The sequence below is a fragment of the Salvelinus sp. IW2-2015 genome, linkage group LG6.2, assembly GCF_002910315.2.
Source record: "Salvelinus sp. IW2-2015 linkage group LG6.2, ASM291031v2, whole genome shotgun sequence".
NCBI lineage: Eukaryota > Metazoa > Chordata > Actinopteri > Salmoniformes > Salmonidae > Salvelinus > Salvelinus sp. IW2-2015.
This window is the reverse complement of record NC_036846.1, coordinates 13,613,081-13,667,311: the sequence shown is the minus strand read 5'-3', so window position 1 is coordinate 13,667,311 and position 54,231 is coordinate 13,613,081. Positions and strand designations below refer to the sequence as shown.

General features: G+C 42.6%; 1 protein-coding gene and 1 pseudogene across 1 annotated transcript; both read left to right on the top strand.

Moving 5' to 3' along the window:
• Positions 1–9,213: 9,213 nt before the first annotated feature.
• LOC139027928 (protein NLRC3-like) lies at positions 9,214–12,942 on the top strand (annotated as a pseudogene).
• A 3,734-nt stretch (positions 12,943–16,676) lies between these two features.
• On the top strand, positions 16,677–44,816 carry LOC111965563 (annexin A5-like). The gene is made up of 13 exons (XM_023989721.2): positions 16,677–16,759; positions 17,012–17,056; positions 24,987–25,074; positions 26,677–26,771; positions 28,018–28,131; positions 33,377–33,467; positions 40,982–41,061; positions 41,387–41,437; positions 42,463–42,556; positions 42,668–42,763; positions 42,992–43,050; positions 43,190–43,312; positions 44,407–44,816. The coding sequence occupies exons 2-13, from the start codon at positions 17,054–17,056 to the stop codon at positions 44,464–44,466; spliced, it is 954 nt and encodes a 317-aa protein (XP_023845489.1). The 5' UTR covers positions 16,677–16,759; positions 17,012–17,053; the 3' UTR covers positions 44,467–44,816.
• The last annotated feature ends 9,415 nt before the right edge of the window (positions 44,817–54,231 follow it).

Below are 54,231 nucleotides of genomic sequence, written 5' to 3'. Positions count from 1 at the left end.
TGCAGCCAATGATGAACATATACCCAAGAACTCTGATGGGGGACCGGAGGAGGAGCTTCAAGGCGGCCTGGTACCATATCCACCCCTGGCTTGAATATTCAAAAGACTCAGACTGTGTTTTGTTACGCCTGCAGGCATTTTAGCCCTCCCAAAGTCTCAGAGACTGTATTTGATTCACAATTGGGTTTTAATAACTGGAAGAAGGCAACTTACAAAGAGGGGGGATTTGCAATTCATGCAAGGTCTGAGCGGCACAAACAAGCAATGATTACATGGAGAGACTATCAGAAAGCTGTAAAAATGCCCTAAACAAGGAACACAACAAACAGGTTCCAGAAAATTGGGGCTATATTAAAACAATAGAAGTACTACTACTTACAGCCACACAAAACATTGCACAAAGAGGACACGATGAGTCTGCAGAGTCAGATAATAAAGGGAACTTCATGGCAATGCTAGAAACAATAGCTAAGCATGACACAACTGTGAAAAAAAGGTTGACTTCCATTCATAATGCAAAATATACAAGCAAAGGGATTCAGAATGAGGTTCTGAGTTGTTTGGCAGACATGGTTTGAACAAAAATTATAGAAGAAGTGAAAGACCTAGAGGTCTTTAGCATAATGGCAGATGAAACAAAAGATGTAAAAAAAAAAAGGAGCAGATATCTCTAGTACTCAGGTACTATTTCAGAGGAGCTGTCCATGAGAGCTTTCTCCACTTTGAATCGGCTGATCGACTAGATGCAGCAGGGCTTACTGACAAAATCATACACATATTAGAAAGTCATGGTCTTGAATACAATAACAACCTAGTAGGCCAAGCATATGACGGTGCTTCCGTTATGAGTGGCAAGCATTCAGGCGTCCAGGCACGCATTAAAGAACGAGCAAAGCATGCCTTTTACATCCACTGCAGTGCACACTGTCTAAACTTAGTTTTAGTGGATACAGTCAAAGCTGTCCCTGAGGTAGGACAGGTCTTCTCCTTACTAGAAAGACTTTACTTCTTCACATCTGGGTCATATGTGCATCAAAAATGGCTTAGCATACAAAAAGAGATGTACCCAGGTGCACCTAGAGAGCTTCAGAGACTAAGTGACAGTAGTCACTTAAAGAAGTCTTTATGTTAAAGAAGTCTTTATGTTCTATATCTTTGGACGTGACCCAGTCGTTCGTTCTAAATGTTCCATTGCCAGGCTGGCTGCCAACGCTCTTATCACTTGCTGGCTAGCTAGCTCGCCAACTACGGCTAACACAGTCACGTCAAACCGTGCAGCTAGAATAACAGCAAAGTAACTGCATTTCATTTCGTTTGACCTGTTTTTCTATTGAAATTTGTATATCCATAAAAATGATGCTGATTCATGATTTCGACTGGCTGAGAATAGATGTCCTTCTCGTCCTGACGAATTAATTCTCAATAGGACATTGGAGATCTAATTTCAATATTGAAACAATGTTGCAAATGTCAAGACAGTCAGCAACATTTATAAAAAAAMCCGTTGTTGCAAACCAAATGTTATGCTAGAAGCAAGCGGAAATAATGTCTAGATGTCTTTTACAGTTGAGATCAAGTTAATGAATTGGCTGGTAGAAGAGTGGATGAGCAGGGATGTCTCAGATGGAACAGAAAATAAGATTCCCATTTTTGTGTCAGAGGCTTACCCGTACGAAACAGGTATTTTAGTATGATTTAGAACCTATCTCAACCAATCACAATGCTTGTTTTGACCATGGGTTCTGAGTGTTGACGGTTTCCATGTTGAACTATTAGTTTCACGTTAGTTCTTGGGATAGCTACTCCACTGGCACGGGAGAGATCGCATTTGTAAAATGATACATTCTTGCACAGGTCTTAGAGACAGACAGGTAGGTTTATACAACCCCCAACTGCTGCAAACCAAATAGTAGCATGGAAAAATAATGTGTTTCCTGAGGGAGATAATGTTTATGAATTTCCTGCCTGGGCTGCGGGACAGTGGAATTATGAGATTAATACATCATGTTATTTTGCATCCAGGATCCAAGCAACCTGTTTTATAATGAAACATGTATTTATACCAGTGGAGGCTGCTGAGTGGAGGATGGCTCATAATAATGTCTGGAATGGAGCCAATGGAATGGCATCAAACACATAGAAACCATGTGTTTGATACCATTCCACATATCCCGCTCCAGCCATTACCATGAGCGCGTCCTCCCAATTAAAGTGCCACCAACCACCTGTGATTTATGCATATTTGTCTGGGTGGGAAAGCCTCAGGTCCATTTTGGAACGGGCCCAACTTTTTAGACCTCTACTTGAGACCCAACGTAACAATCCCTGCCAGGAGCATTGTGAATGAAACTGTACTTGTACCACAAATAGGGTGCTTTTTAATTTAGAATATCTTGCCAAATAAACAAAAAATTTAACTGTTGGAATTTCATTTTTCCGCTGTACCGAAACATGACCCCAACACTAATATGTACCGAACCGCGGGTTTGGTTAACAGTTGCACCCCTATTGTTTGTGTATTTCACACTATGTTGAAGTAAAAATCTGAGGTTAATTCTTGTATGGATGTCAACCCCAACACGTTCATGTCATCACCAATCCACTGCAAACGACTTTGACTACCACCACTGATGTCTGTATGCTAGCTATGCTAACCATCTTATACGAACGGGAGTTAGCATTTAGCAGTCACTTCTTCTAACCCTGAAAAGGGACAACTTCTAAAGGTTGCACAGCTAAAACAGCCAAATATATTAAAATCGGACTCAACTAACCACATTGTGAGCCTGTTACAATACATAAATCATGACGAATATCCACTTTGTAAGATCAGATTAGTTGCTTGTGTGCCTATCTGGTTAATGAAACGGTTTGTGTTCTATTGAATCCTTTAACGCATCTATCCTTCCAATGACGCGTTGGCGTCAGTCTTTACTGTGGTATTTCAAGATGGCACTACCCATACCACTAATAAACGGTCATCACTAGTTATTACAGCCACAAAGTCATAATTATGGCTAAACTCTGCCTATTTCTACAATTTAAACCTAACCTCATGGTTAACCTTATGCCTAACCCAAAAAGCACATTTTTGTTTTCCAAACAATTTTGACTTTGTGGCTATGGTAACTAGTGACAACCCAAATAAACGTTGTTCAAGATCAAAATCCAAAAAATACAGTTGTTTCTATGTAAATTGCACATGTTTAGTATTAGTGGACTGAATACATCTCTTTTCTTATCTTTACTTCCTAAAGTGTTTCCATTCCCTTAAGGAAGTCACTTCAACCCAACCAAATCTCATGATCTGATTTGAGAAGTGCTCCCAGACAGTCCTCTCAATATCTCAAAGAGCTGTCAATATCCATGGAAATGTATACTGCTCCATTTCATCAGCCACCTCCTCAGAGTATAGCAGTATGGGACCAAATAAGCAGCGGGTGGAAACCGAGACAGACACCTCGATATATGAATTTTATTTATTGTCCCTCTATCAGCACTCGGAAAGTGAGCTGTCCAATGGGATGTATATCATTCTGAGGTTGAGATTGTAAATAATAATCCTTCCATATTGACTAGCTGTTGATTCTGAAAAACGGCTGCCATAGAGGGGTGAACTCTGAACTCCAACAGGTGGCAGAGTATACCCAGCGCTGCACTGGTAGGCCTACAGTACCCTATCATGTTTCCACTTGCAACAGGAGAACATAGGTAACAAATCATAACTAATAACCTAAAAAAGAATAAGCAATTATACATGCTTCATAATTGTATTATTTAATAATGCTTATGAATGCTTTACAAATAATTAAATATGTATTAATAGTATGTAGGAGACACTATCTGCAACTACTTTATACATGTTAAAGTTATTCAAGCTAAAGTCATTTAAGTCCTTATGAAGTGTTACCACAGTTAGTTTCTATCATACAGTCAGGCTGGCGGTTGAAGGTGGGGTGAAGTCTTTGGTGGTTTAAGATTCGCAATATGTTGTTGGAATGTGTTGGTATGTTTGCTTCTTTAGCTTTGACTCGACTTCAAAACCCCTTTGTTGAAACTAAGAGTTGTATACTGTATCTTGAAAGTGGTCACTTAATGAAGGTTTGCTGTGTGCAGGACAGGAATGTGATATGGGAGAGATAGGATACATGCTTTGTAAAAAAGAGGCAACATCATCTGGCTAAGTGCATAAAGTTCCCTCAGCGCTCACAACAAGCAACCTCGGACAAAAGTCCCTCTACTTCTATTTGAGGTGAAAATGATGAATCAGACACCTTATCGATAGCAGCAGCTCATGGTCCTCCTTGAATTAGAAGTTTTTTTTGACTCAATGGAGGAACGTAGTCAGAGAAATGCTGATGAATGTATTGCTCGAGCTGTGTATGCAACTGGTTCACCTCTGATGCTCACAGGCAATGTGTATTGGAAGAGATTTCTGAATGTTCTTCGCCCAGCATGCACCCCTCCAAGCAGACATGATTTATCTACTCATTTGCTGGATGCAGAGTTCAACAGAGTTTAAGTGAAGGTCAAGCAAATTATAGAGAAAGCAGACTGTATTGCAATCATCTCTGATGGGTGGTCGAATGTTCGTGGGCAAGGAATAATTAACTACATAATTTCCACCCCTCATCCAGTATTCTACAAGAGCACAGACACAAGGGACAACAGACCTACCGGTCTCTACATTGCAGATGAGCTGAAGGCAGTCATCAATGACCTTGGACCACAGAAGGTATTTGCACTGGTGACAGACAATGCTGCAAACATGAAGGCTGCTTGGTCTAAAGTGGAGGAGTCCTACCCTCACATCACACCCATTGGCTGTCCTGCTCATGCATTGAATCTGCTCCTCAAGGACATCATGGCACTGAAATGCTCATGCATTGAATCTGCTCCTCAAGGACATCATGGCACTGAAAACAATGGATACACTCTACAAGAGAGCCAAGGAAATGGTTAGGTATGTGAAGGGTCATCAAGTTATAGCAGCAATCTACCTCACCAAGCAAAGTGAGAAGAATAAGAGCACCACATTGAAGTTGCCCAGCAACACCCATTGGGGTGGAGTTGTCATCATGTTTGACAGTCTCCTGGAGGGGAAGGTGTCTCTCCAAGAAATGGCCATATCATAGTCTGCCGATATGGACAGCCCCATCAAGGGGATCCTCCTGGATGATGTATTTTGGGAGAGAGTGGTAAGCAAGCCTGAAACCTATAGCAGTAGCCATTGCACAGATTGAGGGTGACCATGCCATCCTGTCTGATGTTCAGACTGCTTGCAGATGTAATAGAATAAATCCGAACTGCCCTGCCCACTTCACTGTTGCTCCAAGCAGAGGAAACTGCAGTTATGAAATACATCAAAAAGCATGAAGACTTCTGCCTGAAGCCCACACACGCTGCAGCGTACATGTTGGACCCCAAGTATGCTGGCAAGAGCATCCTGTCTGGTGCAGAGATCAACAAGGCCTATGGTGTCATCGATACCGTGTCTCGCCACATTGGCCTGGATGAGGGCAAGGTTCTTGGCAGTCTTGCAAAGTACACTTCCAAGTAAGGGCTTTGGGATGGAGATGCAATATGGCAGTTGTGCCAACATATCTCATCAGCCACCTGGTGGAAGGGACCTAATGGATCTGAGGCTCTTTCCCCTGTTGCCTCCATCATCCTCCAAATCCCACCAACATCAGCGCTCTGAGGTGGCAACTGGTCCTTGTTTGGGAACACACCCACACACCAAAGCACGCAACAGGCTGACCAAATTTGGGGTTGGTGGCCATCCGGGGTTTTTGAGCCTGAAAACGAGCCATCCTCAACAAGGTTGGAAAGTGACAGTGAAGATGAGGCCTCAGAGTCTGATGTTCAAGAGGTGGACATTGATGAGGTCCATGGAGAAGACATGGAAGCCTGAGAGGAAGACAACCAAAGCTTTAGTTTCTAGACTGTCATTTTACAGATGCATGTTGAAAACGTTTTTGGGAGATGCGATGGATCATTGGGGATCATTCAATATTCCCTTTCTTTTGATGTTCAGTGAAATCATCCCATATGAAGAGTCAACTCATTTCATTAAAGTTCAATTCGTAACTAAATTGTTTTTTAAATTTCTATTGGAAGGATTTAATCATTTGCAATTATGTCTACTTATGAAGTAGAAAGGTTTATGTTTTTGTCTCCATATGATATGGTAAATATATCCAATGCAAAAAAACATTTACATTTAAATGGTATTAATATGCATATATTAACGTTAATTCCCATATATTCCAGTTCATTCCCATATATTCGCATTAATTCCCATGGAAAGTTTCCACCTCTGAATATTCCCCAAAATGTGCAACCCTAGCTCTGACACACACAAACGCAAGCTTTGCAGGTCAATCAACATATTTTAATACCTCTTACAAGCTACAGTAACCTGTGGATTGTGAGAGAACCTTCAGAAATCAGCAGAACGTTAATATCCTATTTGTTGACACTTGTCCTGTAATACTTGGCTTAATTAAAGTGAGACACCTTTGGTCATTCATAACACATCCATAAAGACTATATAATCGCATGACGCTGTACTTCATTTAAAGTCAGACCCCTTTGGCAATTTATATCCCATACATAAATGCATTGTATCATATGACACTGTACTTACTATAAAGTCAGACACCTTTGATCATTCATAACACGTACATAAATGCTTAATGATGTAAACACAAATGTATTAACACTTAGGGAATTATCACCAACAACTAACACAAATAGACATTAAAGACATGTTTAAACCACACATTTCTTTTATTTGTCCATTTTTAAAACAATACAAATACATTAAGTTAAAAAAAGTCCACTAATGCAATTACATTGAATATTACACAGGGTTGTGAATAGTGTAGCTTGTCCCTGAGCTGGTGGACAAATGATTCCTGCCTCTCTTCCTGCTGAAGTTACCTCATGTTGATTCCAACCTTAAAAGTAGCAACATTGAAAGTTAGCATGTCTGTTAGGAAATGCCTTTGTCACACCATCTGGATAAGGGCATTTCTGTGCTGCTACAGAAACTCTAAATGGGAAGATGGGAAACTCCATTCAATTCATATTATATTGCTCTTTCATTTACACATCTATTGATGTGACTATGATACATGGCTGTATCTAGGGGGATTTGTATTTAGCTGAGCCTACTAACTAACTAGCTACAGTAAAATTCAGCTAGCTGGCATTTTCTTTGAAGTCACTGAAATTATTTGAAATAACGATTGAGGTAGCTATAGTATGTAATCTAACTCAACACTTAACTACAAACTAATTTAAATTTCAATAAAGGTTAACTTACTTGTTTTCTGCTGTCAAGTGGCAGCACAGTGGGCATTTGATTTGCGAACACATTACATTATCAGCGTCTCGTCAGTAACACTAAAAAAGTACTTCCAAGTCACAAATAAAAGTCACCCACATAATAGTAGAGGTGTCAATAACCATTCATGATATGAAAAAAATGGTCCAAACATTAACAATGATTCATATTTGTTCATATTTAAGTGACATTTGCATTTCATTTGGGTTCTAAAACATGTTCCAAGGTCCAATAAATGCCCCCTGTAACGGCTTTCGTTGGTGTAAGGAGAGGAGGACCAAAATGCAGCGTGGTACGTATCCATAATATCATTTAATCGAGAATGAATACAAAATAAAAAAGAACAAGAGAATAAATGAAAACCGAAACAGTCCCTTATGGTACTAACACAGGAAACAATCACCCACAAAACACAATAGAAAACAGGCTACCTAAATATGGCTCCCAATCAGAGACAATGACTGACACCTGCCTCTGATTGAGAACCATACTAGGCCAAACACATAGAAATATAACGTATAGAACAAAACATAGAAAAACAACATAGAATGTCCACCCCAACTCACACCCTGACCAAACTAAAATAAAGACATAAAAAAGGAACTAAGGTCAGAACGTGACACCCCCAATGCAAATCACTGTATATGGAATGCATATTGGCTTAGAGCAAGAACTTTTCTGGGTGCAGCAGTAAAAGTATTGTAGGGAATACTCAGTAGGGTCTGTAGAATGTATATATTTTGTAATTTCAAAATAATTTTGTCTCTGAATAGTACGGATTGTTTGCTGGCCTTTTACTCCACCCATTCCATTGGCGGCCGAATCACATCACATGTGCGCTTACTGCTCTACAGAAAACCAGCTAACAAAACAACAGTGCAGGTTACGCACACTGAATTAAAGGGCAACTACACTCAAAAACCTAAGTATCTTAGATTTTTCCCATACCTAAAAAGTAATCCACTGGCGTGGTTTAAGCATTGTTATGAACACAGAAAAATCGAATAATAATCATTAATAATAATTAAACTGTGGAAAAAAACTGGGGTAAACCAGAAAACATTTAGGAAATCCAAAACCTGGATAAACTAAATCAAGAAAACTTACTGCACTTTATTGTGTTTGTCAAACTGCAGCATAGCATTTTGGGGGAAGTTGAGGTCATGTCCAGTATTGACTATGCACCCAAGAGGGACAGAGGTTGGGCCATCCTAGATATGTTTAAGTAAAATATAATAAATCTAACATTTAGCAGACACTTTTATCCAAAGCGAGTTACAGCGTGAATACATTTTATGTATGGTTGGTCGAACCCGAAATCCTGGCGATGCAATGCTCTCTAATGCTTTGTGAAGCCTCAATTAAATATGGTTTATAAGGCCTTTATAAAGCACAGGTTTGTCACGTTTGACATTGGTGGTTATATCACACAGTAATGCCATATTTATGAACCCTTTATAAAGCATGACATACGGCTATAGATGATTTGTAAAACATTTATGTAGTGTTTATGAAGGCTTTAGCTGGACGTCATTTAAGGCGGGACCCAAAGTTCCTTGTAGTCGTCGCATCCCACAGTCTGTTGACAGATACTACGATACCATCCTATGTTACACATGCATCTGTCCACGAAAAATTATACTTAGTGAATTCCTGAGGGGTGATAGTTCTCCATCACCAGTGATTAAATATGTTTCTATTATATGTTGTATTATAGCCATCAGGAGAGACCAGACTCACCTGTACCAGCTGTGTGTCCATGAAGAGTGACCAGTCTACCAGACAAACTCAATGCTTTTTATGCACGCTTTGACAACAACACCGACCCAGAGGATTGGGTGACCTCACTCTCTGAGGCTGACATGAAAAAGGTCTTTAATCAGGACAACACCCGCAAGGCCGTGGAGCCCGACCGTATTCCAATGTGCGTTCTCAGAGCATGCGCAGAACAGCTGGCAGGCATATTCACGGTCATTTTCATCAGTCTGTAATCCCCACATGTTTTAAGATAACCATCATCATTCCTGTCCCCAAGAACTCTAAGGCTTCATGCCACAATGGCTATGCTTTGCGAGGCTGGTTATGGCACACATCAACTCCATCATCCCAGACACCCTAGACCCATTCCAATTTGCATACCGCCCCAACAGATCCAAAGATGACGCAATCTCAATGGCTCGACACACTGCCCTCACACACCTAGATAAAAGGAATACCTATGTGAGAATGCTGTTCATTGACTACAGCTCAGGGTTCAACACCATTGTCCCCTCAAAGCTAGGGAGGGTAAGCAACATCACCTCTGCCACGCTGACCCTCAACACTGGGGCCCCACAGGGGTTGTGTGCTTAGTCCCCTCCTGTACTACCTGTTCACCCATGACTGCATAGCCACGCACGACTCCACCACCATCATCATCATCAAGTTTGCTGACGACACGACGGTGGTAGGCCTGATCACTGGCAACGATGAGTCAGCCTTCAGGGAGGAGGTCAGTGACCTAGCAGTGTGGTGCCAGAACAACCTCTCCCTCAATGTCAGTAAGACCAAGGAGCTGATCATGGACTACGGAGGGGGAAGTGAGCACGCCCCCATCCACATCGACAGGGCCACAGCGGAGCAGGTCGATAGCTTCAAGTTCCTCAGTGTCCAAATCACTAAAGACTTAAAATGGTTCAAAACAGGTGCGACAGCGCCTCTTCCCCCTCAAGAGGTTGCAAAAATTTGTCATGGGCCGTCAAATCCTCAAAAACGTATATAGCTGTACCATTGAGAGCATTTTGACTGGCTGCATCACTGCCTGGTATGGCAATAGCACCGCCCTCAATCACATAGCGCTACAGAGTGTGGTGCAGACAGTCCAGTACATCACAGAGGCTAAGCTCCCTGCCATCCAGGGCCTCTATATCAGGCGGTGTCAGAGGACCCGGAAAATCCATAGAGTATTCTCTCTCCTTCCGCACGGCAAGCGGTACCGTTGGAAGTCTGGCAACCAACAGTCTCTTCACACACACACACACACACACACACACACACACACACACACACACACACACACACACACACACACACACACACACACACACACACACACACACACACACACACACACACACACACACACACACACACACACACACACACACACACACACACACACACACACACACACACACACACACAACACACACCACACACACACACACACACACAACATGCACATACATTTATACTGACTCTACACACACCCATTGTGTTTGACCAGATACAATGCTATTTTACAGTTATTCTATAGGGAAGTACATTCAACAAACACAGTACTGACACAAATGACTGATGATTGGCTGAGAGAAATTGATAATAAAAAGATTGTGGCAGCTGTTTTGTTAGACTTCAGTGTAGCTTTTGACATTATCGATCATAGTCTACAACTGGAAAGACTTATGTGTTATGACTTTACACCCCATGCTATATTGTGGATATAGAGATGGCTGTATAACACAACACATAGGGTGTTCTTTAATGGAAGCCTCTCCAACATAATCCAGGTAGAATCAGGAATTCCCCAGGGCAGCTGTTTAGGCCTCTTACTTTTTAAAATCTTTACTAACGACATGACACTGGCTTCGAGTATAGCCAGTGTGTCTATGTATGCAGATGACTCAACACTAAACATTTTAAAAAGTAAGAGGCCTAGACAGCTGCCCTGGGAAATTCCTGATTCTACCTGGATTATGTTGGAGAGCCTTCCATTAAAGACACATTAGAGAAAAGTAAGAGGTCTAGGCTTGGTGAGTTGCGACAAGACAAGAAATGGGTCACTGTAAAATGAATAACTTATATTCTTCAATATATCATTAATTGAATTAACCATGCATTTTTAGGTAATTCATATGAACTCCAATCCACCTTGAGAAAGACGTTTAAGTGTGTATTTGAGGGAATAGCTGAACAAGGAAACCCAACACTTCTCAATAAGATCTACACCACAGAGGGTGGAAGTGGAGAGGTCAATCATGAACATGAGGTGAGACAGATTGAGGCACGATCCAGGAGACCAGCGACATGAGACGCCAATCAAATGCAACGACGTCTTTAAAATCTTACCTGGTCAAGACAAACCTATCAGAACTGTGCTGACAAAGGGAGATGCTGGCATTGGAAAAAAAAATTCTGTGAAGAAGTTCATCCTGGACTGGTCTGAAGGAAAAGTGAATCAGAATATACACTTCATGTTTCCGCTTCCCTTTCGAGAGCTGAATTTGATGGAGAGGGGGAAAAGTGCTTTACTGAACTTCTTGATCGTTTTGTCCCAGACACAAAACAATTTGGTCTCTCCAACAATGAAACATGCAAAGTTCTGTTAATTTTTTATGGTCTGGATCAGTGCAAACTTCCTCTAGACTTCAGGATTATTGAGAGCTGTTGTGATGTCACAGAGACAAATTTTGCGGATGTGCTGCTAACAAATCTCATCAAGGGGAATCTGCTTCCCTCTGCTTTCCTCTGGATAACTTCCAGACCTGCAGCAGCGAATCAGATCCCCCCTGAGTGTGTTGACTAGTTCATCGAGGTGTGAGGGTTCAATGACCCACAGAAGGAGGAATACCTCAGAAGAAGAATCAATGACGAGAACCTGGCCAGGAAAGTCATCTCACACATAAAGACATCAAGGAGCCTCCACATCATGCTCCACATACCAGTCTTCTGCTAGATTTCAGACACAGTTCTAAAGAGACTGTTGGGTGAAACAGAGAGTGGAGAGATGCCCAAGATCCTGATTCAGATGTACGAACCCTTCATGGCGTTTCAGATCAAACAGAAAAATCAGAAGTACCATGGAGATCATGACAGGGATCCAGGCTTGGATAAAGAGATTATAATGTCACTGGGAAAACTGGCCTTTAAACAGCTGGAAAAGGACCATCTGATCTTCTATGAGGAAGACCTGAGAGAGTGTGGCATTGACGTCACAGAAGCATCCGTGTACGCAGGAGTGTGCACACACATCTTTAGAGAGGAGTGTGGGCTGCTACAGAGGAAGGTGTACTGCTTTGTGCATCCAATAGTTTCTTGCTGCATTATATGTGTTTCTCACATTCCAGGACAGCACTGAAAATTACTTACAATCAACTTAAACAAGAGTGTTGTGGATAAATATGAGACTTTCTGTGCAAGAATGGGCATCTAGACCTGTTCATCGGCTTCCTTCTGGGCTTGTCATTGGAGTCCAATCAAACTCACTTACAAGGCCTACTAACAAAACAAGAAAGCAAATCAAAGACCAATGGGGAAACATTAAAAAGAAAATCAGGAAGAATCCCTCTCCAGAGAGGTGCATCAATCTGTTCTGTCTGAATGAGCTGAATGACCATTCTCTTGTAGAGAAGATCCAAAGCTACCTGGGATCAGGAAGTCTCTCAGAAACCAAGCTCTCATCTAAACAATGGCCTGCTCTAGTCTTTGTGTGGCTGACTTCAGAAGAGGAGCAGAATGTGTTTGACCGGAGGAAATACTCCAGATCAGAGAAGGGTCTTCTGAAGCTGCTTCCCGTGGTCAAAGCCTCTAAGACAGCCCTATTAATACTCTGATAAAAACCATTCCCAAACAACAGCTATTTATTTACTGTCTGTGACTCACATAGTTTTGTTAAAAATGACAGAATATATGATCTTACACAGCAAATTTCCCAGTGTTACCTGATTTGTCAGTCTAGCATTTCTGTGTTGATTCAGGAGTTAAATTATTAACACTCAGTGGTGTAAAATAACCCTAGTTATGGTGTTAATAACCAGAGTTGAGTGTGAGAGTGGGATTGTGTCAGTTTTACTCTGTAGAGAGCAAAACATTTCCATCAAAATAACGCCCATCACTATCACATTTCCCAGCATGCTCTACTGCAGGTAGATGTTTTAGTATTGTTTTTAATATCTGTGTTTTTGCATATACATTGATTAATCGTATGCTACACAAAGATAATTAACACCTTTTTCTAAACTAATCCAATCAGATAGTGAGCTAGTTTTATTGCACCTGTTACTGAAAGGGTTGTTCCAGTTTAAATGGTTTAGGTAGTCTCCTTTAACAAGCACAGGTTGTGGGTGAATAAGAATTCCATCTGTTGAATATCCTACCTCTAGCTTGATTCCAATAGGAATTACATATCATTTTGCAAGCCAGCATAATGTGACTTGTAGGCCTGATGTGAACTGTAAAACGAGGCCCCCAAAGTAAGGCCTTATGATATACAGCACCAATCAAAAGTCTGGACACACCTATTAATTCCAGGGTTTTTCTCTATTTGTACTATTTTCTACATTGTAGAATAATAGTGAAGACATCAAATCTACGAAATAAAACATATGGAATCATGTAGTAACCAAAAAAGTGTTAAACAAATATTTTAAAGTGTCAAAATATATTTTATATTTGAGATTCTTCAAAGTAGCCACTCTTTGCCTTGATGACAGCTTTGCATACTCTTAGCATTCACTCAACCAGCTTCATGTAGTAGTCACCTGGAATGCATTTCAGTTAACAGGTGTGCCTTGTCAAAAGTTAATTTGTGGAATTTCTTTCCTTCTTAATGCGTTTGAGCCAATCAGTTGGGTTGTGACAAGGTAGGGATGGTATACAGAAGATAACCCTATTTGGTAAAAACCAAGTCCATATTATGTCAAGAACAGCTCAAATAAGCAAAGAGAAACAACAGTCCATCATTACTTTAAGACATGAAGGTCAGTCAATACGGAAAATGCCAGGAACTTTTAAAGTTTCTTCAAGTGCAGTTGCAAAAACAATCAAGCGCAATGATGAAACTGGCTCTCATGAGGACCGCCACAGCAAAGGAAGACCCAGAGTTACCTCTGCTACAGAGGATAAGTTCATTAGAGTTACCAGCCTCAGAAATTGAAGCCAAAATAAATGCTTCAGAGTTCAACAGACACATCTCGACATCAACTCTTCAGAGGAGACTGCGTGAATCAGGCATTCATGGTCGAATTGCTGCAAAGAAACCACTACTAAAGGACACCAATAATAAGAAGAGACTTGCTTGGGCCAAGAAACACGAGCAATGGACATTAGACCGGTGGAAATCTGTCCCTTGGTCTGATGAGTCCAAATTTGAGATTTTTGGTTCCAACCGCTGTGTCTTTGTGAGACGCAGAGTAGGTGAACGGATGATCTCCGCATGTGTGGTTCCCACCGTGAAGCATGGAGTAGGAGGTGTGGGGGTGCTTTGCTGGTGACACTGTCAGTGATTTATTTCGAATTCAAGGCACAATTAACCAGCATGGCAACCCAAGCATTCTGCAGCGATATGCCATTCCAATATGGTTTGTAGGACGATCATTTGTTTTTCAACTGGACAATGACCCAACACACCTCCAGGCTGTGTAAGGGCTATTTGACCAAGAAGCAGAGTGATTGAGTGCTGCATCAGATGACCTGGCCTCCACAATCTTTTGGTTACTACATGATTCCATGTGTTATTTCATAGTTTTGATGTCTTCACTATTATTCAACAATGTAGAAAATAGTCAAATAAAGAAGGACATAAAGCTGGTGTAATAGAAGCAATGATTGTCTTCGAAAAATGTGTTTATTTACACGAAGATTGCCATTTTCCCATTCACTATAATGGGGGATCCTGTTTTCTGAAAATAATGCCTGCAGTACTGAGGTCAGCCTTGAACTGCATGGCTTCAATGAGATGGTGCAGTCGTTCTCCCCTGGTCAGCACTAAGCACAGTATTAATTTAGTACTGAAAAGTGTAGACCTGGATAGACACTGGAACAGTGTTAAATTGATTCAAGTGTTTACGTTTAGTAAAAACATATTTCATCTTTTATGTACTGTTTTGATGATCTTTTATCCATCTAAAGTTAATTGACTAATTGTTATTGGATACCAGTTTTTGTTTTATAAACAATTGTCATGAAATATTTTGTATTTTTTTAATGAAAATGTTGGTAGATCCATGTTGAGTCTACAACACCCTTGCTGTGACCATATTGTTGATACACCATGGCATATTTTGCATAAATGTACATGTAAACAATGTTATTTCTGAGATTTTATATTTGACTTGGTTTCAGTTGTTTGTAAATACCACAGTATATTAAAGATATTCTGATTGTTGAATGATTGTCAGATATCAATTCTCTGAATGATTGTTACATTGCCACATATCAATTCTCCTGCTTTCATCAGTTACAAAGAATTCTGTTTGTAAAGGAATAAAATTAGCTGATGAAGGCATACCAGAACATGTTAGTTTTATTAACGAAGACTTTATTTTAAAATGTTTTTACCCCCCATTTTGTGATTACGATCTTGTCTCATGGCTGCAACTCCCCAAAGGGCTCGAGAGAGGCTGTAGTGACGCCGCAACACTGCGATGCACTGCCTTAGACTGCTGTGCCACTTGGGAGGCAGAATACTTCCTTTTTTAAACAAACTTCTGTTTTCCTAAACCATGAATTTGGCCTGACTGCCATTATCTCAATAAACGCAGTGAATAATAACACATCCAATGCAAGTACCCGGATATTTCTACAGTATCTCAAACACAAGCAGAGCAAACACAGGGGAAAGCTGGGGGAAATGATTTTCCATTAACATTCACTTATTTAACATTCCTCCATCTCTGAAATATAAACATACTGTAGAGGACCCATGTTTGCTCAGACCTAGGTCAAGTACATACCGACATGTCACTTCAAAATCCTAGAAAATATTTAGAGGTGTGCAGCTCTTGATTTAGCTTAGAGTTTTCACTTTTGGGACTATTCTATATGTGCATTTTTGTATTGCTACTCTATTGTACCGGGAAAACTAAATGACAAAGTATTTGATGTGTATCAGACCCAGGTCTGGTGAGGTGGTTGAGAAGTGGTTTAGTCCTTGTGAGGTACTGTAAATGCAGCCTCAATCCACCTAATAGGTGCTTCCAGGTAATGGAACATAAGGTTGGAATGGGATAGTTGGGACGTGGGTGAAATAAAGTCTCTGATGCCTGAAAGCCCCAATTATAGCCTATTTAGGGAAATTCTAGGCTGAAATTCAAACGGGTGGTAAAAGATCTCTATTGGATCCCTCATTGTCACAACAGTCTCTCTGACTGTCTCTCTTGTCCATGTGTTAGTGTTGTAATGTATCATCCGTATACTACGTTGTAAAAACACCAGAATGCATTAGGTCATGATCCCCCATTTGGTTGACTGCTGCTGAAATAGGACACTTTATTTGGCCAGCCGAGTAGTACAGTTAGGCCATCCCCACACACTACACTGCTGTTGTTGAGGGGTGGAGTAGAGAAGTTTCAATGCCCATAACATCTTCATAGCCCACGGTATCTTTACAGAACTGTCTATTCTAAGAGGTTAGAAAGCAAGACATTTTTGGTAAGATACCTTTGAGTTTTTTTCTCTTCATATTGCAATGTTTTTGTGAATTATATGAGACAAGACAGAAAATCATTAGTATATTTATATTTGATATCCTATGCTCAATTAATTTTACTTATGAATTACCATGTTTTTCTGCAAAATTCGAAGACTATCTGTTGGTGGAAATTTGTGTTCTATGAAGAGTGACTCATGAAATTGTAAATTATGATTTACCAACCTGTTATGCTTACACAATTGCTTTTTCAGATTTGACCAATTCTACTTAGTCTCATCAACAAGTTATATCTCATGGTAAGTGTTTTTGTTTGCTTACTGTTGTGTTAGTTCAAAGTATTGCAAATACATCAGTGAAATGGACCACACAAGTTCAGGTTGACTTGGGATCGTTATCCAATGATGGCCACTTTTGGCCAGGGTTCTTCATTAGCTACATAATGTACCGATGGACACTTTTGGCCATGTTTCTCCAGTAGCTACATAAATCAAATTTTATTTGTCACATACACATGGTTAGCAGATGTTAATGCGAGTGTAGCGAAATGCTTGTGCTTCTAGTTCCAACAATGCAGTAATAACCAACAAGTAATCTAACCTAACAATTCCACAACTACTACCTTATACACACAAGTGTAAAGGGATAAAGAATATGTACATAAAGATATATGAATGAGTGATGGTACAGAACGGCATAGGCAAGATGCAGTAGATGGCTATAGATACGTTATTAATATGAGATGAGTAATGTAGGGTATGTAAACATAAAGTGCATAGTTTAAAGTGGCTAGTGATACATGTATTACATAAAGATGGCAAGATGCAGTAGATGATATTAGAGTACAGTAATACAATATCATATGAGATTAGTAATGTAGGGTATGTAAACATTATATTAAGTGGCATTTTAAAGTGGCTAGTGGTCAATTTTACATCATTCCATCAATTCCCATTATTAAAGTGGCTGGAGTTGAGTCAGTATGTTGGCAGCGGCCACTAAATGTTAGTGGTGGCTGTTTAACAGTCTGATGGCCTTGAGATAGAAGCTGTTTTTCAGTCTCGGTCCCTGCTTTGATGCACCTGTACTGACCTCGCCTTCTGGATGATAGCGGGGTGAAACAGGCAGTGGCTTGGGTGGTTGTTGTCCTTGATGATCTTTATGGCCTTCCTGTGACATCGGGTGGTGTAGGTGTCCTGGAGGGCAGGGTTTTGCCCCCGGTGATGCGGGTGGCAGACCTCACTACCCTCTGGAGAGCCTTACGGTTGTGGGCGGAGCAGTTGCCGTACCAGGCGGTGATACAGCCCGACAGGATGCTCTCGATGTGCATCTTGTAGAAGTTTGTGAGTGCTTTTGTGACAAGCCGAATTTCTTCAGCCTCCTGAGGTTGAAGAGGCGCTTTTGTGCCTTCTTCACAACGCTCCTGTGTGGGTGGACCAATTCAGTTTGTCCGTGATGTGTACACCGAGGAACTTAAAACTTTCCCACTTCTCCACTACTGTCCCGTCAATGTGGATAGGGGGGTGCTCCCCTCTGCTGTTTCCTGAAGTCCACAATCATCTCCTTGTTTTGTTGAGCGTTGAGTGTGAGGTTATTTTTCCTGACACCACACTCGGAGGGCCCTCACCTCCTCCCTGTAGGCCATCTCGTCGTTGTTGGTAATCAAGCCTACCACTGTAGTGTCGTCCGCAAACTTGATGATTGGTTGGAGGCATGCATGGCCACGCAGTCGTGGTGAACAGGGAGTACAGGAGAGGTCAGAACGCACCACTGTGGGCCCAGTGTTGAGGATCAGACGGGGCGAGATTGCCTTTACACCCACACCTGGGGGCGGCCCGTCAGGCAAGTCCAGGACCCAGTTGCACAGCGGCAGACCTGCCTCGCCAAGTCAAATCCCGGACGGGGCTCGAGACCCACGGGTCTGAGCTTGATGACTGGTTTGGAACCGCGGTACTATTTGGTTAAATGCTGAGCTGTGTCATTGAACAGCATTCTACATAGGTATTCTCTGTGCAGTGGAGGCTAGGGCTGTGCAGTGTGTGGTAGTTAGATTGCGTCGTCTGTGGACCTATTGAGTCGGTTAAGCACAATTGAGTGGGTCTAGGGTGTCAGGTAGGGTGGAGGTGATATGGTCCTTGACTAGTCTCTCAAAGCACTTCATGATGACGGAAGTGAGTGCTACGGGGCGGTAGTCGTTTAGCTCAGTTACCTTAGCTCTTTGGGAACAGGAACAATGGTGGCCCTCTGAAGCATGTGGGAACAGCAGACTGGGATAGGATTGATTGAATATGTCCTAACAGCAGTAGGCCACGCAGTAGCGTGTGACTACTCGCATCGGAATGCTCTGAGGACGCGGCTGGGAATGCCGTCTGGGCCTGCAGCCTTGCGAGGTTAACACGTTTAATGTTTACTCACCTCGGCTGCAGTTGAAGGAGAGCCGCAGGTTTTGTAGCGGGCCTTGTCAGTGGCACTGTATGCCTCAAAGCGAGCAAAAAAGTTATTTAGCCTGTCTGGGAGCAAGACATCCTGGTCCGCGACGGGGCTGGTTTTCTTTTTGTAATCCGTGATTGACTGTAGACCCTGCCACATACCTCTTGTGTCTGAGCTGTTGAATTGCGACTCTACTTTGTCTCTATACTGGGACTTAGCTTGTTTGATTGCCTTGCGGAGAGAATAGCTACACTGTTTGTATTCGGTCATGTTTCCGGTCACCTTGCCTGGTTAAAAGCATGGTTCGCGCTTTCAGTTTCACGCGAATGCTGCCCAATCCACGGTTCTGGTTGGAATGTTTTAATCGTTGCTGTGGGTACGACATCGTCAATGCACTTTCTAATGAACTCGCTCACCGAATCAGCGTATTCGTCATATTGTTATTGGACGCAATGCGGAAATATCCAATCACGTGATCGAAGCAGTCTTGAGCGTGGAATCAGATTGTCGGACCAGCGTTGAACAGACCTGAGCGAGGGAGCTTGTTGTTTTAGTTTCTGTTTGTAGGCTGGAAGCAGCAAATGGAGTCGTGGTCAGCTTTTCCGAAAGGGCGGGAGGGCCTTATGCGTCTCGGAAGTTTAGTAAACATGATCCAAGGTTTTACCAGCCCTGGGAGCACAATCGATTATGCTGATAGAATTTAGGGAGTTTTGTTTTCAGATTAGCCTTGTTAAATCCCCAGCTACGATGAATGCAGCCTCAGGGTGTTTTGTTTCAGTTTACAAAGAGTCAGATAAAGTTTGTTCAGGGCACTCAATGTGTCTGCTTGGGGGGAATATATACGGCTGTGATTCATGATTCAAGAGAATTCCCTTGGTAGATAATGCGGTCGACATTTGATTGTGAGGAATTCTAGATCAGGTGAACAGAATGACTTGAGTTCCTGTATGTTGTTGTGATCACACCACGTCTCGTTAATCATAAGGCATACACCCCCGCCCCTCTTCTTACCAGAAAGATGTTTGTTTCTGTCGGCGCGATGCGTGAAGAAACCAGCTGGCTGCACCGACTCCGTTAGCATCTCTTGAGTGAGCCATGTTTCCGTGAAGCAGAGAACGTTACAATCTCTGATGTCTCTCTGGAATGTTACCCGTGCTCGGATTTCATCAACCTTATTGTCAAGAGACTGGACATTGGCGAGTAGTATGCTAGGGAGTGGAGCGCGATGTGCCCGTCTCCGAAGCCTGACCAGGAGACCGCTTCGTTTGCCCCTTTTACGGCGTCGCTTAGGGTCGCCGGCTGGGATCAGATCCATTGTATTGGGTGGAAAGCAAAACACTGGATCCGCTTCGGGAAAGTCATATTCCTGGTTGTAACGATGGTGAGTTGACGTTGCTCTTATATTCAGTAGTTCCTCCCGACWGTATGTAATGAAACCTAAGATTACCTGGGGTACCAATGTAAGGAATAACACATAAAAAAACTAAATACTGCATATTTTCCTAGGAACGCGAAGCGAGGCGGCCATCTCGGTCGGCGCCGGAAGTCAACCTACATAATGTATTGATCAGTGGAGGCTGCTGAGGGGAGGACGGCTCATAATAATGACTGGAACGGAGCAAATGGAAAGGCATCAAACCATGTGTTTAATGTATTTGATACCATTACCACGAGCCCGTCCTCCATAATTAAGGTACCACCAACCTCTTGTGGTAACGATGGCTACTTTTGGCCAGGGTTCTCTACTAGCTACATAATGTACCGATGGCCACTTTTGGTTCTTCAGTAGCTAGCTACATGATGTACTGGCCAGGGTTCTTCAGTAGCTAGCTACATAATGTACTGGCCAGGGTTCTTCAGTAGCTACATGAAGGCCACTTTTGGACAGGGTTCTTCAGTAGCTACATGAAGGCCACTTTTGGACAGGGTTCTTCAGTAGCTAGCTACATAATGTACTGGCCAGGGTTCTTCAGTAGCTAGCTACATAATGTTTTTGGCCAGGGTTCTTCAGTAGCTAGCTAACATAATTGTACTGCCCAGGGTTCTTCAGTAGCTAGCTACATAATGTTCTGGCCAGGGTTCTTCAGTAGCTAGCTACATAATGTACTGGCCAGGTCTTCAGTAGCTAGCTACGTAATGGACTGGCCAGGGTTCTTCAGTAGCTAGCTACGTAATTTACTGGCCAGAGTTCTTCAGTAGCTACATAATGTACCGATGGCCACTTTTGGTTCTTCAGTAGCTAGCTACATAATATACTGGCCAGAGTTCTTCAGTAGCTAGCTACATAATGTGCTGGCCAGGGTTCTTCAGGAGCTACATGAAGGCCACTTTTGGACAGGGTTCTTCAGTAGCTAGCTACATAATGTACTGGCCAGGGTTCTTCAGTAGCTAGCTACATAATGTTTTGGCCAGGGTTCTTCAGTAGCTAGCTACATAATTACTGGCCAGGGTTCTTCAGTAGTAGCTAGCTACATAATGTTTTGGCCAGGGTTCTTCAGTAGCTAGCTACATAATGTACTGGCCAGGGTTCTTCAGTAGCTAGCTACGTAATGTTCTGGCCAGGGTTCTTCAGTAGCTAGCTACGTAATTTACTGGCCAGGGTTATGCAGTAGCTAGCTGCTGTACTGGCAAGGGTTCTTCAATAGCTACATAATGTACTGAAGAAAAAGCTAATAACCTAACAAGCATATTATTTCCAATTAAGAACATCTCATTTCATTTCAAACTTCAAGATGTTCACTCTATGGAGATTGACTCATTAAAAGTGCAATATGACAGCAAACATCTCCCTTGCTGTGGCATCAAGTATTAACTTGTTCACCCAGTTCACTTCTTTGATTTGATTGTAGAGGTCTTCTTCAGCTCGTTATGAATATTTCTAACTATTTGATTAGATGATTAAAAAGACAGAGGTCCACTTACATATAATGGTGGTTAATTTGTATAGTTTTTTATACCATAAGCATGGTAACATGGATAGGGTGGGTCTAACCCCACCCACCTAGGACAGGGTTTCATCGAGGGAGACCTGACTTGAAAACCCCTAGGTAGTCAGGTAGACTATGTTAACTGATGGGGCTCTAGCTCAGAATAGTAATGTTCATCCTCAGTCCAATTCATAAATGTAAAAGGACTCCAAACACTTTGTGTCGGAAACTTGAAATAAATCAGACAGGCAGACATGGTCTCTTTTGGTTGGTGTGACTCGTAATGGGTTTCAGCCATTGAGTAAATACAGCCAAATGCAATCAATCAAGCAGTGGATTGTCCCATAGGCCTATTTGCATTGGTTGATTACTGTTTGTGCAGATTGCCTATCAAGTCAGAAGAGAGTTGACACTGGTAGTAGAGTGGAGTAGTCATCACCTCTTAATCAAGGAACAGGAGGGGACAGCTGTAAATACAAATAGCAGATGCATTGAGTTATACATGAATCACTGATTCTTTGTATTATTACTTGAATGAAGTTAAGGGAGAGCTTTTTTTTTTATACTTAGGACAGTAGTCAGTCAACATGTCTCTTCTTCTGGCAATTCTACTAATTTCATTTAATTCATCCTTTCTCAAACCTTTGAGGTCATTATGACCCATGTGAACTTGAGTGTAGATGCATAGATGCAGTAAAGAGGTCACTAGAATGCAGACCGTGGGGAATAGAAGAAGGATGCAGGATTGGTGTACATTCAACAAATCTGATCTAACAAAGTGGATATTCGTCAAATCCGTCATGATTGATGTATTGTAACAGGCCCAGTGTGGTTACTAAAGTCTGATTTGGATACACTTGGCTGCATAACATTTAGAAGTAGTCCCTTTTCAGGTTTAGAAGAAATGACTTCTAAATGCTAACTACCGTTCATATAAGATGGTAGCATAGAGAAATCGGTGGTGTTAGTAAAAGTCATTTTTAACTGTAATGCAGTTGATTAGTGACAATGAAATTAACATGTATTGGTTGACATCCATACAAGCATTATACTCCAATTTTTACCTCAACATAGTGTAAAATACACAAATAAACAATAGCCTAAATCTAGGCTAATGTTGCTGGGGGGCAATGAGGAGATTTGGGATCTTTCCCCCACGGAATCTTTCCCTCACGTGTTTCCATTGTTTTGGTCAAGTTCCATTGACCTCTTTACCGCATTTTATTTTAATATTTTTTATTTATCCGTTATTTTACCAGGTAAGTTGACTGAGAACACGTTCTCATTTACAGCAACAACCTGTGGAATAGTTACAGGGGAGAGGAGGGGGATGAATGAGCCAATTGTAAACTGGGGATTATTAGGTGACCGTGATGGTTTGAGGGCCAGATTGGGAATTTAGCCAGGACACCAGGGTTAACACCCCTACTCTTACAATACGTGCCATGGGATCTTTAATGACCTCAGAGAGTCAGGACACCCGTTTAACATCCCACCCAAAAGACAGCACACTACACAGGGAAGTGTCCTCAATGCCCTGGGATATTTTTTAGACCAGAGGAAAGAGTGCCTCCTACTGGCCCTCCAACACCACTTCCAGCAGCACCTGGTCTCCCATCCAGGGACTGACCAGGACCAACCCTGCTTAGCTTCAGAAGCAAGCCAGCAGTGGTATGCAGGGTGATATGCCAGGTGGTATGCTGCTGGCATCTATGGGAGAGTTCCTCAGATCATAATCAAATGAAGATTGTCTTCCCATTACCTTTCATTTCTTCAAAATAATATGAATCCATCATCCTCATCAAGTTTGAAGTCACCAATTGCCACTAAAGTAGTCTTCACCCTCTCTATCTATTCACCCATGGACTTGTAAATCCAGTCGCTCCCTTATATCAACATCTTTAATGATTAAACATAGTAGAAGAATTGAACACCTTGTGCTAATAGCCTTTCATTTGCCCTGTAATGCTACAGCAAAGGACAATTGTTAACATTAGCTAACCAGCAGCATTCTCAATATGTTTTTTTAAAAACTAGGCAAGTCTGTTAAGAACAAATTCTTATTTACAATGATGGCCTACTCCGGCCAAACCCTAACCCGGACGATGCTGGGCCAATTGTGCACCACCCTATGGGACTCCCAATCACGGCCGGTTGTGATGCAGCCTGGAATCGAACCAGGGTCTATGTAGCAGAATTGAACGTTCAGTTGATTCAAATTGTGTGTTTTTTCGATCAGCACATACTAGTATACTCTTGGTACTTAGACAAAGGAATGCACAACAAAGCAAATTGTGGGGACAGAGCTTTGCTGAAGAGAGGGGAAGATAATTTTCTCAAATCTCACACCTGTGCTGACATCTGACTGAGTCAGAGGTTGAAAGAGATGTTATATTGCTTTTCTCCTCAAATTATATTTTCCTCAGAGATGAAACCAAGGAGAATTTAGAGAACTATGACTCGCCATGACACAGGCTAGGGCTATCAAAGTGAGTTTGTATGTGTTTACTTCTGCGATAGCATTGATTGCTAACATGTATGAACACAGACTGCATTGCAGTAGCCTAACCATCTGGAAGGGACTGATTAAAGTACAGTGTCTATGAAGAACTTCTCATCTTGAGAAGAACCTTCTGAAAAAGTTTCAGTTGCACAGAAGAGGTTAGCATGGAGACAGAGCTGCACAACATCCCACTAGAATCGCCCTTCTGATGCCAAGATTTCCCCTCTGCAACCAAACTTACTAGCTAGATTATAGTTTGATTGTAAAAAACATTTTCTCCCATGTCTGTCCCACAATGACACATTTTTAGGAAATGCAGGCAATGTATTCTGTTCCCACTGTCCATCATTTGTTATTAATTTCCCACAGGCTTCCTACAGAGGCAGTGTGAAAGACTTTGTCAACTTCAATGCCAAGCAGGATGCTGAGCTCTTACACAAGGCTATGAAAGGCATAGGTAAGTTAGATGTACTTAAAGTTATAAATATAAAAATACAGCATAAGCCATTTAGCAGACACCTTTTAAAGCATTTTACAGTACAGTGAGAGTAAACATATTAGTATATGGCCCCAAAGTGAATTGAACTCATAAACCTGGGGTTTCTATCTCCACGCGCTTTCCAACTGAGCCACAGATATAAACTCTACCAGAGAAACTGCAGTGGAATATGTATTTATACTGTAAACATTTTTGTATTAAGCTGTATTTACAGAGTATTTATTCCTTAATTACACATTTTTTGCTTAGAAAAACTGAATTAGCTGTGCAAGTGTCAGGCTGCTACTATAACTACCTGTACTTAAATATATTGTACAATAGTTTATTTCCCCCTACAATTCCCCAGGCATAATACCACTGTAATGGTATGTTTTTATGGAACTTCTTACTCTCCCTTTCAACTTCGTTTTCCTCTCAAATGACCTGAAATTCATCACAGCAGTACATATAGATATATTGTAGGATCTTAATTTGAGCCAGTTTGCTACAGCAGGAAAATAATCCTGCAGCAACAGGAAATGTGAATTATTATGTGGATTATAATTAATGCCCCTTTTTTTAGGGGTCAATACATTTTTACTTAGGGCAAATCAAGTCTGGAAATTAAACTTTAGAAGATTTTAAAAAATTCAAATACACTAAAAGAAAATCTCAACAAAAGAGTAATCAAATTAAGATCTTACATCTGTAATGACCACCATAACGACAATTTCCTCCCCATATGTCATTGGTTTATACCAATTGTCCCAGTGTTGTCCCATTTGATGGCCTTGAACCCAAAAGACACAACGTTGTACAGAGGAAGTAAAGGGGAAGACGATCGTAAAATGGAGGCATATCTGTGAATTATAGCTTGACTTATAGTTGGAGCTCAAAATCAATCTGACCTCTGATCTTTTAACCAGATAACATTATAAGCGGTAACTTGCTTTATGGCATAATTAAGTCTGGATAACAAATCTATTTCAATGTTGCCCAGGAAATGCCATGAATTGTCTCAGCCCTGATATTAATTTGCTGTATCCCAGAGGTATTGATGCCTTTTAAAAGTATTGGTATTGATTGTTTGTGCGTTGGTCCATTTGTCTCGTCATTTCCCTGGTGAGAATAGGTCTATATGTTGATCTAGTGCTTATTAAAGGGACAGTTCATCCTCCAGACGAAATTACATGGTTCTAATCTAATTGAGGTCTGTAGATTTCCTTGAATACGTATAGCGTGGTCCAGGCCAACATAGTTTGTCCATGTTTGTTCTTGCCTTTCAAACCACAATGACCAAACTATCTTTATGGAATATGGACTCAGCTCAACATAGGGCATGGAAATCACTGATAAACGTAGATTTTGGGATGAATCATCCCTTTATTGTTGTAAACACAAACTGAATTTCTTTACTTGGTTCACTACACCATTATAAATAGACAATGTGGTAACTAACTAGTTATTCCAAACTGGTAGGGGTAGCTTGGTTTTAACGAGTTCTGCAATTCATGATCAAGACATGTTCTCATGTCACTGATTTAAGATGAATTACTGTAAGTTTGTCATCATGTTTGACAGGCACTTATGAGGACACCATTCTCATGCTCTTGGCATCGCGCAGCAACAATCAACGGCAGGAAATTAAGGTGGAGTACAAGAAGGCCCACGGAAAGGTGAGACAGGAATCTTACAGGTCTGATTGAAGCCTACAGGTCATGTCACCAACCCCATCACTCATCAGCCAAAACAAGGGTTACCTAAGGGAAAACAGTATGCCATTTTTTCTACTGTTACTGAATAAGAGTAGAGCATATGCACACCCAATGGCCTTGTGCAGGATATCCAAGTATGAATTTCAATAAGAAGAATCCATCCACATACTGCCAAAATGCTTTACTGTTATTCTTAGATATGGGGTTTATTAGTAGGGGCAGATTGGCATGACGGTATTGCCATTGCGCAGATGTCACGTAGCTAGCAGCACTGGGACTGGGAGAGGTTTGTGACTTATCCGTAATGAATAGCATCCGTCCAATACCTACAGTATAGGCCCTCATGAGAGTTCGGAAATATTATCCACCCACACATGCCATAAATTGCTTTACCTGCCACCCACCTACCTACCCACCCACAATCTCTCCATCCACACATATCCCTCCTCCCCCTCTTTCTCTTTGTCAGTCTCACTTTCAAATTGTTCTTTATTCATCCACCCCTCTCTCTTGCTCTCTCTTTCTCTGGCCTCTGCTTGTTCAGATCGGCACTTCAAAAATACCCAAATCTATGATAAACAGCTGATAAAAATCTATTTCGATATACACTTCTGTGAGTAATGTGTTGAATTGTCTGGTGGCTTAACATAAGAGGAAAGCCAACAATAAATGTAGTTATCAGGGTGTCTGATAACTCTCGCTATCTCTCCAGTATACTGTATGTATTAGGAGTGACTCAACTCATGTTTTTTATTGTCAATACTAATAAATTGAACTCTCGCTCTTAAACCAAGTGTTTTACACTTCTATGTGCACGTTATCAAAACACCCGTTAATCATTCAAATGCATTGATTGAGGTAGGGATTTCTGCTCTGTTATTCTTTGTGTTTTCATTTTACTTTAAACAAACACTTCTTCCATTGTCAAAGTTATCAGAATATTAATCATACATTTTTTAAATAATTTTAATAAATTGATTGAGGTAAGGAATTCAGCTTAAATATGTTTTGGTTTGTTTTTTTAAAGGTCCAAATCAAACACTTATTCCATTGTTCAAAGTTAAAGAATTATAGGCTATTTTATCCTCGGGATCTTGTGAAGAATTCAAATGTATTAATTGAGTAAGAGATTTTGGCTCTATTTGTCTAAAGCAAGCACTTCTTCCATTGTCTAAGTTATCTTAATATTGACTTTATTTTTCCACAGGATCTTGTGAGTGATTTAAAGTCGGAGCTGGGAGGCTTGTTCGAGACGCTCGTTGTGGCGTTGATGACGCCTCCCATTTCCTATGATGCCTCTCAACTCCATAAAGCACTCAAGGTAAAGTACAGCAATGTACAGTCTATGTTTTGTTATGGCTCCAATAATAAGCCATGTATTGTGCAGCCAAACGTGAGTCTACATAGAATGAAGGTAAAGTACAGTTTAAGGTATGTAGAATTAGGAATTGTATGGTATTTTTACCATCAGGTACAGTATGTGCAGGATATTGGTTATGTGTCTAGATTATTTCAGGTGAACGTTAACATGCTCCATCAATTAATGGTCTTAAACCTAGCTCTCCTGTCACGGTCATCGTTGCATGAAGTGGACCAAAGCGCAGCGTGGTAAGTGTTCATGATTTAAAAACACTTGAACAAAATAACAAAGAGCAAAACGACAACGAACAGTTCTGTCAGGTGCAGAAACACAAAACAGAAAATAACTACCCACAAAACACAGGTGGGAAAGTAGACAGCTGTCCCTGATTGAGAACCACACCCAGCCAAAACAAAGAAATACAAAACATAGAAAAATGAACATAGAATGCCCACCCAAATCACACCCTGACCAAACCAAAATAGAGACATAAAAAGCTCTATAAGGTCAGGGCGTGACATCTCCTGAAATATGTTCTTCTTTCCCTGCAGAAAGCCAGTCCATTATAGGCTACACTAATGAAGTGTAATATGTGTGGCCATTTTTCATCTTCCATGTAGCCCTGTTAGGTTTGTCCAAGACTGATTGAGTACTATGGCACTGCTAGGCTTTGGCAGGGTCCGAGGTTAAAGGAAAACTCCACCCCAAAACAATCTTTTGGTATTTCTTTCATTAGTCCATTGTTGATATAGTCCCAGAATGTTTTGCATGTCAGTGGTCAAGTTTTCAAGATATATAAGTTTCAAAATACAGAAATAAAGCTGGTATGATGCATTTTACATAAAAAAGTTATATCTGTATATCTTGAAAACTTGCTGACATGCAAAACATTTTGGGACTATATCAACAATGCACTAATGAAACACTTCAGAGATATTTAAACACACACATACTAATGCAACTACTTGAGAGGCAATTAAACACACACACTTACTTGTTCCATCAATATTGTCCAAGTTGGTTTGTGTGACATCGGCTTTACACATGTCAGGTCTGTATATTACATGAATATTTATATCCATACGTTGCACACATACAATTGCCCATATAACAAGCCCTAGAGGTACACTCTGGGGCTTGTTATTATGGGGAATATGTGACATGGTGAGGTTGGACCCAGGTGCAGAGAAGAGACCAGATGAGGAATCAGCGGTTAAGGATAAACATAAACATTTACTGAGAAACGGTAACGGAAGGATCACAATAACACTGGGAAAACAACAAACACTAAGTCTCGAAAACTCACTCAGGAGACAAACGCACATGGCACATAATTCAAGCTTCAGCAAAGGACAACAGAAAACACATCTATTTTAACAGGGAAATCATAATGAGTGAATAGGACACACCTGAGTGTCGCTAATGTCTCTAGGACGGTCTCTGCCACCCTCTGGTGATAGGTGGAACCATGACAGTACCCCCCTTCTAGAAGCGGCTCCAGCCGCGGAGCCAGGGCGACCACCATGTAGTTGGTTGAAGTCCCGAACAGGTACCGGATCCAGGATGTCCCGGGCAGGCACCCACGCCCGTTCCCTGGGCCGTAGCCCTCCCAGTCCACCAGGTACTGCAGGGTGCCTCGGACCCGACGAGCCTCCAACAGATGCCGAACAGTGTAGGCCGGGCGACCATCGACAAGTTGAGGGGGCAGAGGGGCAGGTGTGAGGGAGAGAAGGGACTGGTCCTTACCAGCTTGAGATGGGAGACATGGAAGGATGGACAGACCCTCATAGACCTGGGAAGCTGGAGGCGATAGATGACCGGATTGATACGACTCAGGATCTTGAATGGTCCTATGTAGCGTGGAGCGAGCTTCTACGAGTCCACCTTTAAGGGAAGATTACGGGTGGACAGCCACACTCGTTGACCCGGTTGGAGGAGCCTAAAGAGGCCTTTGGTGCCGGTTTGCCTGCTGTTGGTGTCGGGCAGATGAGCGGAGCAAGGAGGATCGCGCTCTGATCCAGGTGCAGGAACGTCGTCAAATGAACGCCTCGGCTGATGGCACCCCCACTTCGGCCTGTTGTTCAGGAAGCAGGGGGGGGGGGGGTGGTGACAGTGGACGAGTTTGGCACTGTGTTGTGAGCATACTCCGCCCAGACGAGAAACTTACTCCAGTTGCTGGCCTTGGTGGACGAAACAGTGGAGGAACTTCTCCAGCTCCTGGTTGGCCCTCTCTGTTTGCCCATTTGACTGGGTGGAACCTCGAGGAGAGACTCACCGACACCCCCAACAGGGAGCAAACAGCTTTCCAATACCGTGCAACGAACTGGGCCACGATCCGAGACAATGTCCTGGGGAAGTCTGTGTAGTCGAAAGACGTGTAATCATGAGATCAGCTGTCTCCTTCGGGCAACTTGGGTAAGACAATGAAATGGGCTGCCTTGGAGAACCGATCACGACCACCAGGATAGTGGTAAGCACTTGGGATGGAGGTAACCCTGTGATAAGTCTACGGACAGGTGGGATCAGGGCTGACTGTGTATGGGCAGAGGTTGGAGCAACCCAGCAGGTCGCTGTCGTGAGGACTTGCATTGGGTACAGGTGGAACAGGCCGCAACAAAGGATCTCACATCCTCAATCGTGTTGGGCCACCAGATTTCTGCCTCAGGAACTCTAGTGTCCGATGAACCCCTGGATTGCCAGTTAATTTAGAGGAGTGTCCCCATTGTAGTACTCAGGAACGGGCTGATCGCGGAACATAAAGTCTGTTAGTGGGACCCCTGCCGGGGTCAGGTTCTCGGGTCTGGGTTTGTCGCACCGTGGTCTCTATACTCCATAACACGGGAGCCACAATGCGGGAGCTGGGGATGATGGGCTCGGAGTCCCTCTCCTCGTTAGAGACATCGTGTTGGCCGGACAGGGCATCTGCTTTCTGATTTTTGGATCTTGGGCGATAGGCTAGAGTGAAGTTGAACCTGTTAAAAAACAGAGCCCACCTAGCCTGGCGAGCGTTCAACCTTCTGGTTTCTTGAATGGAGACTAAGTTCTTATGGTCCGTCCATATCACGGAAGGATGATATGCCTTCTCTAACCAGCGTCTCCACCCCTCAAGGGCCCACTTGACTGCCAAGAGCTCCCGGTTGCCTACATCGTAGTTGCATTCCGCTGGCGAGAACCGCTTGGAAAGAAAGGCACATGGGTGCATTATCTTGTCCCCCTCGTTCCGCTATAAAGGGACCGCCCCTGCTCCAGTGTACGAGGCATCCACCTCTACAACGAAGGGACGAGTAGGATCAGGATGAACGAGGATGGGTCCGGACGTGAAACGTCCCTTGAGCTCCACGAATGCCCTGTCAGACTCAGGGGTCCAGGCAAAACAGGTCTGGGACTTGCGGGTTAGGGCCGTGAGAGGCGCTGCAAAATGACCGCCCAATTATAGCTGATTTTAAATCCATAATAATACATACATTATCACCTAATGTTGTGTAAGATGTTTTAATCAACTAAAGTTATTGTGAACATTACAAGTTTTGAACTTCTATTTGCTATTTATGGCCCGTAGGCCTCATTGACCTGAGTTCATACAACTCGTTTTTGGGTTTAAAAAAAAGCATGATGTATGGATTATATTGACTCTAACTAAAACTCAGATGAAATATATTGTGCTATTTATCACAGGCTACTTTAACAAGGACTCTCTCCTCCTTACCAGTGTCATGATCAAAGATATGATCAAGAGCCTCACATACAGTATATCGTTTGGTCATTGTGCTGCGACAGAATGAATTGTGAGCAAGGCCTTAAAAAATATCCTAAAGCTGCGAGAAAAGATCTTGAAACAATGTTGCGATTGTTTGTGAGAATGCCAACAGGTGTGGTTCCCGTGGGGGAAAGATTCTATTGGGGAAAGGTTTCCATGGATGCCAAGAAGGGGAGTGAGGTGTGTGTGTGTGCTCAAACACACATTCATGTGGGGTCTGGGAGAGGAAGTGTGTCCATCTGATGAATGGGCATGTGCCTGAACACAATTTTAGACACTAATTGTAGTCTCACCCATTCATTTCTAATGACATTTTTGACCGGGAACACCACAGGTGTACAAAAGTTAAATAAAACACCCAAAATGTAATGAAAATCATCAAAATGTATTTTGTGTGTTCAGATGGCCTGTGTGGACAAAGTCATGGAACATTATGACTTATTATCAGATTAAATTAACTACATTTTTCAGAGAGAAAACTTGTAAATCGTTCCAATTCGACCGGAACACAGCAGGAGGGTTAACTATTGAATCAACACTAGAAATGTTACACTTAAAAATCAACACTAGTTAACACTGGCCAATTTGCTGTGTGCTATGAAAAGGACACATCTGCAGACTTCCATACATTTCAAGAACCTTTTAGAATTCTTAAGAACCGTAGATGCCACATCAAGAACCCCACAAGAACTCAAAGGTTCTTTATCGGGCAAGAGTTCTCCAAGGAACCTTAAGAGCTGAGGAAGAACCATTTAAGAACCTTTATTTGTTTCAGTGTAGGGCAAAAGCATGTATGTGTGTGTTAGTGGCTGTCAATTTCTCGCATGGAATAGCCTTCATTTCTCAGAACAAGAATAGACTGACGAGTTTCAGAAGAAAGTACTTTGTTTCTGGCCATTTTGAGCCTGTAATCGAACCCACAACTGCTGATGCTCCAGATACACAACTAGTCTAAAGAAGGCCAGTTTTACAGCTTCTTTAATCAGTACAACAGTTTTCAGCTTTTTAAAATTATAAACTTGGATTAGCTAACAGAACGTGCCATTGGAACACAGGAGTGATGGTTGCTGGTAATGGACCTCTGTACGCTGAATGTAGATATTCCATTAAAACAAATCTGCCGTTTCCAGCTACAATAGTCATTTACAACATTAACAATATCTACACTGTATTTCTGATCAATTTGATGTTATTTTATTAATGGACAAAATGTTTTCTTTTCTTTCAAAAACAAGGAAATGTGTAAGTGACTCCAAACTTTTGAACGGTAGTGTATATAGGGTGAATAGTGCACTAATTAAGTAGGTGGAGCAGCATTTACCATGTACAGGCTTGTCTTTTTGAATCATGCAGACTGTTTCATGTCCACGTATACTATCTGGTTGTTACAGAATGGCCAGCCAGGTATTGAGTGGGCTTGTCTGAGGGTCTCTGATTGTTGTTCCCCAGGGGGTGGGGACGGATGACGACGTGCTGATTGAGATCCTAGCGTCTAGGACCTGCGCCCAGATTAAAGACATCGTCAAAGTCTACAAGAAAGGTAAGAGGTTAAATGTGTCATGACACATTCATAACATATCCCACTGGGCAAAAACTGGTTGAATAAACATTGTTTCCATATCATGTCAACAGAAAAATCTATGTGGAAAACTGATTGGATTTCAAAAATCATCACCGTAAGGGAATTTCGTATTTTTAACCTGGGTGATATTTTTTGTTGAATTCAAATTAGTTTGACATTAACATCAAAATAAAACGTTCAACTGGAGTATGTGCCCTGTGGGATTCATTCAACCTCTACAAGAAAGAGCTTAGGTTCCTCATATAAGAGCACAAGGCGAGACCCAGATGCTGACATGGGAGGCAGATTGTTTGAGTCTTTGATATTTATTACATCCAAAAGGAGTAGGCAAGAGAATGGTCGTGGACAGACAAAAGGTCAAAACCAGTTCAGAGTCCAGGAGGTACAGTGTGGCAGGCAGGGTCGAGGTCAGGGCAGGCAGAATGGTCAGGCGGGCGGGTACAGAGTTCAGAAAACAGGCAAGGGTCAAAACCGGAAGGACTAGTAAAAGAGAATAGAGAAGGCAGGACCACGGGAAAACACGCTGGTTGACTTGGAACATACAAGACGAACTTGCTCAGAGAGACAGGAAACACAGGGATAAATACACCAGGATTAACAAGCGACACCTGGAGTGGGTGGAGACAATAACAAGGACAGGTGAAACTGATCAGGGTGTGACAGCCCCCCCCCCCCCCCACCACCACCACCACTGCTCTCACCTTTCCAGGATCCATCTGGACATTACCCTCAGTGATGACATATCCCAGAAAGGTGATTGTAGAGCGGTGGAACTCACACTTCTCGGCTTTCTGGAACAATTGGTTCTCCAGGAGGCGCTGAAGGACCTGCCTGACATGAAGAACATGTTCTTGGGCCGACCGGGAAAAAAACAGGATGTCGTCAAGGTAGACAAACACAAAACGGAGCACATCGTTTACCAAAGCCTGGAAGATAGCAGGGGCGTTGGTGAGACCAAACAGCATGACCTGGTACTCATAATGTCCGCTGGCTGTGTTGAAGGCTGTTTTCCACTCATCCCCTTCGCGTATCCGAACCAGGTGGTAGGCATTCCGAAGGTTCAGCTTGGAAAAAATGGTGGCCCCGTGGAGAGGTTGAAAAGCAGAGGAGAGGAGTGATAATTGTTAACCGTAATGTCATTCAGTTCCCGGTAGTCAATGCACGGACACAGGGTCTTGTCCTTCTTCTCCACCAAGAAAAACCCGGCGCCGGCAGGAGATGCAGACGGACGGACGGCCCCAGTAGCCAGAGACTCCTCTATGTACTCCTCCATAGCCTTGGTCTCTGGCCCAGATAGAGAACATAGCCGACCCCGAGGTGGGTTGTGGTGTGGTGTGGTGCCTGGGAGATCAATGGCACAAGCATAAGGACGGTGAGGGGGAAGGGAAGTAGCACGTGCCTTACTGAACATTTCAAGGAGGTCATGGTATTCAGTGGGAATGGCAGAAACATCCAAAGCCTTGCTAACATCCTGAGGAAGACATCTCGGGCAAGGCTTTGCAGCTTGAAGACAGTGGGAATGGCAAAATGGGCTCCAACCCAGGATGGAGCATGTGGTCCAGTCAATAACAGGGTTGTGATTTTGGAGCCATGAAAATCCCAAGACAACCGGAACATGGGGAGATGCAATGAGGAGGAACTGTATGGTCTCACTGTGGTTACCTGAAACCCGTATATGAACGGGCACAGTCCTATGGGTGACTCTACCTATTGAGCAGCCGTCCAGTGTCCTAGCATCCATGGGAACCGAGAGAGGCTGAGAGGGAATACCAAGCTCAGACACAATAGTAGCATCCATAAAACTTTCATCATCCCCAGAGTCAATGAGCACTCGGAAAGACTTAGATTGGTCTCCCCACAGCAAAAGCACAAAAAGTGTGTGGGTGATGGGAATTAGGGAACTCCCAGTCTGGCTCACCAGAGTACTTGTACCCACTAGAGACAAGGGTTTCCTAACAGGGCAGGTAGCTATATAATGTCCTACCCCTCCACAGTACAGACAACAGTTTGAACTCAGCCTCCGTGAGCTTTCCCCAACCGATAACCTAGCTCTTCCTAATTGCATAGGCTCAGGAGTATCCAACTCACCCGTCGTTGATGATTCACGAGGGAGCTCGGGTGGCTTCGGATCCTCTCGGAAAAACTGCCTTCGGGAACTTACGGATTCTTTTGAAGGTGAGCGAGCCATAGCGGATGAACGAGTGTGCCCGAGACCAGACCTCCTCTCACTCCTGCATTCTCTTAGGCGTCCATCAATTCTAATGGTGAGGGCGATGAGGGAGTTGAGGTCCGCCGGTAATTCCAGAGCAGCTAGCTCATCTTTTACCACCTCAGATAATCTGTGAAGAAAGGTATCAAAAAGAGACTCCGGATTTCAGGCACTGTCGGCGGTCAACGTGCGAAAAATCAACCGCGTAGTCTGCCACACTACGGGAGTTTGGACGTAATTCAAGAGGTTTACTGGATACCGGACAATCGAGTACCTTCCTCACCTCTGCCATGAAATCCTCCAGATGACAACAAATTACGGATTGTTGCTCCCAAGCTGCCGTAGCCCAGGAGAGTGCCCTTCATGACATTAGCGTAATAATATACGCAATATTCGACCGGCCCGAAGGGAACGAAGATGGCTGCAGCTCAAAAATAAGGGAGCATTAAGAAAGAAAACCCCGGCAGGTTACAGGATCCCCAGAATATCGCTCCAGAGCAGGTAAGCAAGGTTATCGGGGAGCCGGGGTAGGCTGTACAAACCCACCACTGATAGTAGACAGGTTATTGGGTGGTTGGGAGGTCTCGGAGGTGGCAGGCTGCCTATGAGCAAGCTCACTGATTCGCTCCATGATAGCCTTGAACCCTTGGTCGTGACGTTCCGTCAGGGAACGAAGCCCTTCCAATAGGTCCAGCAGTAGCTCCTCATGCCTCCCAATGCAGGGAGACAGCGTGGCAGAGCTGGTCCAAGTCTGCTGGGTCTGTCATGGCCAGTTCGTACTATAAGGGCACAAGACGAGACCCAGATGCTGACATGGGAGGCAGATGGTTTGAGTCTTTGATATTTATTACATCCAATAGGAGTAGGCAAGAGAATGGTCGTGGACAGGCAAAAGGTCGAAACCAGCTCAGAGTCCAGGAGGTACAGTGTGGCAGGCAGGGTCGAGGTCAGGACAGGCAGAATGGTCAGGCGGGCGGGTACAGAGTCCAGAAAACAGGCAAGGGTCAAAACCGGAAGGACTAGTGAAAGAGAATAGAGAAGGCAGGAGCACAGGAAAAACACACTGGTTGACTTGGAACATACAAGACGAACTGACACAGAGAGACAGGAAACACAGGGATAAATACACCAGGGATAACAAGTGACACCTGGAGTGGGTGGAGACAATAACAAGGACAGGTGAAACTGATCAGGGTGTGACACCTCAAGGAAAACAAGTAGCACTTAAATGAGTGGTATACAGTACATAAGCATTCATAACACCTTTATGAGTGTTGCAGTATCATTCCTAAAAACGTCCATTACATGTTTATTCAACATTGGAGAGAAGTTGAGCTGAACACAATCCACATGATTTTTTCACAGTCCATCAAAGAAAATTACACATTCCACATGTTACATCCAATCGCCATAACCTGGATACCCTCTTGCTTCTACTTTCAAATGCTGGATCGGTGCCTTGCACAGATAGAGATGGCAGCTTTGCTTCTAGTCCTTAGGAAACTGTGCAGTATTTTGTTTTTTATGTATTATTTCTTATATTGTTATCCCAGAAAACCTTAAGTGTTATTACATACAGCCGGGAAGAACTATTGGATATCAGAGAGACGTCAACTTACCAGCACAACCAGCACTACGACCAGGAATACGACTTTCCCAAAGCGGATCCTTTGTCTGCACCTCCCAGGGCATTTGAACTGATTCCAGGGGCGGGGGTGTATGTTTCATGATTAACAACTCAAAGTGTAATTGTAACAACATACAATAACTCAAATCCTTTTGTTCACCTGACCTAGAATTCCTTACAATCAAATGCCAACCGTATTATCTTCCAAGAGAACTCTCCTCAGATATCGTCACAGCCGTGTATATTCCCCCACAAGCGGATACCAAGACAGCCATCAAGGAACTTCACTGGACTTTATGCAAATTGGAAACCATATATCCTGAGGCTGCATTTATTGTAGCTGGGGATTTTAACAAAGCTAATTTGAGAACAAGGCTACCTAAATTCTATCAGCATACCGTTTGTAGTACACGAGCGAGTAACACGCTCAACCATTGCTACTCTAACTTCCGCGATGGATACCAGGCCCTCCCCCGCCCTCCTTTTGGAAAATCTGACCGTGACTCCATCTTGTTGCTCCCCTTCTATAGGTAGAAACTAAAACAGGAAGCGCCTGTGCTTAGGTCTATCCAACACTGGTCTGACCAATCGGATTCCACGCTTCAGGATTGCTTCAATCACAAGGACTGAAATATGTTCCGGGTAGCCTCAGACAATAACAATTGACGTATACGCTGACTCGGTGAGCGAGTTTATAAGGAAGTGTATAGGATATGTTGTACCCACTGTGACTATTAAAACCTACCCTAACCAGAAACCGTGGATTGATGCCAGCATTCGCGCAAAACTGAATGCACGTACCACCGCATTTAATCATGGCAAGGCGACTGGAAACATGGTCGAATACAAACAGTGTAGTTATTCCCTCCGTAAGGTAAACAAGCAAAGCGTCAGTATAGAGTCAAAGTGGAGTCGCAATTCAATGGCTCAAACACGAGACGTATGTGGTAGGGTCTACAGACAATCCGGGATTACAAAAAGCAAACCAGCCCTATCGCGGACATCGACGTCTTGCTTCTAGACAAATTAAACAAGTTCTTTGGGCTCTTTGAGGACAATACAGTGCCACCGATGCGGCCCGCTACCAAAGACTGTGGGCTCTCCTTCTCTGTGGCCGACGTGAGTAAAACATTTAAACGTGTTAACGCTCGCAAGGCTGCCTGCCCATGTGGCATCCCTAGCCGCGTCCTCAGAACATGCGCAGACCAGCTGGCTGGTGTGATTATGGACATATTTAATCAATCCCTATCCCACACTGCTGTCCCCACATGCTTCAATACGCTTCAACCATTGTTCCTGTTCCCAAGAAAGCCAAGGTAACTTTGAGTGCTTTGAGAGACTAATCAATGATCATATCACATCCACCCTACCTGTCACCCTAGACCCACTTCAATTTGCTTACCACCCCAAAAGGTCCACAGCTGATGCAATCGCCATCACACTGCACACTGCCCTATCCCATCTGGACAAGAGGAATACCTATGTAAGAATGCTGTTCATTGACTACAGCTCAACATTCAACACCATAGTACCCTCCAAACTCATCATTAAGCTTGAGACCTTGGGACTCGACCCCGCCCTGTGCAACTGGGTCCTGGACTTCCTGACGGGCCGCCCCCAGGTGGTGAAGGTAGGATTCAACACTGGGGCCCCACAAGGGTGCGTTCTCAGCCCCCTCCTGTACTCCCTGTTCACCCACAACTGCGTGGCCATGCACGCATCCAATTCAATCATTAAGTTTGCAGACAACACTACAATGGTAGGCTTGATTACCAACAACGACGAGACAGCCTACAGGGAGGAGGTGAGGGCCCTCTGAGTGTGGTGTCAGGAAAATAACTTCTCACTCAATGTCAGTATAACAAAAGAGATGATTGTGGACTTCTGGAAACAGCAATGGGAGCACCCCACTATCCACATCGACAGGACAGCAGTGGAGAAGGTGAAAAGTTTTAAGTTCCTCGGTGTACATATCACAGACAAACTGAAATGGTCCACGCACACAGACAGTGTGGTGAAGAAGGCGCAACAGTGCCTCTTCAACCTCAGGATGCTGAAAGAATGTGGCTTGTCACCGAAAACCTTCACTAACTTTTACAGGTGCACAATTGAGAGAATCCTGTTGGGCTGTATCACCGATTGGTACGCAACTGCACCACCCACAACCGCAAGACTCTCCAGAGGGTGGTGCGGTCTGCACAACGCATCACCAGGAGCAAACTACCTGCCCTCCAGGACACCTACAACACCCGGTGTCACAGGAATGCAAAAAAAGATTATCAAGGACAATAACCACCCGAGCCATTGCCTGTTCACTCCGCTTCCATCCAGAAGGCTAGGTCAGTACAGGTGCATCAAAGCTGGGACAGAAAGATTGAAAAACAGCTTCTATCTCAAGACCATCAGATTGTTAAACAGCCACCATTAACACAGAGAGGTGACTGCCTACCTACAGACTTGATATCATTGGCCACTTAAATAAATGGAACACTAGTCACTTTAATAATGCCACTTTAAGAATGTTTACATATCTCACATTACTCATCTCATATGTATATACTGTATACTGTATCCTTCACGATCTATTCTTTACTATCTATTGCATCTTAGCCATTCTGTCACTGCTCATCCATATATTTTATACTTATATATTCTTATCCCATTCCTTTACTAGATTGTGTGTATTAGGTTTTGTTGTGCAATTCGTTAGATAATAGGTTTTGTTGTGGAATTGTTAGATATTACCTGTTAGACACTGTCGGATCTAGAAGCATAAGCATTTTGCTACACTCGCAATAGCATCTGCTAACCATGTGTATGTGACCAATAAAATGTGATTTTGATTTGAATGCAATATCGCCACCGGTTCCACATATTGTGGAACCTTGCTTTGAATCTGAATGTCTGTTTGTTGCACTCATTCGTATTCTAGATGGTTCTCTCGCTGGGCTATGAGAGCAGTCTGATACCTTGCTTCAAACCAATAGCATTGAAGGATGAAGGAAAGTTATATGGCTTTGGTCTAGGATAGACAGGATTACCATACATTGTTGACCACCAATGTAACCCACTGGTAGTTCTGTGCTCACCCCTGACTAGGTTCATACATTTTTTCACTCTGAACTATGCCTCTTATTAATTTAGAGCTGTCCAATCAAACTTTCTGCCTGCAGGGCATCCCATCAAAATGTGTTCACCTCAGTGCAGATCAACCCCTAGAACTTAAAAGAAACACTATATCAACTGCATCAAGTACCCAGTTTATTTTTAAGAGTACGTTCCTAGTCCTGCATCTTCAGCCAATAGACACAGCGAGGGTCTAGCACAACAGCCTGGTCCCAGATCTGTTTGCGCTGCCTCCTATGGTCATTGTCACACCATTGTCACAGCACAAACAGATGTGAACCAGGCTAATGGCACAATAGGCCAAGGATTAGAGCCACCCTGGCCATCTGAGATGGACACCGGAGAAGGCTGATCCATCCGTTACCCTGCTAATCAAATCCCCCTGGCGGAGACCTTTGGCTAAACAGAGCACCTCCAATCAGGGTCGATTGCTGCCATTAGCAACCATTGTCAGATATAAGTGTAAACAATTTTCTGCCTTTCCCTTCTCTCTCTTCTCGTCTTTCTCAGAGTGTGGCGGGAAGCTGGAGAAAGATATCACCGGTGACACCTCAGGCAACTTCCAAAAGCTTCTAATAATGCTTCTGCAGGTAAACGAAGAGAGAAGGAGGGATAAGAGAGATACAGTATTTCCTTTCTGATAATGGGAGTGCTTTGGTGATGTCCTTATAAAGTCATGGGTGGTTCACGAAAGGTGAGGATGGAGGCAGAAGGAATGAGGAGGGAAGGGTACGTACAGTAAGTATATCATTGTCCTCTGGGTCTTGGTAACCTAACCCACCAGGTTGTCAGGTTGGGAGGGACTCAGCAAAGATTAGGTCATGAAGGGTAGACATCACTCTACTCCCATGATGCACTAACCTTTTCCCCTTTGTTCTTTTTTCTTCCCCTTTGCTCCTCTGTTCTTTTGTGTAGAGGAGCAATGATGAAGAGGTGGATGACAACAGGATTGAGAAAGACGCAAAGGTACCAGAACCCAATGAGTGGGTGGATGATCGCTAAGTGCTACGCTATAGGGCAAGACATAATTACATTTTGTCTTCAGCGCTCAAATGTTAACATGCTCAGGATATGGCTCCAAACCATTGCCATACAGTAGGCCTAAAGGACAAAGCAAGCTTCAAGTGTATCATAGTGCTCGCTGATAAATGATCGATATAAAAAATGGATTTAGTACATTTTCTTCCTGGAATGGAAAATCCCATGGATTTAAAAGCTAAAAAAAATGTTAAATTAGTTTTCATACTTGGATCAACATTGTAGTCCACAGTACATTTAATGATTATACACATGCATATATAATACAGGTGTAACGATTTTTGTCCTCGTCTGATGAGGAATAGGAAGGATCGGACCAAAATGCAGCGTGGTACGTGTCCATGTTAAATTTATTAAACTGAACACTGAAATACAAAACAACAAAGGTGAAACAACGAAAAAACGAAACAGTCCTATCAGGTGACACAACACAAAACAGGAAACAACTACCCACAAACACAGGTGGGAACAGGCTACCTAAGTAAGGTTCTCAATCAGAGACAACGATTGACAGCTGCCTCTGATTGGGAACCATACCAGGCCAAACACAGAAATACAAAACATAGAACAAAACATAGAATGCCCACCCAAACTCACGCCCTGACCAAACCAAAATAGAGACATAAAAAAGGAACTAAGGTCAGAACGTGACAACAGGTCCACTGAAGGGTCCCTTGCCTTTGACATCCACTTCATTGAGCATGGCCTTATCATATTCAGTGAAACCAGTGACTGGCTCTAAAACATTTGCATTTCTTCATAGATCATTGATCAAACTATGTTCTACTGCAACTAGTGAAGGTTGTGTTAAACAGTTGATAGTATAAGACATTCTGAACACCAAAGACAGGATTTGAGGCAAACACCTGCATACCACAGTTGTAATGACATTGTTCAGTGTGCTATAATAAACTGTTATCAGTGGGGTACTTGTAATTGAGTGTGTGTTTCAGGAACTGATTGCTGCTCGCAAGGGGAAGGTTGGCACAGACGAAGACAAATTCATCAACATCCTGGGCAATAGGAGCCATGAACACCTTCGACTAGGTGTGTGTGATCGCCATTTCGTTCAATCATTAAAACAGAATGCATTCTGCACTTTCATTATAACATCAAATAACATCAAATTCTCATATGTATCTTGTTTTTCACTGCAAGTGTTTGACGCCTACAAGAAGGTGTCTGGCAATGATATTGAGGACAGCATTGAGGGCGCGACTAATGGAAACCTGGAGAACTTAATGCTGGCAGTTGGTAAGACTCTACAATGATGACAAGTAACAACAGTAAAGTAAAAAAAAGATTCGAAAAAAATACACAAAACTAAAATGTAACACAATTAAAGAATGACATTTCTGTATTGCATTTTGACAAATCAAGCCTAAACCACCTATCAGTCAATACATCTTGTACGTATTCCATACATGCTTTATATTGAAACATGGATGAATCATTTGGGAATGTCATCTTTCCTTTCCATAGTGAAGTGTGCTAAGAGTGTCCCAGCCTACTTTGCGGAGTCCCTCTACAGGTCTATGAGGGTATGGTCTTTGTGTTGTCATCTATCATCCCATGGAGGATTTACCAGAAAGTTTCAATTACCAACGCACGTCTCCAAAAAGGCTTTAAGAGGTTAGGTTTAGGCATTTGTAATTGTGATGTCTATTGTTTCTTTGTTAGCGTGCTGGCACTGATGACCAGACTCTGATGAGAATCATGGTGTCCAGGGGTGAGACAGACATGCTGGACATCAGAACCTGCTTTAAGAAGATGTATGGGGCCTCTCTTTACACCACCATCCAGGTACAGTGGGCTAGTCTCTCCTCTATCCATTCTGGTACAATAGGCTAGTCTCCCTTTTAACTATTCAGGCACAATGGTCTAGTCTCTCCCCTAACTGTTTGCATATAGATTCGTTTTCAGGTACAGTGGACTATTCTCTCCTCTAACCAGGTACAGTGCACTAGTCTCATCTTCACCCCGAACAACTAACCCTAATAATCTACTTCTATACTCAGCTACCACCTATCAAATGACACTAGAGAGTAGTGGAGGCTTCTGAGGGGACGACGCTCATAATAATTGCTGAAGTGGAGTCAATGGAGTGAGATCAACCACATCAAAGACATGGTGTCCATTGGAGCCGTCCTCCCCTCAGCAGCCTCCACTGATAGAGAGTCATTAGATAGATTTGTGTCGCAGCCAATACACTGGGAAATCACCTGAGTGACAAGTCTATTATTCCAGCTGCCTCAGCCACAAGCTCCCTAAATATTCTAGCAAGTGGGCCATTGTGACAAGCTGTTACTCTCCTGAGTCTCCTACTAGGTTTTTAGCTCATCAGTATCTGGATAGGAAGAATAAAATACCTGGTTTCAGCCCTGTTAACATGGGAGATGACGATACCGCACTATAGGCAGAATGATGAGGGCGTACTAGAGACTGGTGTAATGCCAAATGGATAGGACCAGTACAAACATGCAACCTCCTGTCATGCGTCCTTACTTCCAACCCCGCCATCTACAGCATCCATCATCCATTCCTAACACTGTATTATTCATGACCCAGCATAACACGCTGTCTGACTTGGTAATATTGAGCAGCCTTCCTCTCTGACTTGCGTCAGGTTGACATTGTGCGGTATGACAGTCCATTTGTACAACTGATGTAGATTTTTGTTTACACAGCCATTGTGAAGACACTGCGCAATGGTTTTGTAAACCTTTTTTTTGCAGACTAACTCTGTTGTTTCACACAAATATCTGTCAGATGTGTTGTACATCAGCTGTACAACCTGAGTAGACAAGACCTATGTAATCCGTAGGCTGATTGTCTGCTTGGTAGTGCTGACAACACCTTTAATGCCAGTTTGTGTTTATTTGTTTACTTATTCCCAGGAGGACACCACTGGGGACTACGGAAAGGCCCTGCTCTATCTTTGTGGAGGAAATGACTGAGGACTTTTTGATGATGTGGTACTGGATGATGATGCGTGATGGCGCCACAATGAGCTACACCTGATACTCTGTCCGTCAATTATAATTAATTAACGTTAGATTTTATCTTCTGTTCGACGATTGGCTTAAGTTACCACTTCATTGTATTGGCTATGTATCTTGATTGTCCACATTCAACACATACTGAACTCAACACTGTGTGCCCTCTTTTTCATGTCTAATTTCAAGGAATAATCCGACTAATATTGCTGTATCCATTTGTTTTAGTTATTTTCTTTGTTACCTAAATCAACACGCTATCTTATTCTATCTTGATTAATGCCTTTATGTGTCTGTGAGTTTGAAGTATAACATTGCTGTTCAATTATTAAAAGGTTCATGTCTACTATTATGTTTCACTCATTAATAACAAATGAAGTTGTGAATTGCAATAGGAGTGGGGCAGATAAAGGTATCAGTCACCTCTAAGATGAGTATATCTACATGACATAGTAACTCATGTCATATCTAATAGGCCAAGTTTAGTCTTTAGTTTATAGGTCATCCAATCGAATGACTGTGGAGTCTTTAGTGATGTTGATATTCTACCACTAGATGGGAGAAACAGCCAAAACAAGCAGGGAGTTCATATCTAGTGGACTTCCCTATTGACACCACAGTAGTTGTAGCATGTACTGTAGTTAGGTTGTAACATGTAGTGTAGTTATGTTGTAACATGTACTGTAGTTAGGTTGTAACATGTAGTGTAGTTATGTTGTAACATGTACTGTAGTTATGTTGTAACATGTAGTGTAGTTATGTTGTAACATGTACTGTAGTTATGTTGTAACATTTAGGTCTGTTGTAAAATGTACTGTACTTATATTGTAACATGTAGTTAGGTTGTAACATGTACTGTAGTTAGTTTGTAACATGCAGTTAGGTTGTAACATGTACTGTAGTTATATTGTTGTAACATGTACTGTAGTTGTGTTGTTGTAACATGTACTGTAGTTGTGTTGTTGTAACATGTACTGTTGTTAGGTTGTAACATGTACTGTTGTTAGGTTGTAACATGTACTGTAGTTAGGTTGTAACATGTAGTTAGGTTGTAGCATGTACTGTAGTTAGGTTGTAGCATGTACTGAGGTTGTAATGTATACTGTAGTTAGGTTGTAACATGTACTGAGGTTGTAAGCGTACTGTAGTTAGGTTGTAAAGTGTAGTTTAGGTTGTAATGTATACTGTAGTTAGGTTGTAACATGTACTGAGGTTGTAACATACTGTAGTTAGGTTGTAACATGTACTGAGGTTGTAGCATGTACTGTAGTAGTTGTAACATGTACTGAGTTGTAATGTATACTGTAGTTAGGTTGTAACATGTACTGAGGTTGTAATGTATACTGTAGTTAGGTTGTAACATGTAGTTAGGTTGTAGCATGTACTGTAGTTAGGTTGTACATGTACTGAGGTTGTAACATACTGTAGTTAGGTTGTAACATGTACTGAGGTTGTAATGTATACTGTAGTTAGGTTGTAGCATGTACTGTAGTTAGGTTGTAACATGTACTGAGTTTGTAACATCTGTAGTTAGGTTGTAACTGTAGTTAGGTTGTAGCATGTACTGTAGTTAGTTGTAACATGTACTGAGGTTGTAAATGTATACTGTAGTTAGGTTGTAACATGTACTGAGGTCTTGTAGTAGAGTTGTAACATGTACTGAGGTTGTAGCATGTACTGTAGTTAGGTGTGAACATGTACTGAGGTTGTAATGTATACTGTAGTTAGGTTGTAACATGTACTGAGGTTGTAACATACTGTAGTTTGGATTGTAGCATGTACTGAGGTTGTAGCATGTACTGTAGTTAGGTTGTAAATGTATTGAGGTTGTATGTATATGTAGTTAGGTTGTAACATGTACTGAGGTTTTAATGTATACTGTAGTCTGGTTGTAGCATTACTGTAGTTAGGTTGTAACAGTAGGTTGTATGTATACTGTAGTTAGGTTGTAAAATGTACTGAGGTTGTATATGTATACTGTAGTTAGGTTGATACATGTACTGAGGGTTGTAGCATGTATTGTGAGTTAGGTTGTAACATGAAGTTAGGTTGTACATGACTGTATTAGGTTGTAACATGAAGTTGTTGTGCTTACTGTAGTTAGGTTGTAACATGTAGTTATGGTTTGAACATGTACTGAGGTTGTAACATGTACTGAGGTTGTAACATATATGTAGTTAGGTTTAACATGTACAGAGTTTGTAAAGTATACTGTAGTTAGTGTAACATGTTGTCACGCCCTGACCTTAGTTATCTTTGTTTCTTATTATTTTGGTTAGGTCAGGGTGTGACGAGGTGGTATGGGTGTTTTTCCCTGGTCTAAAGGTTTTTTGTATATCTATGGGGTTTTGGTATTGTCTAGGTAAATGTAGGTCTAGATGTAACATGTACTGAGGCTGTAACATGTAGTTAGGTTGTAACATGTAGTTAGGTGTAACATGTACTGTAGTTTTGTTGTAACGTAGCTATGTCAAACATGTACTGTAGTTATTTGTAACACATACTGTAGTTAGGTTGTACAAATACTGTAGTTATGTTTGTAACACATACTGTAGTTATGTTGTAACACATACTGTAGTTATGTTGTAACATACTGTGTTAGTTGTACAATTACTGTAGTTATTTTAACAAATACTGTAGTATGTTGGATCAAATACTGTAGTTAGGTTGTAACCATACTGTAGTTATGTTGTAACAAATCTGTAGTTATGTGTAACAATACTGTAGTTAGGTTGTAAACAATACTGTAGTTAGGTTGCAACCATACTGTAGTTAGGTTGTAACACATATTGTAGTTAGGTTGTAACAAATGCTGTAGTTATGTTGTAACAATACTGTAGTTAGGTTGTAACAAATACTGTAGTTAACTGTAGTTAGGTTGCAAACACATACTGTAGTTAGGTTGTAACAAATACTGTAGTTAGGTTGCAAACATACTGTAGTTAGTTGTAACAAATTGTAGTTAGGTTGCAAACACATATGTGTAGTTTAGGTTGTAACAAATGCTGTAGTTATGTTGTAACAAATACTGTAGTTAGGTTGCAACACATACTGTAGTTATGTTGGATCAATACTGTAGTTATGTTGTAACAAATAGCTGTAGTTATGTTGTAAACAAAACTGTAGTTAGGTCAATTGCAACACATACTGTAGTTAGGTTGTAACAATCTACTGTAGTTAGGTTGCAACACATACTGTAGTTAGGGTTGTAACACATATTGTAGTTAGGTTGCAACAAATACTGGTAGTTAGGTTGTAACAAATGCTGTTGTTAGGTTGTAACAAATACTGTAGTTAGGTTGTAACAAATGCTGTAGTTATGTTGTAACAAATACTGTAGTTAGGTTGCAACACATATTGTAGTTAGGTTGCAACACATATTGTAGTTAGGTTGCAACACATATTGTAGTTAGGTTGCAACACATACTGTAGTTAGGTTGTAACAAATACTGTAGTTATGTTGTAACACATACTGTAGTTATGTTGTAACAAATACTGTGGTTAGGTTGTAACACCTACTGTAGTTATGTTGTAACACATACTGTAGTTATGTTGTAACAAATACTGTGGTTAGGTTGTAACAAATACTGTAGTTAGGTTGTAACAAATACTGTAGTTAGGTTGCAACACATATTGTAGTTAGGTTGTAACACATACTGTAGTTAGGTTGTAACAAACACTGTAGTTAGGTTGTAACAAACACTGTAGTTAGGTTGTAACAAACACTGTAGTTAGGTTGTAACAAACACTGTAGTTAGGTTGTAACACATACTGTAGTTAGGTTGCAACACATACTGTAGTTAGGTTGTAACATCTAATTGTTAGGTTGTAACATGTAATGTAGTTAGGTTGCAACATGTAGTGTAGTATTTGTATTTATTAAGGGTCGAATTTGCCAACTCCTCTTCGTGGGGTCCAGCAACATTATTAAGGCAGTTATATACAATATAAAATATTACATGCCATTATATTTCATGACACTTTTCACAGCACATTAGGTGTGTGCTCTCAGGCCACTACTCTACTATGACATCTACAATTTTTTTTATTTTTTTATTTTTACCGTTATTTTACCAGGTAAGTTGACTGAGAACACGTTCTCATTTGCAGCAACGACCTGGGGAATAGTTACAGGGGAGAGGAGGGGGATGAATGAGCCAATTGTAAACTGGGGATTATTAGGTGACCGTGATGGTTGAGGGCCAGATTGGGAATTTAGCCAGGACACCGGGGTTAACACCCCTACTCTTACGATAAGTGCCATGGGATCTTTAATGACCTCAGAGAGTCAGGACACCCGTTTAACGTCCCATCCGAAAGACGGCACCCTACACAGAGCAGTGTCCCCAATCACTGCCCTGGGGCATTGGGATCTTTGTTTAGACCAGAGGAAAGAGCACCTCCTACTGGCCCTCCAACACCACTTCCAGCAGCACCTGGTCTCCCATCCAGGGACTGACCAGGACCAACCCTGCTTAGCTTCAGAAGCAAGCCAGCAGTGGTATGCAGGGTGGTATGCTGCTGGCAATACAAAATATGTGTGTGTGTGTGTGTGTGTGTGTGTTTCTTCACAGTCCCTGCTGTTCCATAAGGTGTATTTGTATCTGTTTTTAAATCTGATTCTATTGCTTGCATCAGTTACCTGATGTGGAGTAGAGTTCCATGTAGCCTTGCATAGTCTGTTCTTGACTTGGGGATTGTGAAGAGACCTTTGTTGGTATGTCTTGCAGGGTATGCATGGGTGTCCGAGCTACGTGCTAGTAGTTTAAACAGACAGCTTGGTGTATTCAGCATGTCAACACTTCTTACAAAAACAAGTAGTGATGAAGTCAATCTCTCCTCCACTTTGAGCCATGAGCGCTCTAAATGCATATTATTAATGTTAGCTCTCTATGTACACCCAAGGGCCAGCTGTGCTGCTCTGTTCTGTAGTTTGGTTGTAACATGTACTGCAGTTAGGTTGTAACATGTAGTTAGATTGTAGCGTGTACTGTAGTTAGGTTGTAGCGTGTACTGTAGTTAGGTTGTAATGTGTAGTTATATCATGTATGAAGGTAAGACCCAGATGCAGACAACGTCGAATTAACAATGATTTAATAATCCAACAGGGGCAGGCAATAGACAGGTCAAGGCAGGCAGGGGTCAGTAAACCAGAGATGGGGCAACGGTACCGGACGGCAGGCAGGCTCAGGGTCAGGTGCAGGCAGAGTGGTCAGGCAAGCGGGCTCAGAGTCAGGACAGGCAACGGTCAAAACCAGGAGAGTGAGAAAAAGAGAGACTGGGAAAAGCAGGAGCTGAGACACAAAAACACTGGTTGACTTGAAAAACAAGACGAACTGGCAACAGACAAACAGAGAACACAGGTATAAATGCACAGGGGATAATAGGGAAGATGGGCGGAGACAATCACAAAGACAGGTGAAACAGATCAGGGTGTGACAGTACCAGACCCCCCCCCCTGCCCCCACCTGGCGTCCTACCTGGGCGCATACCTGGTTGACCGGGGTGTCGGCGGTGGAAGTCGGAGATGAGGGATGGATCCCAGTCAACCAGGTACTGGAAACCCCTGCCCCGTGGTCGAACACTCAGGAGGCGTCTCACCGTGTACGCTGGATGGCCATCGATGACACGGGGCGGAGGGGTGGGCCTGGAAACACGGGCTTAATCCTAGACACATGGAAAGTAGGGTTAATACGGAGGGTACAGGGTAACAAAAGATGAACAGCAGTGGGGCTAACAACTCTAGAGATGGGTAACGGGCCAATGAAACAGGGGGAAAGTTTACGGGACTCCACCCGGAGGGGCAGGTAACCGTGGAGTATAGCAGCGAGACAGGGCACCCGGCTTGACGTTCTTGGACCCCGGCCGGTAGGAAAAAAAGTTGAACCGGATAAACAGCAGGGCCCATCTCGCATGCTTGGAGTTGAGGCACCTGGCGGTGCGGAGATACTCCAGGTTTTTGTGGTCGGTCCACACAATGAACGGATGTTCCGCTCCTTCTAGCCAGTGCCTCCATTCCTCCAACGCCATCTTCACTGCGAGAAGCTCCCGATTCCCCACATCGTAGTTCCTCTCCGTGGTGTTGAGGCGATGGGAGAAGGCGGCACAGGGATGCAGCTTAATATCCAGGGCAGAACATTGGGACAGGACAGCCCCCACTCCGACATCTGAAGCATCAGCCTCCACCACGAACTGACGGGAAGGGTCAGGATGAACCAGGATAGGAGCAGTGGTGAAGCTGTGTTTAAGGTCCCGGAACGCCCAGTCAGTGGCAGAGGACCACACGAACGGAACCTTGGTAGAGGTGAGTTCAGACAGGGGGGAGGCCAGGGTGCTGTAACCCCGGATAAAGCAGTGATACAAGTTGGCGAACCCCAGGAAGCGTTGCAGCTGCACCCTGGACGTAGGCTGAGGCCAATCCACCACTGCTCTCACCTTCTCTGGATCCATCTGTACACTCCCAGTAAAAATGATGTAGCCCAGAAAGGGAATGGTGGTGTGATGGAACTCGCACTTTTCCGCTTAACAAACACCTGGTTCTCCACAAGGCGCTGTTGGATGTGGATCACGTGTTCTTTGGGGGAGCGGGAGAAGACGAGGATGTCATCAAGGTAGACGAAGACGAACCGGTTCAGCATGTCGCGGAGAACATCATTCACCAATGCCTGGAACACGGTAGGGGCGTTGGTGAGGAAAAAAGGGCATGACCAGATATTCGTAGTGGCTGCTGGCCGTGTTGAAGGTGGTCTTCCACTTGTCCGCCTCTTGTATACGCACCAGGTTGTAGGCGTTCAGTAGATCCAGCTTGGAGAAAACAATGGCCCCCTGGAGCGGCTCAAAGGCCGAGGAAATGAGTGGTAGCGGATAACGGTTCTTCACAGTAATGTCATTGAGTCCCCGGTAGTCATGGGGTCATGTCCTTTTTCTCCACGAAGAGGAAACCTGTTCCAGCGGGCGAGGAAGAGGGACGGATAAATTCTGTAGCTAGGGAGTCCCCAATGTAGGTCTCCATAGCCTTGGTCTCTGGTCACGACAGAGAGTACAGACGTCCCCGGGATGGTGTGTAGTTAGGTTGTAACGTGTCGTTAGGTTGTAATGTGTAGTGTTGTTAGGTTTTAACATGTACTGTAGTTAGAGTGTAGCGTGTTCTGTAGTTAGGGTGTAGTGTGTACTGTAGTTAGGGTGTAGTGTGTACATGAGTTAGGATGTAGCGTGTAGTGTAGTTAGGGTGTAACTTGTCCTGTATTTAGGGTGTAACGTGTATTGTAGTTTGGTTGTAACGTGTACTGTAGTTTGGTTGTAACGTGTACTGCAGTTTGGTTGTAACCTGCAGTTTGGTTGTAAGGTGTACTGAAGTTTAGTTGTAACGTGTAACGGCTTTCGTCTTCCTCCTCGTCTGAGGAGGAAAAGTTAGAAGGATCGGAGGACCAATGTGCAGCGTGGTAATTGTTCATCTTTGTTTAATAAAAGTGAACACTCAAAATACAAAAAAAAAAATTATTTGAAAAACCGAAACGAAGACTGAAGACAACCACCCACAAAACCCAACAGAAAACAGGCTACCTAAATATGGTCAACGATTGACAGCTGCCTCTGATTGAGAACCATATCAGGTCAAACACAGAAATAGCAAAACATAGAAATACAAACATAGACTGCCCACCCCAACTCACGCCCTGACCATACTAAATAAAGACAAAACAAAGGAAAATAAAGGTCAGAACGTGACATAACGTGTAGTTTGGTTGTAACGTGTAGTTTGGTTTAACATGCAGTTAGGCTGTAACGTGCAGTTAGGTTGTAATGTGTAGTTAGGTTCTAGCGTGCAGTTAGGTTGTAGCATGTACTGTAGTTAGGTTGAAACATGTTGTTAGGTTGAAACATGTAGTTACGTTGTAGCATGTAGCAACACAGGATGTTATTGTGCTGGTCAAGGGCAGTCAAGTCTGGGGTGCCAAGCGCTTTATCTGTTCTTAGTTCTACATTTTTTGAATGGGACATGCTTATTTAAGATGGAGAGGAAAGTGCTTTTGAAGAGCAACCAGGCATCCTCTACTGACGGGATGAGGTCAATATCCTTCCAAGATACCCTGGCCAGGTCGGTTAGAAAGGCCTGCTCGCTGAAGTGTTTTAGGGAACGTTTGACAGTGATGAGGGGTGGTCGTTTGACCGCGGACCCAGTACGCACGCAGGCAATGAGGCAGTGATCACTGAGATCCTGGTCAAAGACAGCAGAGGTGTATTTAGAGGGCAGGTTGGTCAGGATGACATCTAAGAGGGTGCCCATGGTTACGGATTTAGGGTTGTACCTGGTAGGTTCCCTTAATGATTGGTGTGAGATTGAGGGCATCTATCTTAGATTGTAGGATGGCCGGGGTGTTAAGCATGTCCTAGTTTAGGTCACCTAACAGTACGAACTCTGAAGATAGATGGGGGGGGTGATCAATTCACATATGGTGTCCAGGGCACAACTGGGGGCCGAGGAGGGTCTATAACAAGCGGCAACGGTGAGCGACTTGTTTCTGGAAAGGTGGATTTTTAAAAGTAGAAGCTTGAATTGTTTGGGCACAGACCTGGATAGTATGACAGAACTCTGCAGGCTATCTCTGCAGTAGATTGCAACTCCGTGTACTATAGTTAGGTAGTTACGTTTATTGTAGTGAGGTTGTAACTTGTACTGTAGTTAGGTTGTAACGTGTACTGTTGTTAAGCTTTAGATTGTACTGTAGTTAGGTTGTAGCATGTACTGTAGTTAGAGTGTAACGTGTACTGTAGTTTGGTGTAACGTGTACTGTAGTTTGGTTGTAATATGTACTGTAGTTTGGTTGTAACTGTTACTGCAGTTTGGTTGTAACGTGTACTGTAGTTTGGTGTAATGTGTACTGTAGTTTTGTTGTAGCGTGTACTGTAGCTTGGTTGTAATGTGTAGTTTGTTTATAATGTGTATTTTGGTTGTAACGTGTAGTTTGGTTTTTAACGTGCAGTTAGACTGTAACGTGCATTCAGGCTGTAACATGTTGTTAGGCTGTAACGTGTAGTTATGTTGTAATGTGTAGTTAGGTTGTAATGTGTAGATAGGTTATAGCGTAAGTTGTAACATGTAGTTAAGTTGAAACATGTATTTACGTTGTAGTATGTACTGTAGTTAGGTTGTAACATGTCCTGTAGTTAGGTTGTAACATTTAGTTAGGTTGTAAGATGTACTGTAGTTAGGTTGGAACATGTGCTGTAATTAGCTTGTAACATGTAGTTAGGTTGTAACATGTGCTGTAATTAGCTTGTAACATGTAGTTAGGTTGTAACATGTGCTGTAGTTAGGCTGTACTATGTAGTAAGCTTGTAACATGTAGTTAGATTGTAACATGTAGTTACATTGTATCATGTTCTGTAGTTACGTTGTAGCATGTAGTTAGGCTGTAACGTGTACTGTACTTGCTCTTTAGCATTTTGTTAGGTTGTAACATGTTCTGTAGTTACATTGTAACATGTAGTTAGGTTGTAACATTTAGTTAGGTTGTAATGTGTACTGTAGTTAGGTAGTAACGTATATACTTGTAGCGTGCACTGTAGTTACGTTGTAGGATGTACTGTAGTTACGTTGTAGCATGTACTGTGGTTACGTTGTAACATGTAGTTAGTTTGTAACATGTAGTTAGTACATGTAGTTAGGTTGTAACATGTATCATGTTCTGTAGTTACGTTGTAGCATGTAGTTAGGCTGTAACG

What these genes read in the sequence shown, in the direction of transcription:
- LOC111965563 (XM_023989721.2), top strand. An exon ending in CCATGAACACCTTCGACTAG is followed by an intron (nt 42,557 to 42,667) that starts GTGTGTGTGATC and finishes TTTCACTGCAAG; the next exon opens with TGTTTGACGCCTACAAGAAG. An exon ending in CTCTTTACACCACCATCCAG is followed by an intron (nt 43,313 to 44,406) that starts GTACAGTGGGCT and finishes ACTTATTCCCAG; the next exon opens with GAGGACACCACTGGGGACTA.